At 36.8% G+C, this 72,089-nt stretch overlaps 1 pseudogene; it reads left to right on the plus strand.

The window, feature by feature from the left end:
• Nucleotides 1-34,432: 34,432 nt before the first annotated feature.
• Nucleotides 34,433-57,725, plus strand: LOC131029268 (leucoanthocyanidin reductase-like; annotated as a pseudogene).
• Nucleotides 57,726-72,089: the final 14,364 nt, after the last annotated feature.

A 72,089-nucleotide genomic window follows, 5' to 3' on the forward strand; every position in this document is an offset into this window, starting at 1 on the left:
CAGTGAGAATCATGAAGTACCTATCACCCTGCACACTCCTAGTTTTCATAGGACCACACAAATCAGTATGCACAAGATCAAGCAAATTGTCAGTAGTGAAAGGTTTACCTTTAAAGGTTGAGGAAAACATTTTCCCCATTTGACATTCTCTGCACAAAGGATTTTCTGGTTTGCTCAGCAATGGCAATCCTCTGACTGCCTTGGTCTTACTGGCCTTCACAATGTTATCAAAGTTTACATGATAGAGTCTCCTATGCCATATCTAGCTATCATCAAACTTAGCCATAAGACAGGTATTGATATTTGCATTCAGCTGAAATAGGTTACCTTTGGTCCGCATACCGGTGGCCACCACTTCACCATTCTTTCCTTTGATTATGCACACTCCATTCTTGAATTTCAGAGTGAACCCACTATCATTTAGCTGGGCAGGACTCAAAAGGTTGTGTCTGAGACCATCAACCCAATACACATTGTCAACACTGCTCTTTCCATTCAGAGAGATGGACCCTATGCCTTTGACCATACATGGTGCATCATTACCAAAGCGAACCACACCACCATCATATTATTTAAAAGATAGAAACTTGCTCCAGTCACCAGTCATATGGTGAGAACAACCACTATCAAGAATCCACTCATTGGAATTATTAAAGTGGGAGACAAGAGCCTTCTTGTCTGACACATCTTCCTTTACTACAACAAACATAATGTCTTCATTCTCTTCATCTTCTGATTCCTCATCGATGACACCTTCATCAACTACCATAAAATAGTTTCTTCAGTTTCTTCCTTTGAATTTCTTGAACCTTTCCGGTTTGTCCTTATTGTCACCATTAGGACAGTTTATAGCAATATGTCCTATCCGGTTACAAGAAAAGCATTTCAAAGGGAGATTACCTCTATATTTACTGATTCCTTTAGGAATTTTCCTGGCAAGAAGAGCTTCAAATTCCATTAGAATCTCCTCGTCATCCATTTCTCTACTCTATCTTGGTTCACCACTAGTGCTTTCTTCTTTTCCTTTTTTGGATGGTACAACAAAAGCTTTAAAAGATGATTCAGTCTTTTGAATACTGCCATCAAAACTATTTAGCTCATAGGCTATTAACTTTGCAATGATGGAGTCTAGGGATACCTTAGTCTTGTCTATTGATCTCAACTCCTGAATAGCAACAACCCTTATTGCATAGACTGGTAATAAGGATCTTAGAACTTTGCTTACCACATTGGAATCTTCCATTTTACCACCTACACTCTTGATATCTCCGACAATAGTTATGATTCTTATTCCATACTGTTGAATGATCTCTCGTTCAACCATCCGTATGTCTTCAAACTTCCCTCTACAACTTTCTTCCTTAGCTTGTTTTATATGCTCATCACCACCATAGATATTTTCAAGAGTATCCTATACTTCTTTGGGATTTACTTTATCTTGGACATCAGTAAACTCAATGTCAGATCAACTACTAATTAGGGCTTCCATGACTTGCCCATTCTCCTGCATCTCTCTCTTTTGGTCATCGATGAGAGTACCAGTAGGGGAAACATAAGCATTCTCAACATAGCTCCAATGTTGAGCACCCATGCTTATTATGTATATCTTCATTTTGTCTTTCCATATACTAAAATTATCTCTATTGAACTTTTGACCTTCCCTCTTCATCATTAGATTGGGATCTTTTCCTCAAGCGGTTAAGCTTATAACACAGAAGACCTGGAGGACACTCTGATACCAATTAATAACTCAATGATGAAAAGTTAGTACCAAACCGGTACTGAGAGGGGGGGGGGGTGAATCAGTACAGACAAAAATCTTTCCTCAAACTAGTTAGACAGTAAACACTACAAATGAACACTAACACCAGTTTGAAACAGAGTGCAACTGGTAAACTAAGGATGACTGAGACAAGGATTAACCGGTTGACACTTATCTTTTTCATACAGTCTTATACTTCATTTCTATTTCACCCTAGTGCATGAACAAGTAATCAATCATCAAAATATATAAACAACTAGTTCAACATGATTTACCTTTAGACACAAATCACTTGAACCATCACATGAAAAACATCACACATGACACAGATTTTTTCACGTGGAAACCCAATTGGGAAAAACCACGGTGGGGATGAATACCCACAAGCTGTTTTGAACTCTTTAGAAGTTTTCTCTGTTAGGAGCCTTGTCTGGTTAAATACTGATACAATAGGTTCTGTTAGGAATCGATCCTATTAGGGATCACCTAGTGAAGGGATGGCTAGAATACCTAGTTAAGGGTTAAACCTTGTTAAAGGTTACCTTGTTAGAGGATTTCAGGAACTCAATGGTTTTGAGTTACCCTGTCAAAGGATTTATAGTAAGCCAGTTAAAGCTACCCTGTTAAGAGATTTCTCAACTATTGAAGTGGTTAGAGATCAATAGGTATTACAATGATTTGGTAATAGCACTTAATGCCAATGCAGATCCGCTTTTTCTCCTCTTCACCTTCTGCACTTGCACTCTGCAGGTATCACTTCTTTCCTCTAGTCTGGCAAGAATCACATATCTCTTCACTTGGATACACACACACAAATTTTGCCAACAACTTTAGAAGGAAACACAACATCGACCTTATAGGAAATAGATAGGTTGGTAGCATAAACCCTAAACCCTAAAATTTTTACGTTAAGCACTTCAAACGGTTCAATCCTGACTATTGAGCATATTGCATTAAATGCAACCATCTTGAACCAATCTTAAGACATTCTCCATCATTCGTTCTCCACCACTTTCATGGCGGCTGATAACCCATCACGCATTTTCACTGTTTATAGACTTCGCACATTCCTGAGGTAGATAGGAACAATCTCCTTCATGCAAGATCGTTCATGCGCACAAGACTGACATGGCAATATGATCTATTCTGCGTTACAATACTAACTCATCACACAAAGTCACCGGTTGAGTCACATAGGCTTGAATCACTTCAACCGAAAACCTTGAAGTTGAGATTACCAACCGATAGTCATACAAAGCTTCCTTGTACCAGTTCCCATAACCATATACTGATTCCCATAACCACATGTCAGTTCACCTTGAACAAACACACTGCTTCACTTTGGCACATATACTGGCTCATAATGTTATGCCGAATCTCACATATACCGGTTCTTGGTAACATACCAGTTCGCTGATTTGCAACATATTGACATCAATGACAACATACAATGTCATCATGTCCTCATACCGGTTCACATAATGCCAACACCATTGCTAGAAATAGGTACACGATTTTGATCTTCTTTAGCAAAATCCTTTAGGGATATTTTTAAGAGTTACATAAAAGAGCCGCCTTTCTTCAGAGATGTATTTGAATCCTTTTGAGATTTTGACATAGTTGGATTTTGATTTTGGCCTTTTTTGATTGCTTTGATATGTTGGCTTGTTACGTCTTCTTCTTGTATTTTGATTTGGTATGCCATGTTGATATGATTTTTAGTTATTTCAAATATTTCTAAATCTATTTCTACAATCTTTCGTCTCTAAGCCCTGGTTAAAACAGGCATACATGTGTGTTAGATATTGTGCTAGGATTCAATTGTCCAAAAGTTGTTTCGATAAGTGATCCACTGTTAATGTAAATGTGATATAGTGATATGACACAAAAAGATGATTCAAGTGTTTTAAAAGTTTGCAAGTTTTTTGATCTTCGATTTTGGAGTGCAATGATGATGATTTTGATAAAAACCAAGTCCAATAGGAATGATATATCCTACGATGTGTGACAAGGTTATCCTAACCAAACATTGTAGTTTCATGATAGAGGATGATATTGGCATATGCTGAACTGACATGTTGATATGATGATAATGTATGTTGTCATTGATGTCAATAAGTGCAAGTGAACCGGTATGAAGAGATGCAGTGAACCAGTGTCGGGGTTTCACTAAGTGTGACTACTAGTTGGTAGTATCAGCTCTAGGGTTTCCAGTTTGGCAATCTCGCTTGTGCAATGCAACCGATGACATTTTGTGATGAGTTAGCTAAGAGATGAAGATGAGACTGTGATGCCACATTATCTTTGTGCACATAGAGGATTTTCTTGAGGATCTTGCATGTGAAGATCGACTGCATAAAATGTCTACCTCAGGAATGAACTTTCTTCTTAGCGGTATGAGAAGAAAGCATGATGAGTTACTGATTTCTCTGTGCGGTGAAGAATGGACAATGTAGATTGTCTTGTGATCTATTTGAAATTGTATTTCTCTATGCAAAGTGTTTTTGAGATTGGACCACTTGTATTGTAAACCTAAAATGCTTAGGGTTTAGGGTTTAGGGTTTATGCTACCGACCTAATTATTGTCTATAAGGTCGATGATGTTTTTTATTGTAAGTTGTTGGAAAAAGTTGTGTGTGTATCTGAGTGATGAGATACTTGCCAGACCAGTGAGAGAAAACTGTAGAGTGTGACTACAAAGTAGAGGAACTGAAAAGGATCTACCTTAGCATATAGTGTTGTTAACAGATCAAAGCTTTACCTGTTGTCTTCTAACCATTTCAATAGAAGGAATATCCCTTTGTTGGGTAACTTTAATAGGATTATTGAAAATCCTCTAACCAGGTGACTCAAGCTCATTGATTTCTTTAAATCCTCTAGCAAGGTAACCTTTAACAGGGTATATAGCCACCCCTTAACCGGGTGATCTTTAACAGGATCGGTTCCTAGAAAAACCTTATTGCAAAGTCTTTAACCGGACTAGGCTCCTAACAGAGTGAGCTTCAAAAGAGTTCAAAAACAAGCTTGTGGGTATTCATCCCCACCATGGTTTTTCACATTTGGGTTTCCACGTAAAAAATCCGTGTGTCATGAGTTGTGCATTTTTCATGTGATGATTAAGTGTTCTTTGTTTAAGTGATTATGCATGCAGAGCTAATGGTTATGGTATTGTTGACACACCATATGCATATGTTTATGGGTTAAGTAGTTATCAAATATTAAATGTATTTGAAGTGTTCAGACTTACTGACCTATGCTGTCTGAAGTCTTACTATGTTTAACTGATATTGCCATGGTTAAGTTCAGTGATGAAGACAACTGGTTAGTGTTGTTTTAGCTTGATAAGATTGTTGGAAAGTTTTTGTATGTACTGATTCACTCCCCTCTCTCAGTACCAGTTAGGGTATATGTTCATCATTATTCATTAGATGATAGATCCTAATGAGAAACTATGTTTTGAGTGATCAGTTTATCAAAGAGGATGATAATGCACTTTAAGATGTTAGATCTTGAACTTGTTGAACGCGAATACTTGAAAATCTTGAGGTGCCTATTTCTAGAATCTGATTTGACAGATGATAACTTGACCAAGAAAACCAAGGACACAATCTAAGAACACAATGAAAGATATCAGGTTTTTATGCTCACTGTAAACTGACCAAGCAAATATGACAGATCTGAAAAAGACACGCAAGAAGATAGTTTTGGACAGACAGAGACATAAATTCATACGACACCTTATACAACCCCAAATGACATATTAGGTAGGCTCATATGACAAACCATAAATTTTGCATGACAAAAGACATAAACTCATACAATATTTCTCACAAAACTAGATGACAAAAGATCACACAAATGTTTCTGCTAAAATGACTCGTACGACAATTCCCATTGGGCTAGACGATAAAAGATAACACAAATTTTTTTGCTAAAATAACTCGCACGACAATTCTCACTGGACTGGATGATAAACTAGATGCCTCGTCCAACAAACTAACAAACTCATATGATAGAGGATAGAACAAAGACAAAAACTTTGTTTGGACATAATTTTGATCAATGAAGTTTGATGTTTTGCTTCTGTTTTCCATTTTTTTAGATGTCTGATTTTCATTTTTAGGAACAGAGACATAGTAAACATGTGATATGATAAAGTGACCTCTAGCACAATACGCTACCTAAGGAAGTTGGTTGAGAGAAAAAACCTTTTCTTGCAAACTTAGGTACACACCCAATAGCTAATCAGAATATGGTCATCGAGTCTCACGCAATGGATTCTCAGTGTCGTATTATCCAACTCCAAACGTGAATGGAGGCACAATATGGAAAGTGTTTTGAGAGAGTTACTATCTCTCTTTCACAAAGATTATCCCCCTTTCAGAGATGAATCAGGTAGCTTCTAATTTTAATTGGAACTAGTAAGAGATTCGTTTGGCGCGTCGGGGTATAAACTCAATTAAAAGGTCTCCTAACCTTGAAAACCAAGGTTTGATATACACGAAGGTACAAAGGAGAGCTATTCCTGAGCACTTTCGTTGACTCGATTTTCATCAAATCATGTTTATTTTATAGTGGGTTGGAGTACTTGGCATTAGCCATTCCCCCTTGGGTCGTTCCCCTCTCACCAACCTTAATGGCTTTGGCCTTATAGGCTCCTTGGGAGGGCAGGCCCGCTAAAGATATGCACTATTGAAAGAAAAGGATGAGTCTAGATTTCTGATCACCTAAGAAAGGTGAGAGCATAGTCACATATCATCAAAACACATAAGACATGTTTGTTCATTTCCTTTAGCAAAAACAAGTGTGCCTAGGAAATTTAAAGAAGACATAGAGTTTTCTTGAGTCCTCCTAGGCAACCTGCAAAATAGATATGTTAATAGTCATGATGTCTGGATGAAATGAAGCTTTGACAAGCATAATGTTTGACAATCATCCTGCAAAAACCAGTTTGGCTGCCAAAAAAATCACAAACAGACCAGGGTTAGCATTAGTAATAATCAAATTGAAGCATGAAAACCCTAAAATGTAATCTATTTTGAAAACACAAAAATAAAATTTCGTACAACAATTCTCACCTACTCGTATGAGGAAACAAAGGAACTCGTATGAGACAAAAAGGGAACTCATATGAAATTATGAATTAGACTAGGCCAAAAGCCTACTAGATTGAAAATTTGATGATGTTAAGAGGCCAAAAATGAGATTTCCGGCCCCACGCTGTTGGCAAATGCACATTCCAATGAGACATTGTAAGTGATTGAAGGTTTTGTCATTGATGACAACCTTACAATCCTATGACACTAGCAAGACAATTTACTAGCACCAGCAATGACAGACTCTACACCGACACATAGAACACCAGCAGTGAAAAGAAGTATACTGGCACCCAGGCAGACATGAATTTTGTTTATAATATATTTTGTAATTAATTGTAAAATCATTGTAAGACGACTTGGTAAGTTGTAAAATGACTCATATATATAAAAGATCATTGTAGAACATTTTAATAATAAAAAGTAAGGAAGAAGATAGGCGAATTAAGGCAAACCTATTATGCGAATTATAGGTTAAGGGTTTATGTATGAAGCAGAGCTAAAACCAATACTAGATCTTGCATAGTAGATGCTATTTTGAAGCAGTACAAGACATTGGATTTATATAATCCAATTTTGTAAGTCAGTGAGACTTCCCATTTTGTAATTGAGCAGTGAGCTCTAGGCACTTGGCCTTCCTGCATGTGCAGGCCCCTCTTGTAGCAGTAATATTCTCTTATTGGCCAGTAAGTGAATATTGTGGGTCACAAATCCCACTGAGGTTTTTCCCACACCGGGTTTCCTTATTAAACTGCTGTGTTATGGTATGTTTTTCATGTGGTTGTTGTTATCTCTATTTATTGCATTATTTATTGTTTATCAGTATACAGTATTGCTATGCTTTACATGTTTTAAGTTAAGAAAATCTTATAACCGGTTAGATACTGATTCACCCCCCCTCGTCTTAGTATCTTTGCGAATCCTAACAATTGGTATCAAAGCTTGGTCCTCTATTTTGAGAAGCCTAACAGCTTGAGGAAGATCTTGACACCGGTAGAGATGGTAAACTTGATGAAGTAATTAGAAGGATCTCTCTCAGACTATGATGCAGAAAAGTTGAAAAATATCAAACTTGAAGATGATCTAAAAGCTACACAGGATATTATTCAAGCACTTCAAGAAAATTTTACCATTGCAAGAAAAAAGAGAAGAGAACTTTGTGAAAAGATGCAAAATGAGAATGATGAGAAGGAAACTCTTGGTGATCTGATGAATAAGTTGAAACAAGAAAACATGACAACAAAGAATGAGATGTAGGATATGACTATGAGATTTTGTAAAGAAATTGAAGATAGAAAGAAGAATGAATGATGCTGCAAATGAAAACACAAGACTTAGTTATGAAAATGATATGTTGAAGACAGATTTGATGCATGCACAAAATAACTCAAATGAACTCATGAGATAGAAAGAAATCCTGGAAAGAGAACTGGATACTGCAAATCAGCACAAAGAAAAATTCAAGAAAATCTCAAGAGAACTTAGTGACTTTTTGAAGAATCAGTAACCTAATGGTGACACTTGTGGCCTTGGCTTTGAAGCTGGTGAAAGCTCTGGTACTGCAAACACACAGGATCAAGGCAAACTGGTAAGACAACCTACTGCTTATAAATTTTATGGCAAATGTTTTAACTGTAACAAGTATAGTCATAGAGTAAATCAATGTAGATCTAGAAATTATCAGAATACCAATACACCCACTGGTCAATGTTCAAAATGCAACAAAGTTGGTCATAATTCAGAAAATTGCAGAATGAATGTAAGATGTTATGTTTGTGGAAGATTTGGACACTTATCTAATCAATGCAGAACACAAACTGGCATAGGATATGGAAAAGCTATTCAGAAAAATAATGTGACTTGTTATGCCTGTAACAAGATTGGACATATTGCTAAATTTTGTAGAAGCAAGTCCTCACCAGTAGATAACAAAGGTCCTAGTTTGAAAGGTAAAGAAAAAGTTGAAGAGGTCAAGCAAGAATTCTCAAAATAATGGATTAGGAAATCATAACTAAATGGTGATAGGAATACTCCTCCACCAGAAGAACAGAGTAGCACTCCACCGACAGGAGACTCTTCATTTCACTGAAGAAAATTCCTTTGAGGGTTTGGCAATCAAATGTGAAACATGCTATTATTCCCTCGTTTGATGGTGAGAAGTTGAAATTACTTCTATATCGGTAGATAAGTTAAGTCATTACTTAACCAGCAAGCATTAAATGTGGTGGTTGGCAAAATTAACATTATAAAATAGTGGTTTGGCTCCATTTTCATTTCACCGAGCATTCAAACCTTCAAGAGCACGAAAATTCTTGAGCAAAGGTATTCCAAGAAAAGAAGTGAAGCAATTAATCAAGCAATCATTCCTTAAGGTAGATAAAGGTATTTATAACCATGGCTTCTTCATCTGTTCCTGAATTCATAGAAAACTCTACTATAGTCGAAGTGATTAAATTCCCTAGACCCATATTTCAGTTAGTTCGCGAAATTGCCAAGAAAGATGATAATGTTGGTGCTTTTTCTCAAATCCCTAAAGGAGTAGTTTTTGTTGAAGACCCTAGAATGTATATTCATTGTCACATAGAGGAATTAGGTGATGAGGAAATCAAGAATATGTATAAGTTTGTAGTTTGTGACAAATCTGATAATGTTAAACCTGAACACAAGATAGTAGAAACCCTAGGTTTCACTGAAATTCTCAGTATTCTAGATTTTCCTAAGGATGTTATAAGGATAGTACTAAGCAGGGTACATGGTGCATTCTTCTGGTTGGACTCAGTTCACAAAATCACAAAAGAAGCAGTAAAGGCTATGATAGGGTTACCCTCCACCGATAACAGACCTGATAAAACAAAGAAGGTCTCAAATGACCTAGTGATTAACCTAACCGATGCAACATCTAATAAGAGATCCTTAAGGGTAAATGATGTAACAGATATCAATGTCAGATTCATCAGTATGGTCTTAGGCTACAAAACCACACATGCAAATAGGTTAAACTTAGTCTCTAGCTTATGCATAAAGAGTGCCTATGACTTGATTAATGACAATGCAAAAATAGATGTGTGTGAATGGCTTAAGGATGAGCTAATTGACAATTTGGCAAAGATTAAGAAAGACAAAAAGGGGACATTCAGATTTGGAAACCTACTTGTCTATCTAATGCTACACATAACCAAACAAGTACCTACTATCAGTAATAGAAATCTTGGTTTTGACATACTGGTAGGCAAACAGTTATCAGATTTACTAAACAACATGGGAGAGAATAGAGAAAAGAACATAAATGAGTACTTTCAGGCATTAAAATCCTAGATGAAGACCAAAGTCAGATTGTCACAAGAAATTGTAAACATGTATAAGGATGAAATTTGTTTTGTTATAAAGAAGGATGAAATTTGGATGGAGGTAGTTATCCCAAGAACCATTTGGGTTACTGAAATGGGGTATGAAACTGATGACCACATAATAGAAACATATGCAAAAGCCCTCCTAGAAGTACCTAAGGAACCTAAAGAAGAGGTATTTGGTAGTCCTGAGACTATTGAAAACCAAATTTAATCAAAGAAAAGGGTTAAGAAGGTTGAAGCAACAGTCAGAAGAGGATACAGGCAAGCAAAAGCTATTAAGGATGATGTACTCAAACAAATTGGTATTACTAAAGATGAGTTAGAAGAACTTCAATCGGAAACTCACCTTTCACCAGTTGGAAATTCTTTGGAAAGTGATATACCAGCTGCATTCAAAAGAGTTGTGAGAAAAAGGACACCTTCACCGATATCTACACCTTCTCCTAGAAGAACCAGACAAAAACAACAGGCAGTAAGGACCACAATAGGAAATTAACTCCAAAGAAGAACATAACCCCCAAGAAGAAGACTCAACAAACCATTGCTCCAATTGACAAACTTGTCAATGAAATAACAGAGGATGGAAAGCTAAAAAACATCAACAAATTATATGACTCATTATAAACTAATGAGAAGGAAAAATTTGAATATAGTGTAATCCTACACTTGGATATTTACAAAAAATTTTTGATGCAAGTTGTGGATGAATTACTGGCAGATCTATTCAACAGACTTGAAGCTAGGAGAGTAAGAATTATTGAACTTGATAAGAAAATAAAAATTGAAATATTACTTGTTGTACATCATGTCAACTCACCTGATGAGATAGATAAATTGATCTCAGAGGCTAACCGGCCAGTATGTTCAACTACACACCGACATGTAGCACTTATGGTTGGTAGAGTGAATGAGGTTGCAAAGGAAACAACTAATGCATGGGACATATTCCTTGTAGAGAAGGAAAAGCAGGAAGAATATTGAAATCCTAAACCCATCAAAGTATACCAAATAGATAAGGATAAGGGAAAAGGTAAGGTTGATGGACCACCCAGCATAAAAATAACAGATAACTTATCCCCATCGCCTCTAGATACTCCATCGGTAGTTACCACTGACAATCAATCGGCTAGTGAGAGTATGGAAATACCACATGAGGACACAAATCTTGATTCTGAGGTGTTATATACAATGAACATTGACACTCAGAAAGTCAATATTGTGGTAGATAAGGATTCAACAGGGAAAACAGATGTGGAGAATGAGGCACCTGCAACAGGTAGCATATAAGGTAAACCAATAGGTGACAATACTGAGAAATAGGCAAAGCAACAGGCTCCCTCAGAGCAATAGGTTCATGCAGAGACAGTGCCATCAGTAATAGCTGAGCAATCCAAACCTTTGTTTAAAGAGATGCAAACACAAACTGACCTACCAGAGGTCACCACAAGCAAATAAATTGCTCCCACTGGCGGAATACAAATTGCTGACTCTTCAAATGCAAAATTCAAACTGACAAATGTGACAGAAGTTCTTTTGGATTCTATCAAGAAGATAACAAAGTGTAGTTCACAAGCATACAAAGCAATTGATGACACAATTCCAATTTTGAAAATGATAGCACCTAAGTGCAATGTAGATAATAAAGATTCTTTGAATCAACTTGACACATTGTCTAAGTATATTACTGACAACACTGTGACAGTTGAACAAATAAAAGAGGAAGCATTCATGGAGAGACTAGAGAAGGAAAAACACAAATTCTTTGAAGAAGAAATAAAGAAGTGTACAAGACAATTTGACACTCTTTTACCAGAACTATGTAGTACATTGAAGGAATTTAAATCCTTGTACAAAGATACATGTAAAACTAACTTTTTGACAATAGATATAGACCACAAGATCAACAAGATATAGGAAGAAATAAATCAACTAGCTAATAATTTCTTTAATTCATCTTAACCATTATCAGTTTTTTAGTAGAAAATAACAGGTTTCGAGGAGGAACTTCTAAAGTTGGAAACAGAAAAGGAGAGAATAAAAGGAAAGGCTAAAGATCTAAAATGGAGACTAAATCCAAAATTGGACTACCTCACCTCCTTAAGAAAAGAAATATCTGATGCTTTAATTCAAGGACAGAAAACACCGGTAGAGAAAATGCAACACCTCACCAATTCAATTCAGAGGACAAAGGCCGCATTAAAAGATAGCAAACGGTTCATTAAGAGCCTGAATCTAGTACTGGTAGATCTTTTTCAGATTGTAACCAACCGGTTACAAGGATGAAATAGGAAACCACACTCAATTGACACTTTGACAACCTTTGTCATTGATGCCAAAGGGGGAGTAGTGGAATGAGAAAAATAATCAGCAAATGACTCATCAGTTAAGGGGGAGCACATATTCTTTTGGTACATAATTTCTGGTAAGACAATTCTGGCAGATTCTTTTTTATGACACTTTTTGGATTTTTCTCATGAGTGTTGCCATCAATGCCAAAGGGGGAGATTGTTGGCAAATGCACACTCCAATGAGACATTGTAGGTGATTGAAGGTTTTGTCATTGATGGCAACCTTACAATCCTATGACACTGGCAAGACAATTTACCAACACCAGCAATGACAGACTCTACATCGGCACATAGAACACCGGCAGTGAAAGGAAGTATACTGGCACCCAGGCTGACAGGAATTTTGTTTATAAAATATTTTATAATTAATTGTAAAATCATTGTAAGCTGACTTGGCAAGTTGTAAAATGACTCATATATATAAGAGATCATTGTAGAACATTTTAATAATAAAAAGTAAGGAAGAAGATAGGTGAATTAAGGTAGACCTATTATGTGAATTATAGGTTAAGGGTTTATGTATGAAGCAGAGCTAAAATTGGTACTAGATCTGGCATAGTAGATTCTATTTTGAAGAAATACAAGACATTGGATTTATATAATCCAATTTTGTAAGACAGTGAGACTTCCCATTTTGTAATTGAATAGTGAGCTCTAGGCACTTGGCCTTCCTGCATGTGCAAGCCCCTCTTGTAGCAGTAATATTCTCTTATTGGCCAATTAGTGAATATTGTGGGTTACAAATCCCATCGAGGTTTTTCCCATACCCAGTTTCCTCATTAAACTACTCTATTATGGTATGTTTTTCATGTGGTTGTTGTTATCTCTATTTATTGCATTATTTCATGTTTACCAGTATATAGTATTGATATGATTTATATGTTTTAAGTTAAGAAAATCTTATAACCAGTTAGATATTGATTCACCCCCCCCTCTCAGTATCTTCAGGATTCCTAACACACGGTGGGCACCAAAATGTTGTTCTTGTGAAGTGTGATACCTGCATATGCAACACAAACACTCAATACATCATTATAAGCATGGTTACCAAATAAGGAGCCAATGAAAGATGAACCATGACAAAGCGATCTATCTGATAAAACAATGATGAATGAGTAGTACCCAACCGGTACTAAGAGGGGGGGTTGAATCAGTACAAACAAAAACACACTTTTGAACCGGTTTGTCTGCAGACACTGTGCATTGACAGACAAACAGTAGCATAGGTCCTAAACCAGAGTACTGTAGCATCCTAAAATTGTGACACTTGCAATTTTGACTACATTTGGGTCTTCACGATGGTGACGCAATGTTGAACCTGAATGGAGACCCCGAAACCTGTTTGCAACATCAAAAACTCCACCTTTCTGCACCTTGGCCTGATCCTCCTTGCACCCTGCTGTCCTGAGAGGTGGGACCATGGCGCCCAGCACCCTAGTCCTTCAAGACCATGGTGACCAGTGCTCTGGTCCCTCAGGACCATGGCGCCCAGCGCCTTGGTCCCTGGCCCTATTTTGGGCCCAGTCTCTTGTTGGGCATCGGGTCTTCAAGTTTACAATTCGGAAAATAATGCTCCTAGGTCAGCCTAAGGTCGGAAAAATCAGTCTCCTAAGCCTAATTGACAAGTATATAAACTACATTTCCCCTCCTAGAAAAGAGGAGAAAGAAAAAAAAGGGAGGAAAACATATGTGTACAAGACACGGAAGCGATAGGCAAACATTCAAACATTCAAGCATTCAAGCATTCCTTCAAGCAATTGAGTATTCTAAGTCTCCATTCAAGGCTAGGTGTTGCTTTCAAGACAAGGATTCAACCATTGAAGAGGAGATCACCTACAACATATAACATACACCATCATTACACCTTCGCATGTAAGAATACAAACATTCTTACAACAAGGTATCAGTACTTGATTACATTACAAACACTTACATTTACAGCATTCTCATTTCTTGGTTAATTCCAAAACCGGGGTTTGACCTAAAGGCAAACCCCTAATCCCTAACCCCCCAATCATCCTCTCTTTTCTGTGTGTAGGTTGCAGGTACGTGGCTGTAATTGAAGATTTGGAATCCTTGTGCAGAGACGAACAGATCCCCCTTCGTTTCGTGGATTTTTTGGACGACCGTGTGCACTCCGGGCACCATCGTCCCGTCAACTTTTGCTCAAATTTGCAGGACAGCATCGTCTTGACATTTTACTGCTAATTTCAGGTTCGTAGCTTCATCTTGTGTCCCTATCTCCGTCTACAAGTGAATCTTTCTTACTTTACATGCATTCCTAGTTCAATCATTCTATCTACATTCTTTACAAAAGAGGGTATCCTTGATGTCTTAACCCTTGAAACTCATTTAGAATCTAGTCATTGTGTGGGATTGGATCTTGTGGGTTTCAACCCCTCTTTTGAATGTAAAGTCTCTCCTAAGTGAAAACCATCAATCCTAGTGACCTCCTTTCTCTCTCCTTGGAGTAGGGGGGGACACCTAGGGTTCAATTTTCCGCTTTACATTTTGGTGAATCCGACGTGAACATCCTAATTTTGATTATTCATGGTTAGATCTGAAAATTTTTTGCTTCCTTAATTACATTTCCATGTTTGATCTTTTGCAAATTTTAGAGGTTAATTGCATAAAAACCCTAAATTTCTTTTTTAGTAATTGAGCTTGTGAAATGTTTAATTGTTAATGCTTGTTTCAGATCTACCCTTCTATTGCAAATTATCAATTCATATTTGTGCTCTAATTCTAAAAATTAAGCAGTTAAGTGTCAAAACCCTAATTTTTAAAACCCTCTTGATTCAACCTTTGACCGACAATTTCACTGATCAAAAAACCTCCAAATCAGCTGTAACTTTGGATTCCACAACAAAATCACAATATCTCTCATCCCTAAAAATTTTGAAAAAAGTTGCGAGGACCGTGTGCACCCCGAGCGCCATCGTCCCCGACATTTTTTCTGAAATTTCGGGAGCTAGATCTTACTGTATTTTTCTGCTAGAATTCAGAATCTTGGCTGATTTCATCAATTATAACACTTTCAAAATTAAAGTCAAAGTTGGTCTAGTGATTGGTTGGATAAAAGCTTATAATCATTCAAAATTGTTGAAATTGAAATTTGTGTTAAAATTGTGTTTCTTACAGTCCTAAATCTGAAAAGTGTGTTGGCATTCATTCGAAATTTCAGTGCTTTATTCAAATTCTTGCAGTTTGTGACTTTTGAAATTAAGTGTTTAATTGCAACAACCTTGATTTCCGCTTTCAAATTTGAATTTTGCATGAAATCAAGTCAACCTTTAAATTTCAAAGCTTGCATTGCTTTTAGTATTCCCTCTAAAATCATAAAATTCAAAATTTCAGTTTCCCTCTCTTTTTCAAAATTCAAATTTTGCATTTTTCAACAATCTTGGTAGGGTTCAATTTTGAGATTGCAACTTTAATTTGGCCTATCTACAGATCGTAAAATCACTCAATTTTTTCAGATTAGCTTTAAAATCATCATAACTTTCATCCCTAAAAATTTCAAAAAAAGTTGCGAGGACCGTGTGCACTCCGTTCGCCACGGTCCTCGACATTTTTCCTGAAATTTCGGGAGATTGTCCTGATTGTATTTAACAGCTTAAATCCAGGAGATTGGCTGATTTTATTGAAATTTGCTACGTCTAAATTCGAAAGTAAATTCAAAATCTTCTCTCTCTCTTTAGTGCATGAGTTTTACAACAATAAGCCCTACTTACACTGTTCCCGTTAGATGAAGCCTTAGAATTAAGTCCTTCCAAGGTGTAATTACCGAGGAGATGGAACCTAATTTGAGTGACCTTTTTAACGAGGACATGGGTAATTCCTCTAATCCTCTTAATGATGAAGAAGCTCTCCATGAGGTTTCTGTAGAACAACTTTTGAAATTGGATAACCAATTTGATGATTTTCAGCAATGGATGTCTCAAGAATACCTCGATAGTGAAGCTCTTTCATTGATTAAGGGTCTAAAAAATATCGTTCAAAGTGATAAGAATGGAATTGATATTTTGCATAGTATTGCACACATTGTGGATTTGAATGTGATGCCTATGAAGAGTTGTGCCGAAACTTTAGGTTATACACAACCTCCTACTCAAGACAATCATTCTATTCCTTTGACAACTTTTATTGCTAGTATACCTACTTTTACATCAAACATAATGACTACTTCAATACAAAACATTCCACCTATGATCACCAATCATGGGGGCAATCCTTCTTCTTCAATCAACCCTCTTCCTTCATTCAATCCGACTTCCTCTTTCATTCCTTCAATGAGTGTCCCTATTACATCTCCACAAATGAACATGACGTAAGGGGGCAATTCATTTAACCATTCCATTCCTCCTTGTAGTGTTCCTTCTTTCCAATCATCTCCTATGACTAACTATCATAGTATCCTGCCACCATACTCTCAATCAATACCTTCTTTCAATAACATAATACGTCCATCACAATCTAACACGTCTAATATGAACTCTTTGACTGAAGCGACCATTAACAATCTTGCACAAACTGTCTCTTCTTTACAATAGCAAATTGCCTCTATGAATCAATCTAAGTTTAGTGTGCCCAGATTTGATGTTGCGAGCCCACTTTCTCTTGACATTGTTTGAGCTATCCCCCCTAAGCATGTTGAAATCCCGCAATTGGAGCTTTATAATGGTAAAGGTGATCCTCTAACACATGTTATGACCTTTCAAACAATATGTACCGATTTTTCTCATGACCAAAGGTTGCTTGCAAAACTGTTTATGAGAACATTAAGAGATAAGGCTCTACAATGGTATTGCTCATTGCCTTCCTATTCTATGACTTCTTTCCAACAACTTGCAAATGCTTTTATTCAACAATTTCAAAACAATATAAGTCCTAAAGTTACTTTGATTGATTTAATGCATTGTAAACAAGGTGTTAAAGAAAAAGTGATTGATTTCATTGGTAGATATAAGCATCTATGTGCTCAAATTTCTTTTCTAGTACTTGAAAATGATATTCAAAGAATCTTTATTTCTAATTTACAAAAAGATATTAGAGAAAAACTTCTATTTTCTGAGTTTACTTCTTTCCAACAGTTGTGCGCAACTCTTCACAATTATCAACTGACTGTGAGTCAAATGGAACAAGCAAATCCTATGGCTCTGAGTGATAAGGGTGATAGTAGTCAACAACCATTTGGGAAGTTTAAACCAAACAGAGAGGTCATTAAGTTCAATGAAAACATCATCAACAACAATGTGAATGTAGCATCAGGTGTGCCTCCTATTTCTAAGTTTTTCAAGAAAGAAAGAAAGTTTACTCCTTTGAATGAATCATTGCATAGTATTATGAATAAGTTATTGGAACAAAATGTGCTTACTCTCCCTCCTATAAAGAAAATAGATCCTGGAAAGATTAATTCACCCTATTTTGATAATAAATCTTTTTGTCAATTTCATCGTCAACTTGGGCATGATACTGAAAAATGTTTTGCTTTAAAGGGTAAAATTCAAGATTTGATTGATAATAATACTATCTTTGTTTCAAGTGTGAATGATAAAGGCAACACATCTGTAGCTCCTCCTAACCAAAATCTTAAGATTTTTACTGATCCATTACCTTCTCATACCTCTAATGTGATTGAGACTAATGATTCCTCTTTCTCACCTGATAGTCTTGTGTCTATGACTCCGAATGTGATTAACTTTGTGGAGCAACAGAAAATCCCTAAAGAACCTTCCATCACATTTGATTCTAGTGAAACTATCAGGGCACCTGATGGTCCTTTATATATAGTTGCAAAAGTCAAGAATACACCTTGCCGTGGAGTGCTTATTGATCCTTCTTGTATGGTTAATGTCATTACTGAAGAATTTCTTTTTACTTTGTAATTGAATCAAGTGATCTATGACAAAACAAATGTGGTTGTGAAACTATTTGATGCATTTTCTTCTCCTGCAATTGGTTCTATTACATTACCTATTGCGGTCCATAACAAATCCCTTGATGTGAGCTTTGCCATTATTCCATCGTTTGAACTATTTCGTCTGAAGCTAGGCTATCCTTGGCTATCTTCCATGAAAGCTATTGCTTCTCCTATTCACAAGTGTTTGAAATTTCCCCATAATGGTGAAGTTGTTACTATCAATCATAGTCTCTTTAAACCAGCTGAAAGAACTTCTAGCATTCCTATTGATTATTTTTGGCCTAAACAATTCCAATCTCTTCCACCGCGAAGTGATCATCTTTTCAAATCTTATCAAAAGTGGAAAAAAGATATGATCCTATCTCTAAGTGAACTTAGAACACCCAAACTTGATATTCCTATCGTTCTTGAGAAGGAAGTTCTTCCTTTGAAAGATAAAACTAATGTCTTTCCTCAAGAAGATTCCCAACCCATCCCTATGGATGTGACTATGTCTATGACTAATAAACTTTCTAAAGGTAGACCTATACCTCCTCGTCATGATGGACTTGGTCTCCTTCCTAAACCAAATATTCCTCCTTTATATGGAGTAGTCCCTCCTCCTTCCTCTTATAGAGAGAAGAGACCTTCCTCTTCTCCTATTATTCAACCTAAGAGACCACAACCTAAACACCCAAGTAATAAGGATGAGAACATTCCTCCTCCTCAATCTTCTCAACTTCCTAATAAGACTAGATGAAATCGTTCTGCATGTGAACACCAACGAAAGCGTCATCTTAGAGCTCAGGCAATTGCTTCTCAAACTTTGCAATCCCCAAAAACACCTTCAACTAGCATTATTCTATTTTCTCCTCAGCCAAAAATTGAGCCAAAATCTCCTAAACATAAGATGCATGATGGTCTTGATCCTGTGCGAGTTAAAGATTCTATTTTTATAAATCTTGATGATGATATAGATGAAAATGTTATTCATGACAAAAATGTTACTCCTCTTTCTTCTGATAGTGAATATGAATATGTTGATGTTGATAACCATTTATCTAACGAATTTTCTAAAGCACTTATCCTAGCTCCTAGACAAGAACAACGTGGCCTGGAACATGAACATAGCCCTTGTTTGGATCTTGTGATAGCTCCATCTGCTGTGTTGGATGTTCCTCCTCTAGCGTGTTTCCTACCTTCCCGAAATATTGATCAGCAAGATCGGGGGGTGGATGACGTGCTAGACTAGTTTCATTAGCATAGCAGACTCTCTCCTCCTCTCTTGATCTCTTTTTTTACTTCTTCTATGTGTTATTCTCATTCTTCTATTTGTTGTCCTTAGTGTTGTCTACTTGAGGACGATGCAAAGCATTGAGATCTCTTTTGGTCTCTCTCATGTTGACTCAAAAGACACATGTGTTCCCTTCTTCTAGGTGACCTTCCTTGATTGGGGAATGAAGAACAATTATGCATACATACATATGATATACATGAATTATCATACAGCATACTGACCCCAAGGAAAGCAAAGTCACCCCGTGCTTTGTGTTTTGTGTCTATTATCCTTGGGCTTATCTCACACTTGTGGGCTAAATCCTTGTGATAATGTGCTCCTTTCCCTTCTCATTTCTTATATGTATCACTACCTTAAAGCAAGCACCCCCGATGAGGCATGTGCGATCACTTTAACATAGGGGGGCATACACCCCGTTCATATCTCTTCAAGATACTTGAAAATTTCTTGGCGAATTTAGCTTTGCCTTGAAAATTTTTGGTATTTTTCTTGCATGACTCATAGTGAGGGAACCTTACTACTGACAGTCATGGTTCTCCCTCATGATCTTCCCTTTTACTTTGTCAATCAAAGTCGTAAGATCCTTAGTCCACTGGGGGCTTGGTGTATCTTGCCTCCTTGACATGGTGAAAGTCTTTCAATGTTGTTTCCTTGTACTTTACCGAAAGTATGGGCGTATGCTTATACTCCTCCTAAAGTGGGGGCTAAATGTGGCATCCTAAAATTGTGACACTTGCAATTTCAACTACATTTGGTTCTTCATGATGGCGGCGCAACTTTGAAGCTAAATGGAGACCCCGAAACCTGTTTGCGACATCAAAAACTGCACCTTTCTGCACCTTGGCCTAATCCTTCTTGCACACTACTATCCCAGGAGGTGGGACCATGGCACCCAGCACCCTGGTCCTTCAGGACCATGGTGCCCAGCGCTCTGGTCCCTCAGGACCATGGCGCCCAGCGCCCTGGTCCTTGGCCCTATTTTGGGCCCAATCTCTTATTGGGCATCGGGTCTTCAAGTTTGCAATTTGGAAAATAATGCTCCTAGGTCAGCCTAAGGTTGGAAAGATCAGTATCCTAACCCTAATTGACAAGTATATAAACTACATTTCCCCTCCCAGAAAAGAGGAGAAAGAAAAAAAAGGGTGGAAAACATATGTGTACAAGACGCGGAAGAGATAGGCAAACATTCAAACATTCAAGCATTCAAGCATTCCTTCAATCAATTGAGTATTCTAATTCTCCATTCAAGGCTAGGTGTTGCATTCAAGAAAAGGATTCAACCATTGAAGAGGATATCACCTACAACATATAACATACACCATCATTACACCTTCTCATGTAAGAATACAAACATTCTTACAACAAGGTATCAGTACTTGATTACATTACAAACACTTACATTTACAGCATTCTCATTTCTTGGTTAATTCCAAAACCAAGGTTTGACCTAAAGGAAAACCCCTAATCCCTAACCCCCCAATCATCCTCTCTTTTCTGTGTGTAGGTTGCAGGTACGCGGCTGTAATTGAAGATCTGGAATCCTTGTGTAGAGACGAACAGATCCCCCTTCCTTTCGTGGATTTTTTGGAGGACCGTGTGCACTCCGAGCGCCATCATCCCGTCAACTTTCGCTCAAATTTGTAGGACAACATTGTCTCGACATTTTACTGCTAATTTCAGGTTTGTAGCTTCATCCTGTGTCCCTATCTCTATCTACAAGCGAATATTTCTTACTTTACATGCATTCCTAGTTCAATCATTCTATCTACATTCTTTACAAAAGAGGGTATCCTTAATGTCTTAACCCTTGAAACTCATTTAGAATCTAGTCCTGCATTGTGTAGGATTGGATCTTGTGGGTTTCAACCCCTCTTTTGAATGTAAAGTCTCTCCTAAGTGAAAACCGTCAATCCTAGTGACCTCCTTTCTCTCTCCTTGGAGTGGGGGGGACACCTAGGGTTCGATTTTTTGCTTTACAAGTACAACTGGCAAAAACCTAGAATAACTGAGACAAGCACAAATTAGTTAATACCTATCTTCTCATATACTCTAACACTTCATTTCCATTTCACCATAATACATGAACAAGTAATCTACCATCAAAGATATACATATGAGCAACTAGATCAACATTATTCACCGCTTGATAGAAGACAACAAAGCAACACATGAAGAAGACATCACACATGACACACATATTTTTCACATGGAAACCCAATAGGGAAAAATCACGATGGGGATGAATACCCACAAGCTTGTTTTTGAACTCTTTAGAAGTCCACTCTGTTAGGAGCCTTGTCTGGTTAAAGATTGATATAATAGGTTCTATTAGGAACCGATCCTATTAGGGATCACCCGGTTAAGGATTAAACCCTATTAAAGGTTACCTTGTTAGAGGATTTCAAGAACTCAATTGTTTTGAGTCACCCTGTTAAAGGATTTACAACAAGCCGGTTAAAGCTACCCTGTTAAGGGATTTTCCAACTGTTGAGGTGGTTAGAGATCAATAGGTATTACAATGATCTGGTAACAACACTCAATGCCAATGCAGATCCTCTTAAGCTCCTCTTCACCTTCTACACTTACACTCTGCATGTATCACTTCTCTCCTTTTGGTCTGGCAAGAATCACGTATCCCTTCTCTTGGATACACACACACAACTTTTGCCAACCACCTCAGAAAGAGACACAACATCGACTTTATAGGAAAACAGATAGATCGGTAGCATAAACCCTAAACCCTAAACCTATTAGGTCAAGGAATTCAAATGGTTCAATCCTGACTATTGAGAACACTACATTAAATGCAACAGTTCTTGATCCAATCTCAAGACACTCTCCATTGCCCATTTCCACCGATTTCATGGTGGCTGATAACCCATCACACATTATCACCATTTTACAGACTTTTCACATTCCTGAGGTAGATAGGAACAATCTCCTTCATGCAAGATGCTTCACGCACACAAGGCTTACATGGCAAGATGATCTGCTCTTCGTTACCATGCTAACTTATCACACAAAGTCATTGGTTGAGCCGCATAGGCGGTTGAGCCGCATAGGCTTGAGGTACTTCAACTAGAAACCCTAAAGTTGAGACTACCAACCGGTAGTTATACAATGCTTCCATTTTCTGGTTCCCATAACCATATGTCGGTTCACCTTGAACAAACATACTGCTTCACTTCGGCACAAATACCGATTCACAGTGTGATACCAGTTCTCACATATGTCGGTTCTCACCTCTTTAGCATATTGACATCAATGACAACATACAATGTTATTATGTCCTTATACTGGTTCACATAATGCCAACAATCTCTCCCTTTGGCATTGATAGCAATACTCAAAGATATCTCTCTACTTCACATCTTCTCCCCCAATTTCAGTAGATATCTTCTCCGCTTCACATCTTCTCCCCCTTTGACAATGATGCCAAAGTGGAGGCACAAGCTTCCCTGTTCCATTATGCTACTCCCCCTGAGGAGTAGCATCCTTCAACACATCAATCCTGAAGAAAAATTTGACTCTGCAATACTTGATTGATGTGGAGCATATACCTTTAGCTGACCTCCTAAAGGGGCAACACCCCTAATTCACCCCTTAAGTACATAAATGTATCATTTGGGAGAGGCTTGGTGAATATGTTTGCTAATTGCTCCTGACTAGAAACATGTTCCAGTGCAATCTCTTTGTTCTGAACCTTTTCCCTCAAGAAATGACACTTAAGCTCAAAGTGCTTGGTTCTAGAAGTAAAACCAGATTCTTGGAGATAATAATTGCACTAGTATTGTCACAAAATATACTTACCGGTTTAGATAAAGGAACTTTGAAGCCATTTAATACATGCTTCATCCAAATTGTCTGAGTGCAGTTCATGAAAGCTGCAACATACTTTGCTTCTGCAGTAGACTAAGAGATACAACTCTGCTTCTTATTCCTCCATGAGACCAGTCTACCACCAAGAAAGAATGCACCATAGGTTGTGCTTTTTCGGTCATCTATATTGCCTGCCCAATCAACATATGTGTATACTTTCAAGTTGAAATCCTTGTTTTAAGCATACCACAATCCATAGTCAACAGTTCCCTTCAGATACCTAAGAATCCGCTTGACTGCAACCAAGTGAGATTATCTTGGGCTTTTCTGGAATCTTGTAGTAATGCCAACTGCATGTGCAATATCCAGTCTGCTATGTGCTACATTATACAACTTACCAATCAATGATCGGTATTCCTTCTCATCAACCAATTCTGCGTCATCTTCTTTGGATAGTTTACAATCGGTCACCATCAAAGTACCAACCGGTTTTCTATCTTCCATACCAAAGGTCTTCAACACCTCTTTGACATACTTGGACTGAGTGATAAAGATTCCATCCTTCACCTGCTGGATCTACAGTCCAATGAAGAATTTAATCTCCCCTATGAGTGACATTTCAAACTCTTTCTTCATCTCATCTGTAAACTCATGACTCATCTTGTCATCTCCACCAAAGATAATGTCATCAATAAATACCTCATAGATCAAAATCTGATCTCCTTCAGACTTCAAGTAGATATTACTATCTTCACTTGTTCTCTCAAATCCAATCTTCACAACATGGGAATGTAGATGTTCATACCATGCTCTAGGTGCCTACTTTAGTCCATACAAGGCTTTATGTAGCCTACATACCATGTCACTATCTTCAGATAGAGAAAACCCATCTGGTTGCTCAATATACACTTCCTCTTCAAGTACACCATTTAGGAATGCAGATTTTACATCCATTTGATATACTTTGAAACCTTTAAAAGTTGAATATGCAAGAAGTATACAGACTCCTTCCAATCTGGCTATAAGAGCAAAGGTTTCTCCATAGTCTTCTCCTTCTTCTTGAGCATATCCTTTGCACACCAATCTGGCTTTGTTCCTAATCACTATGCCATCCTCATTCAGCTTATTTTTGAAAACCCATTTGGTACCGATGACATTTTTATGCTCCGGTCTAGGTACTAAAGACCATGTACCATTTTTCTCTATCTAGTCAAGTTCTTCTTCCATTGCCTTGATCCAGTCTTCATCTTTATGAGCCTCTTTGAATGATTTAGGCTCAAATTAAGAGATCTTATATGATTTTTCTCTGACCTTTCTTCTTGTAAGGATTCTTGCATCCTTATCTCCTATGATCTGCTTAGGATCATGATTCAGCTTGACATACCAAGGAATGGTCTTAATGGATTCCTCTTGTTTTTCTTCTTCATCCTCATCTCCATCAGTATCAACATCTACATCTACTGGTGTAGGAACACTGTTACTGGTACTTGGTTGACTAGCAACCAGTTCCCAGAAGGTTACAACCAGTTCATTTACCACTTGCTCACTATCGGTTTCCTCAGTTTTCTCAGAAGTCTCATCAACTGTTAGATTGATACTTTCCATAATTCTCTGAGTCCTATTGTTGAAACACTTGAGAGATTTGCTCTTGGTGGAATATCCTAGGAATATTCCCTCATCATATTTCGCATCAAATTTTCTTTAGTGTTCACTCCTCTTGATGTAACATTTTCTACCAAACACTCTAAAGTAGCTAACCACAGGTGTCTTACCGGTCCAATACTCATAAGGAGTTTTATCCTTACCTTTCTTGATGAGTACCCAGTTCATTGTGTAGACTACAGTGCTCATCGCTTCTCTCCAAAACATGTGAGCTACCTTTCCTTGAATTAACATGGTTCTAGCTACTTCAACCACAGTCTGATTATTCCTCTCTGCTAGGCCATTCTGATGTGGAGTCCGGGGGGCAGATAGTTGCCTCTTGATGCCATGTTCTTCATAGTACTTGTTGAATTCATCGAAAGTGAATTCCCCTCCTTGATTAGTTCTTAGGCACTTGATCCTTTTACCACTTTCCTTCTCCACTAATGCTCTGAAGGCTTTGAACTTTACAAAGGCTCCAGACTTGTCTTTCAAGAATGTGACCCATATCATCCTTGAGAAGTTATCAATGAGAATCATGAAGTACCTATCACTCTGCACACTTCTAGCTTTCATAGGACCACACAAATTAGTATGCACAAGATCAAGCAAGTTGTCAATAGTGAAAGATTTACCTTTAAAGGTTGAGGAAGATATTTTCCCCAATTGAAACTCTCTGCACAAGGTATTATCGAGTTTGCTTAGCACCGGCAACCCTCTAATTGCCTTGATCTTACTAGCCTTCACAATGTTATCAAATTTTACATGGTAGAGTCTCCTATGCCATATCTAGCTATCATCAAATTTAGCCATAAGACATGTACTTATATTTGCATTTAGCTGAAATAGGTTACCTTTGGTCTACATACTGGTGACCACCAATTCACCATTCTTGAATTCCAAAGTGAGGCCACTGTCATTCATTTGGGCAACACTCAGTAGGTTGTGTCTGAGACCATCAACCCAATACACATTGTCAGCACTACTCTTTCCATTTAGAGAAATAGACCCTCTTCCTTTGACCATGCATGGTGCATCATTGCCAAAGCGAACCACCCGACCATAATACTCTTCCAAGTATAGAAACTTGCTCCGATCACCAGTCATATGGTGAGAACAACCACTGTCAATGATCCACTCATTGGAATTATCAAACCAGGAGACAAGAGCCTTCTTGTCTAACACATCTTACTTGATAGAAACAAACACAATATCTTCATTTTCTTCATCCTCTGACACCTCATCTGTGACACCTTCATCGACTGCCACAAAACAATTTCTTTTGTTTCCTCCTTTGAATTTCTTGAACCTTTCTGGTTTGTCCTTGTTGTCACCATTGGGACAGTTTACAACAATATGTCCTATCCAGTTACAAGAAAAGCATTTCAAAGGTTGCTTACCTCTGTATTTGCCGGTTCCTTTAGGAATTTTCCTAGCAAGGAGAGATTCAAATGCCATCAAAATCTCCTCATCATCCATTTCTCTGCTCTATCTTGGTTCACCACTAGTGCTAGCTTCTTTTCCTTTTCTGGATGGTACTACAGAAGCTTTAAAAGCTGATTTAGTCTTTTGAAAACTGCCATCAAAACTATTTAGCTCATAGGCTGTCAACTTTGCAATGATGGAGTCTAGGGATACCTTAGTCTCATCTATTGATCTCAGCTCCCAAATAGCAGCAACCCTTATTGCATAGACGACAATAGGGATCTCAAGACTTTTCTTACCATAGTGGAATCTTCTATTTTACCACTTGCACTCTTGATATCTCCAACAACGGTTTTGATTCTTATTCCATACCATTGAATGGTCTCACCTTCAACCATCCACATATCTTCAAACTTCCCTCTAAGGCTTTCTTCCTTAGCTTGTTTTACATGCTCATCACCACCATAGATATTTTCAAGAGTATCCCATACCTCTTTGGGATTTTCCTTATCTTGGACATCAATAAACTCAATGTTAGATAAACTACCGATTAAAGCATCCATGACTTGCCCATTCTCCTGCATCTCTCTCTTTTGGTCATTGGTGAGAGTACCGGTAGGGGCAACATAGGCATTCTCAACATAGCTCCAGTGTTGAGCACCCATGCTTCTGATGTATATCTTCATTCTGTCTTTCCATATACTGAAATTTTCTCTGTTAAACTTTGGACCTTCCCTTTTCATCATTAGACTGGGATCTTTACCTCAAGCGGTTTAGCATATAACATAGAGGACCTGGAGGATGTTCTGATACCAATTGATAACATAATGATGAATGAGTAGTACCTAGCCGGTACTAAGAGGGGGGGTGAATCAGTACAGACAAAAACACACTCTTGAATCGGTTTGTCTACAGACACTATGCATTGAAAGACAAATAGTAGCACAGGTCCTAAACCAAAGTACAACTGGCAAAAACCCAGAATAATTGAGACAAGCACAAACGGGTTAATACCTATCTTCTCATATACTCTAAAACTTCATTTCCATTTCACCCTAATACATGAACAAGTAATCTACCATCAAAGATATACATATGAGCAACTAGATCAACATGATTCACTGCTTGACAGAAGACAACAAAGCATCACATGAAGAAGACATCACACATAACACACATATTTTTCACATGGAAACCCAATAGGGAAAAACCACGATGGGCATGAATACCCACAAGCTTGTTTTTGAACTCTTTAGAAGTTCACTCTGTTAGGAGCCTTATCCGGTTAAAGATTGATACAATAGGTTTTGTTAGGAACCTATCCTGTTAGGGATCACCTGGTTAAGGGTTAAACCCTGTTAAAGGTTACCTTGTTAGAGGATTTCAAGAACTCAATTGTTTTGAGTCACCCTGTTAAAGGATTTACAGCAAGTAGGTTACACCTACCCTGTTAAGGGATTTTCCAACTATTGAGGTGGTTAGAGATCAACAAGTATTACAATGATCTGGTAACAACACTCAATGCTAATGCAGATCCACTTAAGCTCCTCTTCACCTTCACTTACACTTTGTAGGTATCACTTCTCTCCTTTTGGTCTGGCAAGAATCATGTATCCCTTCTCTTGGATACACACACACAACTTTTTCCCACCACCTCAGAAAGAGACACAACATCGACTTTATAGGAAAATAGATAGATCGGTAGCATAAACTCTAAACCCTAAACTTGTTAGGTCAAAGAATTCAAATGGTTCAATCCAGACCGTTGAGCACACTGCATTAAATGCAACAGTTCTTGATCCAATCTCAAGACATTCTCCATTGTCCATTTCCACAGATTTCATGGCAGCTGATAACCCATCACACATTATCACCGTTTTATAGACTTCACACATTCTAGAGGTAGATAGGAACAATCTCCTTCATCCAAGATCCTTCACGAACACAAGGCTTACGTGGCAACATAATCTATTCTTCATTACCATGCTAACTTATCACACAAAGTCACTAGTTGAGCCACACAGGCCTGAAGCACTTCAATTGAAAACCCTAAAGTTGAGACTACCAATCGGTAGTCATACAGTGCTTCCATGTGTCGGTTCCCATTACCATATGCCGATTCACCTTGAACAAACATACCACTTCACTTTGGCACAAATACCCGTTCACAGTGTTATACCAGTTCTCACATATGCCGGTTCTCACCTCTTATGCATATTGACATCAATGACAACATACAATGTTATTATGTCCTTACACCGGTTCACATAATGCCAACACTATTGCCTCCTAAGAGATGCGAGTATGGATTTTCTCTTAGATCTAGATAAACAATCCTAGGGACCTGAATACACCTAGATGGAGGATTTTAAATGATAATGATATGCACATATGATATTCATTAAGCTAGATTGATCCAAGAGACTAATTAAGCTAAAGATATGCATGATTAAGTTATGATGATTCAACAATTATGCTAGAAAATGACTGAATTAAGCTAAATCTAAGATGCAATTGCTTATAACAACAATGCTCAAATGATATGCTAGAATGGATATGACTATAGTAACAATGCCTAAATTGATAATGAGATGGGATCCTTTTTTCTCCAAAATGGGGGATATTTATAGGATTTCCAAGGCCAGGGGTGAGGTGGCAGGAATCAACGGTCAAGATTGTGTCTGAAGATATCAAGGTTAAAATTGGAGGAGGTTGGAGAAGAGGTTGGAGGAAGGGACACTTGTCATTTCTATGGTGACAAGTGTCAAGGACCCTTTCTCATGAGAGGGCAAATGTCCAATAAAGGAGACATGTGGCCAAAGTGCCATGTGTCTCAAGGGAAGAATTTCCACACCATAAGAGGTTAGGATAAGGAGGTTAGAATGTGCAAGATAGGAATGGGTTAGGCAAAACCCAAGGTTAGGTGGAATGGGTTAGGTTAGAGGGATTGTTAGGTTAGGTGGCATGTGGGTAATTTGAATTTAAAAATTCAAATAATAGGAAAAGACTAATTAATTTTCAACAACTCATAAATTTATTTGTTTTAATTAATTAGGGGATTAGAAGAAATGAATTTAATGGGGGAGGGATTAATTAATAAGAGGTTAATTAATCAAAGTTGACCATTGAAATGAACCTATTAAATAAATCTTTAGATTTATTAATAAGTGGATGAAAGGGAGAATTTAATCAAATTGCTAATGAATTCAATTAAATTAGGGAGGATGATTAATTAAATAATTTCTTATTTAATTAATTATCTTCAAACCATTTTTAGGTGTATACACTTATGTCCCAAAATCCCTGGCTATTCTTCCATCAAAATCATAAAATTCGAGATCCACTTTTCATCTATCAATCCACCACCCCTCAAGGTGTGTGCCAATGTTGATCTTGTCAGTATTTCCATCCACTCAAGTCTAACTCTTCCAATACCCTATCTATTATCCAGCACCTCTTTTCCATCCCTTTGTCCCTCTAATCTCATATTTTGTGTAAATCCTGGCCTTAGTCCCATATCATTTCCATTTCATGATCCTACCAATGTCTTTGAGCATACCTTAATGGTCATGGTCCATTTTTCAAGGCTACTATCCAAACAACAAGATGCTTGAGTCCTTCCATCCCTTATCAAGTGTCCTTTTTCTGCTACAAGTCAAAAAGTCAAAAATTGAAACATTGAAAAAAAAAGAAAGCAAAAGGTGAAAGAAAAAAGAAAAATTGAAAAAGAAAAAGAAAAAAATCAAGAAAAAAGAAAAAAAGAGATAAAAAAAGAAAAAAAAGTAAAGAAAAATAATTTGCCCACTGGTGAAAACCTGGCAAACAGGTGCCTTGGGCAAGTACCATGATGAAAACCTAGCAAACAAGTGTCATGTGTAATCTATGAACATCTTGCATACCATACTTGGGGACAAGTTGCATTTATTTTATCCTATCATACCTTGTCATACTCCTCCGTTATCCTATCACCCCTCATGTCCATATCCCCTTTTCCACCTTTGATCTTGACAAGGCTAAGTACCTTTATGAATTTCATGCATCCTATTCGTAACTTTCAATCTATCATAGCTTTTGTTTTTTATCCATTGGATTATTACAAACTCTCATCCATATCCCTTGGCTTATTGCAAACTTCTATCACTATCCTTTGGCCTATCACAACCTTCAGTCTATATACCTTATCCATTTTTTATCTTTCTTATCCTATCCATATCCTATCACCACCCATACACTATTTTTCATCTATTGATCTTGATCCCACATAAGGATGTAGAATGAAAAACATGGTTTTCAATTACCTCTTGACATGTCCCTCAGGCTATGCCATTTCTTTACATTGTCATATTCAGTCCCTTATCCCATCACACAATAGCCCTTGGAAATTGCATCTATCTTGTGTCCATTATAAATAGCCTTTGTCTTCCCTCTATCCACCAAAAGTGCAACAAGCCTATTTATCCATTCATCATATTCCTTGCATTGCTAGACACTAGAGGCAAAATCATAAAAAATCCCTAAAAATCAAATAAAGTCCTAAAAAAATCACTAAAAAGCAAAAAAAGTCCTCAAAAAATTTCCAAAAAAATCAAATAAAGTCGTGAAAAAAATCTCAAAAAAATCTTAAAATGTCTTGAAATAAAATTAAAAAAAACTAAAAAATGTCTTGAAAAAATCCAAAAAAAATCTTAAATTGTCCTTTAAAAAAGCACAAAAAAATAAAAAATTTCAAAAAAACTCAAAAATAGAAAACATAAAAAATTCAAAAATTATCGTCTTTGTTTCATTTCACTAGTAAACTGTCCCTTTTGTACATAAATAATCACTTTTGTTTCATTCTACCAATAAACTTTTCCTTTTGTACATAGACAAACATTTTAGCAGACGTTAGACATAAACACATTAAACACTGCACTTAAACAAATCACACATTGACAGATGAACTGTTCAGCAAACCAAGAATTCAAACTGATCAAAGTTGTCCTATCAGTCAAAAAAACATCAACAAATTATCATTGTTGGCATTTGCATGAAGATTGCATTAATGATATGTTATGTTGTCATTGATGTCAACTAACTGGTAATGATATTGTTGATATTGTTGTAATATTGTTACTGTAACTGGTAGGAAGAATTTGTGGAGTGAACCGGTAATCAGTGTAAACCTTATCTATTTATGTAACTGGTAAACCCTACCTATTGTTTTTGATAAACCCTAACTAATTAAGTTTGGTGAATTGGTTATATTTGTTTATGATCTGATGACAAGTGGTAATGATTATGACACGTATGATTATTGTATGAAGACAATTTCAAGAGATTTTGGCGAGTTGTTGTAACGGTTTTTGTCTAGGGAATGAGAAAATGTATTGGATCTAATGCAAAGCATGTGGTGAGTTACTAAGTTTGATGAAGCGGTGATCAAGGAGTGATCAAGGTTTTCTTGATTGATAGGTAGAGATTGCTATGTAATCCAACAGTCATGCTTGAACTGATTTGTTTGTAATCTCTATGACAATTAGGTTTTTTTTGTGTTACCGGCCTAATTGATTTGTTTATAAGGTCAATGAATTTTTTTAGTTTAATGAGTTGGCAAAGAGTTAGAAAAGATTGTTTGAGTGTGTGGTTGCCGAATCGGATGATGTATATGCAGTTTGAGTAAAGGCAGATAGGAGCACGAAATGGATCTGATCAAGCAAGTTTAGTGTTATTCAAATAGATCAACAAACTCCTATTGTTTTCTAACTATTACAGCAGAATTGAAATCCCCTAACCAAGTAAGCTCTAACAAGCTTGGTGTTATTCAAATCCCCTAACAAGGTGATCCATTAGCTTGGATTTTCAAATCCTCTATCAAGGTTACTCCTTATAGGGTATTGCTTCTAACAAGGCATTGTAGTCAATCCCTTAACTAGGTGATTCCTAATAGGATCAGTTCTTAACATGACTTTTTGTAAAGCTTTAACAGGCTAGGCTACTAACAAGGTGAACTTCAGAAGAGTTCAGATAGTTATCTTGTGAGTCTCATCTCACCGTGGTTTTTACCTATTTGGGTTTCCATGTCAAAAATATTTGTGTCAAGTGGTGAATGTTTTTGTGGTTGTGTTTTCATGGTTGATTTACTTAACATAACTACTTTGATAAGTCATGATAACCGAAAGCATTGAGAAATGAAGAAGTTGTTTACTATTTATTTTTTGTAATAGTCAACCAGTTTATCTTATGATTTTTTATTTTGATAGAAGTATTACATTGTTAGTTCTAAGTTTACTTTGAGAGATTGATTTTTGAGATTGGTGAAGTTTGTATCAGTTTTTCTATATACTGATTCACCCCCCTCTTAGTAGTTGACCGGATAATTATTCTTTTATCATACCATCAATCATTATCAGTCCATTGTCAAACATTATCATGGGTCTTATATAGGGTGTAGTATACTGGAAATCAAACTGTGTCCTATCTTAGACTGGGTACTGCATTCCTTGAAACTAGACAACATGATTGTTCTTTCATCACACCACTATCACTTTGGCAATGGAGATCAGAATGTTTGTTTTACTTGTTTTAATTGGTGATTCTTATCATTCATTGATTTATCTTTGACCATGTTCCTATGTTTCTCGATGATGTCACTGAGTGATTTAGAGTGATCAGGATGGCTCATGGTCCTTCTTTGTTTTATGTCTTTTGTTTGTTGAATGTTTCAAGCATTCTGGGGTAAGTATGTCTTGGTTGTCTGTGATAAGTATGTTTTCTTTGTGAATGCCACACATACCTTGACTGATGCAGGAGCATCCCCCGTCTATGAGGAATCTTGCATCAACCAAAAATATTTCCTTAGTTTTTTTCTTGTTCAGTTCATGTAGTAGTTTTTTGTGTTTCTTTGAGTGTATTCCTGTAGCTATTTATCTTTCATTGCATATCATATTTTTGAATTCTAGGCATGTTATTGTGCATTATTTCAAATTTCCAATTCATTTGGGTTCTTTTCCAGTGAGTTGTTCCTTCCATAGTAATTGTTTCTAGGTTCCAAAGCTTTTGAGCTTATCCTCTAAGTTTGAGATTTCTTCTTTTCCAGAGTGATTTCTTGGATTACAAATCCATTTTGCACCACACTCAATATTATTAGGTCCTTGGCCAACCTTCCTTTGTGGTCTTCACTTCCGGATTGTTCTTGGCAGATGAGATCTTCACGTTTTGGGGCTAATTGGTCTTACACGTTTTATTTCCCCTCCTTGGTTAATGTAATCTTTTGTGGCTGACCTAGATGTGTTCTAGAGGATATATGTTTTTTTTTCTATAGTCATTAGAGGGACATCAACTAGTATGAGATTCTAGATTCATGATTAGAGATCTAGATAACTCTAAGAGTTCCAGATGGATTGTAATCTATCATGTTAGCCTGCATGTAACCGATTGATTACCGAATGTTCTATGATAAATATATGACGATGAGGATGTTTGATTCTGTAACATTTCTATGTGTTGTTGTTGCTTCCATTGTGTTAATCTTGATGCATGATGTGTTTAGTTATCTTTAAGGACCCACTGGACCATGGATGCATCAAGTGGTATCAAAGCTGGTTGCGAGCCTTGAGGCATTCCTTTAGGTAAACAAATCTTTGAGTGAAGGCAACCTGCAAGTGTGTTCAATAGATCACTGAGTGTGAGGCAATTAAAACCTATAGTCAGATCATTGAGTTCAGGTAGTTCTACCGGAGCAAAGGAGGAGATGTCGCCTAGAAGGATGAACCCCCAGAGGGTAGAGAATATTATGGAGGATTTCAAGAATGAGATGAGGAATGAGATTTGGAATGCATTGGCTGGTTTGCGGAGGAATCTAGAGTGTGAGGATGAATATGAAGAAGATGGAGAAGAGCTTGAGGTGAAAGAGGCTAAAGGACTAGAAGATGGGAGAGAGGAAATATTTTTGAGAACAATGGCACAAGCAAATAAAATACATAAACTGGAGATTTCAAAATTTTTCGAGACACTAAATTCAGAGGATTTGATTGATTGGATTGGAGAACTGATTTGAATTAGAGGATATTAAGGACCCATAGAGGGTTAGGTTGGCACAAACTAAATTGAAAGGGCATGTTGCGTTATGGTGCAAAGAGTTGTAGAGAGACAAAGTGGAGAATGGTGAAATGAAGATCACCTAGTGGAGACAGATGGTTGCAAGATTAAAGGCTAAGTTCATTTCGGGAGACTATGAGTTGGAATTGTTCAAGAAGTTGCAGAACCAGAAGTAGAGAAACATGAGTGTGAAAGAGTATATTGAGGAATTATACAAGGTAATGAGCAGCTCTGGACATAGAGAGATGGATAGAGAGAAGGTGGCTAGATACATAAATGGACTTGCATTTAACATCCAGGATGAGATGAGTATGCTAAATATTTCTACAATTAAGGAGGCTTACCAATATTCTTTGAATGCTGAGGCAAAAGTGAAAAGAAGACAAAAGAATAACCCTAGAGAAAAAGAGAAATGTATGGACCAGATGAGTGACAGTTTAGAGAAGTAGAAAGTGGATGAAGAACCAAAACTTAAGTGGAATAAAGAACCAGATCAGAAGACAGAGAGAAAAGGTAGTGGCAGTAGCAGCACAAGATTTTTGGGAAAATGTTTTAAGTGTGGAGAGACCAAACATAGATATCTTGAGTGCAAGCAAGGGGTGCCAAGAAATTGTATGGCAAATAAGGATCAGGAAGCTAGAGTCACAAAATATGAATGTGCATTGGAGCAGGGATAATCTCTTATGTTTAGGAGAAACTTGATGGAGTAGAGAAGTGAAGATACCTACTCAAAGAAGGATTCTTTTTCGATTTGTATGAAAATCAGGTGGTAACTGTTGTCAGGTTATTGTGGATAGTGGAAGTACTGATAATTTGGTATTTGCAGAGGCTTAAGAATCCTTATCCTTACAAGGTAAGTTGTTTACAAGATGATCAAAAGATAAAAGTGAAGGAGAAGTGTTTAGTTCATTTTAATATTGGACCTTTTAGAGATGAGGTCTTATGTGATGTTGTGTCTTTGAGTGCTTGTCATTTTTTGTTGGGTAGACATTGGTAGTTTAATAGAAGAGCTATTTATGATTATAGAATAAACCTGATCACTATTGAGAAGGATGGGAAGAAGTTAACTTTGACTTCCTTGAGGGAGAAGGAGAAAGAGATGAGAAATTTGAGTCTTGGGAAGAGTTGCAGTAATGCGAAGCCAATTTTAGAGGCTACACTGGTTGGTGGTATGGATTTGCAAAAGGATTTAGTAGATAACTCTGATAGAAGGATGGAACCGGGTGGCCATAAGGTTATGGTGGTAGACTGGATGAAGTCTTGTGATAGAAATACATCTAAGTTATAGAGTAAAGAGAGAAGTAGTAACTAGAGATAGTGTGCAGGTAAGAAGAAAGGAAAGAAGAATAAAGAGAACCTAAAGTTGGATAATATGGTTGAGGTTCCAAAAAAGGAAAGGAAGCAGTTTGCAGACAAGGAATATGTTTGGATAAAAAATGAGCATGGGGTTTATATTCCAAATCCTTTTTGATGTTCTTGAATTTACACTCATGGAACATCTCTTTCTACCTAGGGTGTCTGATGCAGGGGCATCTCTAGTATATGAGCAATCTTTCATCAACCAAAAACATTTCCTTACTTTTGATCTTATTCAATTCATGTAGCATTTTTTAATGTTTTTTTCAGTGTATTTCAGTAGCTGTTTATCTTTCATTGTAGATCATATTTTTGGGTTTTAGATGTGTTATTGTACATTATTGCATATTTCCAGTTCATTTGGGTTCTTTTCTGGTGAGTTGTTCCTTCTCGAGTAACTGTTTCTAGGTTCCAGAGTAGTTTTGAGCTTATTGTCTAAGTTTGAGATTTCTTCTTTTCTAGAGTGATTTCTTGGATTGTGGATCAGTTTGGCACCATATTCAATATATTTAGGCCCTTGAACGACCTTCCTTTGTGGTCTGTACTTTTGAATTGTTCTTGGCAAATGAGATCTTCACGTTTTGGGACCAACCAGTCTTAAATGTTTCATTTTCCTTCCTTGGTTAATGTAATCTTTTGTGGCCGACCTGGATGTGTTCCAGAGGATATATATGTATTGTTTTATGTAGTCATTAGAGGGACATCGATTAATATGATGTTCTAGATTCATGATTAGAGATGCAGATAACTCTAAGAGTTCTAGATGAAATGTAATCCGGCATGTTAGCATGCATGTAACCGGTTGATAACCAGATGTTCTATGATAAATATATGACTTGATGCGGATGTCTAATTTTATAATATTTCTCTGTGTTGTTGTTGCTTCCATTATGTTATTCTTGCTGCATGATCTAGTTAGTTCTCATTGAGGACCCACTGAACCATGGTTGCATCATCGACCCTTGACAAACGTAGTGTCTTAAGTTGTTTTTGACTCATTCCTTGTCTATAATGTGTCTATTTTATGCAAAGGGATTGCATTATCACCCTGGCCTTCATTTCCATGGTGCACTGCATCGATTTTTCCATATTAAATAAAGGTTCTCACTTTCTTTTTGTGCATTTGTGAAAGCAAGTTTTCATCACCACTAACTATTCTTCATCTAATTTCTACTTATTAACATTTCTTCTGTTAGTCCTTGAAGTCATCCTGGTCTATTCCTAGCATTATTTTTGACAAATTGGCCTCTTTCCTATATTTTTTCGACCAATTATTCAAGGGGGCATACATATATCCTATTGTTGTCTGGGGCATATTTCTTGATTGTTATTTGAAACAATGCTCATAATCGTATTGTCTCAAAGAGGGGAAAAATGTAGGCGTTTAAAAATGGTCAATGCTTGTAGTGTCATACTTTATCATGTTTGTGTTACCTCCTTTTAGGGTTTTCACATCTTATTAGCATTTCTTCTATGTGGCACAATTGATCTTTATCATTTGTCGACATCTTGTCATTCTTCTACATTTCTTTCCTCTTCGATTACTTTTCTTTCATTTTTCAATTAGACCTTGTCAACATCATCTTCAAATTGCAATCTTCAGTCGTAATCATCCTATCATGTCAATTGGACATCGTCAATCCTAATTGATGTCAAATTATGGTCTTGTCCTTGATCTTTATTATTTTCAATCATCTTTGATAAATTATCATCACTTTTTATCCTTTTGGATTTGTTGTCAATCAATTTTTGATCAATTTGTCATTGATCTTTGTTAGTCAAAATCGGTTCTTTATCAATTATCAAATCTTTATCATTTAATCATGATCGATCTTATATCAATTGTTTCAATTTTGTCATGACCTAATTGACATCCTTTCATTTATAATTTTTCTTCTAGGGTTTTATGATTTAACCATTTAATCCTATTAACTTTTCCCTCTAGGTTAAATAGATTTATTTATCCTAGGTCCCTCTTGTCACAATTAAATATTTCATTTAATTTTCTAATTATGTCCCCTTTGTGAATTAATTAATAAAAGAGAATTTATTAATTAATGTCATGTAATTTCCTAATTTCCTCATTTCTATTTTCCTATTTTTTCCGATTTTCTAATTCCTCTTTTCCACCTGATTGGCTAAATTTTCAAATCTATTTTCCCACTAATTATCCTCTTCTAGTTGCTCCTATTTTTTCTGCTTCTTTTGTCATAAGATGGAAGCACGATTATCTCATTCGTCATAAGTGTTAAAATAGAAACATGTCATAACTCTTGACATAGCAACTTGTCCTCACACCTTGCATGGGAAATTCATCATAGTCATGACATAGAAGTTGTCATAACCCTTCCCTTTTCGAATTATTGTGCCAATTTCAAATGAAATTTCTTTTCTCATTCTCTTTCATGCTAATTTCATCCTTTTATCAATTTGCCTATAAATTGATCTCTTTCATCAATCTTTTTGAACCACATCTCAAATATCCTGACACTGACGATTTTTCTATATCATCTCGCTTCTATCACACTTGCATTTTGTAGGTGAGATCCACAACACATTTGGAGGAAAAAGAGAAACAATGGAGGTCAATGGAGGCAACATATGCACTTTGGTTTGCAATATATTTTGATGTTATGCTTTTATTACTTTGTTGAATGTGATAGGATTTGTTTTCATTGCAATTTAGGTTTGTGATTGCCTAATATCATATTCCTTTGATGTTTTTCCCATTTTCCTACCTCACAATATTATTGCATGTGTTTTCTTTATTGTTATAGAGCGACTAGCTTACAACTAATATGTTTGACTGTATTGTTGTTAAGTTGGGTATTTTAAAATTATGTTAAGAAGGGTGGTTCAGTTAGTCTCCCTAATGGATCTAATTTGGCTGGGCTGAAGAGTTGTCTTATAATTGTAAATGTGTGTTGTAATGGGTCTTACACATTTTCAAATGGGTCTTATTACCATCTCTATGTGATGTAATGGGTCTTATTAACATATGCTATGATATAATGGGTGTACTTCAGGGAGATTTAACGTACGCTATGTGTTGTAATGGGTCTATTTAAAGTACATTGTGTTATAGGTCTTATGGAATTTGCAATGGGTCTTATTAAGATACACTGTGTTATAATGGGTGTTTTGCAGGGAGATTTAAATGATCATAATTCAATGGTAAATGCCATGAAAGGCATCAATGTTGTTATTTATGTTGTAGGCGACGCTCAACTTATAGATTAGCTCAAGATTGTAGATGCCATTAAATAAATTGTCACGGTTAAGGTCAAGACTTAGGACCCAACATTATTTCTTTTTAATGCTTCTAATTTGTAACTGACACAAGAACTGTTGAGCAACTTTGATGTAGAGGTTTCTTCCATCTGAATTTGGGCATGATATAGACAGAGCCAATCTAGTCGAGCCAAGGTTAAGATTTTACAAGGGAAAGAGGCTTGTTAGAAGGATAGTGGAGGCAACCAACATTCTATACACTTACATCTGCTGAAATTCCTGTTGGCATTATGTGAACCGGTATGAGGACATAATGACATTGTATGTTGTCATTGATGTCAATATGCTATTGATGTCAATATGCTGAAGAAGAGAGAACTGGTATGATACCAAGAACCAGTATATGTGAGAACCGATATAAAATTATGAACCGGTATATGTGCCAAAGTGAAGCGGTGTGTTTGTTCAAGGTGAACCGGCATGTGGTTATGGGAACCGGTACATGGAAGCTTTGTATGACTACCGGTTGGTAGTCTTAACTTTAGGGTTTTTGGTTGAAGTGCTTCAAGCCTGTGTGACTCAATTGCTGACTTTGTGATGAGTTAGCATTATAACGAAGAACAGATCATGTTGCCACATCATCCTTGTGCGCGTGAAGGATCTTGCATGAAGGAGATTGTTCCTATCTACCTTGGGAATGTGCAAAGTCTGTAAATGGTGAAAACGCGTGATGGGTTATCAACCACCATGAAAGCGGTGGAAAACAAATGATGGAGAATGTCTTGAGATCGGTTAAAGACTATTACATTTAATGCAATGTGCTCAATGGTCAAGATTGAACCATTTGAATTGCTTAACCTAACAAGGTTAGGGTTTAGGGTTTATGCTACCGACCTATCTGTTTTCTATAAGGTCAATGTTGTGTTTCTTTCTAAGTTTGTTGGAAAAAGTTGTGTGTGTGTATCCAAGTGAAGAGATATGTGATTCTTTCCAGACCAAAGGAGAGAAGTGATACTTGCAGAGTACAAGTGCAAAAGGTGAAGAGGAGCTTAAGCGGATCTACATTGGCATTGAGTGTTGTTACAAGATCATTGTAATACCTGTTGATCTCTAACCACTTCAACAGTTGGGAAATCCCTTAACAGGGTAGCTTTAATCAGCTTACTGTAAATTCTTTAATAGGGTGACTCAAAACCATTGAGTTCTTGAAATCCTCTAACAAGGTAACCTTTAATAGGGTTTGACCCTTAACAGGGTATTCTAGCCATCCCTTAGCTGGGTGATCCCTAACATGATCGGTTTCTAATAGAACCTATTGTATCAGTCTCTAACCAAACAAGGCTCCTAACAAAGCAGACTTCTAAAGAGTTCAAAAACAACTTGTGGGTATTCATCCCCACCGTGGTTTTTCCCAGTTGGGTTTCCACGTGAAAAAAATTTGTGTCATGTATGATGTTATTCATGAGATGATTTAAGTGATTTGTGTCTGAAGGTAAATCATGTTGATCTAGCTGTTTATATATCTTTGATGTTAGATTACATGTTCATGCACTAGGGTGAAATGGAAATAAAGTATTAGATTGTATGAAAAGATAAGTGTCAATTAGGTTATGCTTGTCTCAATTATTTGGGGTTTTGCCAGTTGTACTCTATTTAAGACTGGTGTTATTATTTGTCTATCAAAGCACTGTGTCTACTGACAAAGTGGTTTAGGATTGTGTTTTTGTCTGTACTGATTCACACCCCCTCTCAGTACTAGTTTGGTACTATCTATTCATCATTGAGTTATCAATTAGTATCAAAGCATCCTGCAGGTCCTCTGTGTTATAAGCTTAACCGCTTGAGGAAAAGAACCTAGTCTAATGATGAAGAGGGAAGGTCCAAAGTTCAACAGAGATAATTTAAGCATATGGAAAGACAAAATGAAGATATACATTAGAAGCATGGGTGCTCAACACTGGAGCTATGTTGAGAATTCTTATATTGCCCCTACTGGTATTCTCACTGATGACCAAAAAAGAGAGATGCAAGAGAATGGGCAAGTCATGGAAGCCCTAATTAGTAGTTTATCTGACATTAAGTTTATTGATGTCCAAGATAAAGTAAATCCAAAAGAAGTATGGGATACTCTTAAAAATATCTATGGCAGTGATGAGCATGTAAAACAAGATAAGGAAGAAATCCTTAGAGGGAAGTTTGAAGACATGCAAATGGTTGAAGGTGAGACCATTCAACAGTATGGAATAAGAATCAAAACTATTATTGGAGATATCAAGAGTGCGGGTGGTAAAATGGAAGATTCCACTATGGTAAGTAAAGTTCTGAGATCCTTATTACCAGTCTATGCAATAAGGGTTGCTATTATTTAGGAGTTGAGATCAATAGACAAGACTAAGGTATCCCTAGTTTCCATCATTGCAAAGTTGACAGCCTATGAGCTAAATAGTTTTGATGGCAGTGTTCAAAAGACTAAATCACCTTTTAAAGCTTTTGTTGTACCATCCAGAAAAGGAAAAGAAGCAAGCACCAGTGATGAACCAAGATAGAGAAAAGAAATGGATGATGAGGAGATTCTAATGGAATTTGAAGCTCTTCTTACTAGGAAACTTCCTAAAGGAACCGGTAAATACAGAGGTAAGCTCCCTTTGAAATGCTTTTCTTGTAACCAGATAGGACATATTGTTGTAAACTATCCTAATGGTGACAACAAGGACAAACCAGAAAGGTTCAAGAAATTCAAAGGAGGAAACCGGAGAAACTATTTTGTGGTAGTTGATGAAGGTGTCACGGATGAGGAATCAGAAGATGAAGAAAATGAAGATATTGTGTTTGTTGTTGTAAAGGAAGATGTGTCAGACAAGAAGGCTCTTGTCTCCTGCTTTGATAATTCCAATGAGTGGATTATTGACAGTGGTTGTTCTCACCATATGAATGGTGACCGGAGCAGGTTTCTATCCTTTGAAGAGTATGATGATGGTGTGGTGTGCTTTGGTAATGATGCACCATGTATGGTCAAAGGTAGAGGGTCCATCTCTCTGAATGGAAAGAGTAGTGCTGACAATGTGTATGGGGTTGATGGTCTTAGACACAACCTTTTGAGTGTTGCCCAGCTGAATAATAGTGGTCTCACTCTGGAATTCAAGAATGGAGTGTGTAGAATCAAAGGAAAGAATGGTGAATTGGTTGCCACCAACATGCAGACAAAAGGTAACTTGTTTTAGCTGAATGCAAATATCAGTACATGTTTTATCACCAAGTTTGATGATAGCTGGATATGACATAGGAGACTCTACCATGTAAACTTTGATAACATTGTGAAGGCCAGTAAGATGAAGGCAGTTAGAGGGTTTCCGGTGTTGAGAAAACCGGAAAATACCTTGTGCAAAGAGTGTCAACTAGGGAAAATGTCTTCCTCAACCTTTAAAGGTAAACCTTTCACTGCTGACAATTTACTTGATCTTGTGCATACTGATTTGTGTGGTCCTATGAAAGCTAGGAGTGTGTAGGGTGATAGGTATTTCATGATTCTCACTGATGACTGCTCAAGTATGATGTGGGTCACATTCTTGAAGGATAAGTTTGAAGCTTTTGGAAAGTTCAAAGCTTTTAGAGCATTAGTGGAGAAGGAAAGCAGTAAAAGGATCAAGTGTCTTAGAATTGATCAAGGAGGGGAATTCACTTTCGGTGAATTCAACAAGTACTATGAAGAACATGGCATCAAGAGGCAACTGTCTACCCCCTAGACTCCACAGCATAATGGACTAGCAGAGAGGAATAACCGGACTATGGTTGAAGCAGCAAGGACAATGCTGATTCAAGGAAAGGCTGCTCACACCTTTTGGAGAGAAGCAGTGAGCACTGCAGTCTACATAATGAACCGGGTACTCATCAAGAAAGGTAAGGATAAAACTCCTTATGAATATTGGACTAGTAAGACACCTGTGGTTAGCTATTTTAGAGTGTTTGGTAGAAAATGTTACATCAAGAGGAGCGAACACCAGAGCAAATTTGATGCAAAATGTGATGAGGGAATATTCCTAGGGTATTCCACCAAGAGCAAAGCCCTCAAATGTTTCAATAATAGGACTCAGAGAATTATGGAAAGCATCGATGTTAGAGTTGATGAAAACTCTGAGAAAACTGAGGAAACTGGCAGTAAGCAAGTGGTGAATGAACTGGTTGTAACCTTCTGGGAACCAGTTGCCAGTCAACCAACTACCAATAATAGTGTTCCTACACTAGTAGATGTAGATGCTGATATTGATGGAGATGAGGATGAAGAAGAAAAGCAAGAGGAATATGTTAAGACCATTCCTCGGTATGTCAAGCTGAATCATGATCCTAAGAAGATCATAGGAGATAAGGATGAAGGAATCCTTACAAGAAGAAAGGTCAGAGAAAACTCATGTATGATCTCTGAATTTGAGCCTAAATCATTCAAAGAGGCACATAAAGATGAAGATTGGATCAAGGCAATGGAAGAGGAACTTGACCAGATAGAGAGAAATGGTACATGGCCTTTGGTAACCAGATCGGAGCATAAAAATGTCATAGGTAAAAAATGGGTTTTCAGAAATAAGTTGAATGAGGATGGCACAGTGATTAGAAACAAAGCCAGGCTGGTGTGTAAAGTATATGCCCAAGAAGAAGGAGAAGACTATGGAGAAACCTTTGCTCATGTAGCCAGATTGGAAGGAGTTCGTATAATTCTTGCATATGCGGTTTTTAAAGGATTCAAAGTATATCAAATGGATGTAAAATGTGCTTTCCTAAATGGTGTACTTGAAGAGGAGGTGTATATAGAGCAACCAGATGGGTTTGCCCTATCTAAAGACAGTGACAAGGTGTGTAGGCTACATAAAGCCTTATAAAGCAGGCACCTAGAGCATGGTATGAACGCCTGCACTCCCAAGATTTGAGAGAACAAGAAAAGATAGAAATATCTACTTGAAATCTAAAGGAGATCAGATCTTGATCTGTGAGGTATTTTTTGATGACATTATCTTTGGTGGAGATGAGAAGTTGAGTCATGAGTTTGCAGATTTGATGAAGATAGAGTTTGAGATGTCACTCATTGGGGAGATTAAGTTCTTCATTGGACTACAGATTTAGTAGATGAAAGATGGAATCTTTATTACTCAGTCCAAGTATGTCAAAGAGGTGTTGAAGACCTTTGGCATGGAAGATAGCAAACTGGTTGGTACACCGATGGTGACCAGTTGTAAATTATCCAAAGAGGATGACTCAGCATTGGTTAATGAGAATGAATACTGATCAATGATTGGTAAGTTGCATTATGTAGTGCATACCAGACTAGATATTGCACATGCAGTTGGAATTACTGCAAGGTTCTAGAAAAGTCCAAGAGAATCCCACTTGGTTGTAGTCAAGTGGATTCTTAGGTATCTGAAGGGAACTATTGATTATGGATTGTGGTATCCATATAGCAAGGATTTCAACTTGAAAGTATTCACAGATGCTCATTGGGTAGGTAATGTGGACGATCGGAAGAACACAACTGGTGGTGCTCTCTTTCTTGGTGGTAGACTTCTCTCATGGATGAGTAAGAAGTAGAGTTGTATCTCTCAGTATACAGCAGAAGCAGAGTATGTTGCAGCTTTCATGAACTGCACTCAGACAATCTAGATGAAGCATGTATTAAATGGCTTCAAAGTTCCTGTATCTGAATCGATTAGTATATATTTGTGAGGCCCTACCCTGACTCGGTCTAGCAGTTTAGTGATTTTTATGTTGAGACTATTATGGATGCTTTATTTTTATGCATTATGGATTTAGAACTTATATTATTCCATGTTTTGGATAACATTGCTATATGTTGATGCTTCATTTATATGCTTTATGTTATAGAACTCTATATGATTCTAGAATAAGATAAATTTGAGATGATGTATCTCATTTATGGATTTACAGGACTTTCCTATGATGATAGAAATAGATGCATGTTTTATATGGATCAAAATTATGAGAAATATGATAATTGCTTATGTTGAGTTATTTGGATGCAAGATGTATTGATTTAATGTATATTGTATGCAAAGTGTTTGATGTGTATTCTTAATCATGTGTTTTACATTATATGAGGGTATTTGAAATTACTAATGTGTAATTGAGATGCGCAGGAAAATTATCCATGTGACCATGGAAATATTATGGAGAACCAAACCTAGACCTATGTGCATTTATAAAACCAGGGTTTGTCTATTTGGAGAGACAACACCCCATTTGTATCGTATTTTATTCCTAAAAGTGATTATTGCATGAATGTTAAATTGAATTTTGTTTATTTGTGTAAATCCAACAAGAGACAAGATTTCATGTATAATTTTGTAAAAGTATTTTCTTTGTGTCACTTGACACATGTTTTGATTTATGTTTGAGTTTTTAAATTTGTTTCTTGGAGGGAGTTGTTTAACTATAGTTTTTCAATTAATTTAATATGATTCCATAAATGCCTTGGGTAAAGAATCTTTGGGATTCTCAACATAAGTTTGACCCGAAAATTAACTTATGGTGGGTTTAAAATGGGTTAAATGGACACCTTGGGGTAGTTTAATAGGGTTTCCTAAAGCCCATAAGGTATACCTAAGGGTTAGGAGTAATTTTAGGCATGTACCAACTCTCATGTGACCTTTTAGACACCTAAAAAAGTGACTTTTCTAAGTTGTGCGAAAATTGAAATTAGAAGGCTTGAACTAAGTTGTTAACCATCCTTTTGAATGAGAGTTCCCTTTCCCATTTTACCTTACTTTCCTTTTCAGTTTTAGAAACTTGTGAGAACTCTCACTAGGGTCTTCTTAAGCAGGAATGAGAAATTTTGGGGGTAATCACCCACTCTCCATTTTTGGAGACAAGAAATTTTTGAATGAGAAAAAAAAGGATATTGAAATTAAGAACTTGGCTAAGGGTAGAAAGAAAAGACTTGTGGAATTGGGTTGCTCATCCTCAACAAAACTAGCATACCTTTGGGCAGTTGAAGGTTGGTTCTACCTTTCTTGTAAGGTTTTCATATTGCATGTTGTATTGAAAGAATTGCTTGTGTAAAAGGCTAGTTTTCTTGCATATTTCCCTTTGAAAAATATTTGGGTGTTTTATGTTTTACTTTTGAATGGCATTTTATGTTCTTTGGGAGTAATGAAGACCTCCTACTCTTGGGAGAGAGGATGGTCTTGTGGGTGGTAGAAGTGACAGCCCTTGAGTGAGAGGCTCTCATTATGAGAGTGATCACAAGGGATTTTATGTGACCCTTGCTACATGGCTTGTTTATGCATTGGGGGTCATAAGGAGGGGAATAAGGCATGAAATCCTTGGGGGGCATAAGGAATGTGGGGTTGCTATACTTATGATGTTTTTGTTTTGCCATGAGGTGGCTATTCGTAGTACCATAATTGCAGTCTCCTCAGGGTACTTGGTCCAGTACCACCCTTGAAAAGACATCACAATGTGTGGTGCAATGTAGCCTTGGGTTGGGAATGTGTTTGTGTTTGTTTTCCCCTTGTTTACTGTGTTTGCATGTGTGTAATCCTGTCTAGGGCTTGGTTCTCCAAGCTCAGGGATGGCTACCAATTAGCCTAGATTGGGAGGTGAGAACTCCATGGTCATATCCTTTGATTATTTGCAGGTTGTTGGAAGGAAATAATTAGGACAATTGGGAATTTGATGGAGTTATTCATTGCAGAGATCTATTTGGACATATATCTATTATTTTGTTTAAAATTCCTCATTTATTAATAATGAGAGAACCATTTGTAAAGTGACAATAAAGATTTGGGAATATGTTTTAAAGATATGTAATATTTATTTATGTTATATTGCAGAAAAGAAATGCTTATTTCTAGTTTTAGTTCCTAAAGTTTTGAGATAAATATTTGTTGTGTATAGGATGTTTTGAAAAGAAAGAAATGTATTCATTCCCTTTATGGTGAGGGATTGTCCTTAGGGTCAGATGGCAGGAAATCAGCGGATGGCCACTTTAGAGCCTACAGTTGGTGATATGGGCAAGTCCCATAAAGTATTTGCAGCGGTTGACAACTGCCAGGCTAAGCACCAAGCCACAATCATTGAGGCTATAGGTATGATCAAAGGTAATAGTGTATCTATTTTATTTGATTCGGGAGCTACTGACTCCTTTATATCTCCATTGGTTGTGGAGCATTGCGGGCTAGTGGCAACTAGACAGGGTGTCAGTTGGGAAGTGGAGTTAACTTTAGGGGCCAAAGTATCAGTGGAATCAGAGGTTAGGACACGTGAGCTGCAAATTGGCAAGACCACCACTTTAGTAGACCTTAGAGTGACAACACTTGGATCATATAGCATCATACTTGGCATGGATTGGCTTTATGCCCACAGAGCCAAGATGGATTGCCGCCTGTTAAAATTTGAGTGTGAGGATGATGATGGTTCACCCATAGTGATCATCAGGATTCAGAGACCCATGTCTCTTCGTATGATCTCTGCTATGCAGCTTAAGTGAAGCATGTGAAAGGGATGTCATCTTTTTTCTATCACCATCAGTGATCGAGGAGAAGAGGATGAAAAGGAAACCTCGCTTGATGACCATCCTGTCCTTAAGGGATATTCAGATGTGTTTCCTTCAAAGTTACCTAGTATGCCACCTCGTAGAGAGATTGACTTTCATATAGACCTCATACAAGGAGTTGAGCCGGTTTCCAGAGCACCTTATAGGATGACCACAAATGAGCTCAAGATGCAGCTTGAGGAACTACTAGAAAAGGGTCACATTCATCCTAGTGTGTCCCCATGGGGTGCACCAGTCATTTTCGTAAAGAAGGATGGATCTCTCTGATTATGCATGGATTATCGTCAATTAAACAAAGTAACTATCAAGAATCGATATCCATTACCCATAATCGATGATTTATTTGACCAACTTTAGGGTGCCAAAGTCTTTTCCAAAATTGATCTGAAGTCAGGATACCATCAGCTGAGAATAGTGGAAAGTGATATCCACAAGACCACATTTCTCACTAGAATGGCCACTATGAGTTCACCGTGGTCCCATTCGGTCTTATGAATGCTCCAGCGGTTTTCATGAGCCTCATGAATGGGGTATTTCGCACTTTTCTAGACCACTTTGTGATTGTGTTCCTTGATGATATATTGATATATTCTCAGAATGAGAAGGAGCATGAGGAGCACCTGAGACAGGTATTGTAGTGTTTAAGGGACAATCAATTGTTTGACAGTTTGTCAAAGTGTGCTTTCTTTCGATCTGAGGTCAAGTACCTTGGGCATGTTATTTTCAGTGATGGGATCTTAGTTGACCCATCAAAGATTAGATCTATTATGGATTGGCCAGTGCCAACTAGTGTGACAAAGGTCAGGAGCTTCATGGGCTTAGCAGGTTATTACCGACGCTTTGTTGAGGGATTCTCTAGAGTCGCTCATCCTATTACTTCTCTTTAGCATAAAGGGAAGAAATTTGAGTGGACAGAGAAGTGCGAGAGGGCCTTTCAGGATCTCAAAAAGGCACTTACTAGTGCACCTATCCTTGTAGTACTAGATCCCTCAGCTAACTTCATGGTTTGCACAGATGCTTCCCTAGAGGGTTTAGGAGCAGTTATTATGCAGGATGGTAGGGCTATACCTTTTGAGTCTAGGAAACTTAAGACTCATGAACTTAATTATCCTACTCATGACCTTAAGCTTGCAGCAGTAGTGCATGCACTTGTGAGGTGGAGACACTTCCTTTTGGGTCACCATTTTGAGCTTCATTCAGACCATCAGAGTCTTCAGTACATTTTCACTCAGCCAAACCTTAAATGCACATTAGAGGAGATGGATGGAGTTCTTGTGTGGATATGATTTTGACGTTCACTACATCAAAAGGAAGGAAAATGTAGTTGCAGATGCTTTGAGTAGGAGACATCATCACGAGGTATACACCATATCTATGGGCACGGATTTGAGAGACCGTATATTGCAGCATTTGCCAAAGGATGGATGGTATTCAGAGGTTTTTCAGGTGATACAGTCTCAAGGTACTCTAGAGGGGAAATATGTGGATTATTCTTTGGAGTCCGATGGACTATTACACCATAGAGGGCGCATCTATGTACCTTCTTCTAGGGGATTGCGAGAGTTCATTGTCATGGAGGCTCATAGAGCTCCTTATGTAGCACATCCTGGAGTTAAGAATATGCATGCTAACTTGAGACAGCTATATCATTGGCCAGGAATGTGGAAACTCATTACTGAGTTAGTAGCTTGATGCCTCGAGTGTTAGAGAGTCAAGGCAGAGCACCACCATCCAGTTGGGTTGCTCCAGTCTCATGCTATACCAAAGTAGAAGTGGGATACTATATCCATGGATTTCATCATTGGTCTTCCTATGTCTTCTTGTTGCCATGATGCCATCTTGGTGATAGTTGACAAGTTGACCAAAGTGGCTCACTTTGCACCAGTTTGGACTACCTTCACAACACCAATGGTAGCACAGGTGTTCTTGCAAGACATTGTCAGACTTCATGGCGTTCCACACAAGATTATTTTTGACAGGGATTCCCTTTTCACATCTTCCTTTTGGAAGGCATTATAGGCAGCTATGGGCACTAAGCTCAACTTCAGTACATCCTATCATCCGAAAATGGATGGTCAAATAGAGAGGGTTAATCAGGTGTTAGAGGATATGCTTCACATGTACGCCATGGATCATCAGACCAGATGGGAAGAGTACCTTCCCTTAGTGGAGTTTTCCTATAACAATGGACATCACACTTCTTTGGGGATGCCACCCTATCAGGTATTATACGGCAGGCCTTGCAGGACACTGTTGAGTTGGGACCACATAGAGGACAAAGTTGCTATTGGTCCAGAGATAGTTCAAGATATGGAACAATAGGTGGATTTGATTAGGTAGCATCTTAGAGAGGCTTAGGATAGACAAAAGAAATATGCAAATGCAAAGAGGATAGATCGTAGCTACTTGGTTGGAGACAGAGTCTTTTTGAGAGTGCGACCGCATAAGAGTCCAATCCATTACGGAAAGGGTTCTAAGCTCGCACCTCATTTTGTAGGACCATTTGAGATCCTTGAGAGGATAGGACCAGTTGCCTACCATTTAGCATTGCCACCTAGCTTGTCACGCATCCACGATGTGTTCCATGTATCAGTTTTGAGGAAGTATATCGATGATGAGTCTCATATATTATATTGGGATGCCTTACAGGTGGAGTCGGACGAGCAACTAGCTTTGGAGCCCATTCGCATTTTGGCACGCCAAACGCTGGCCCTTCGAGGTCGAGAGCTAGACTAGGTTATGGTCCAGTGGGATTGCTATGATGAGGTTACAGCTTCATGGGAGGACACAACACATATGAGATAAGAGTACCCCCATCTTTTTGATGAACTCCAGGAGGAAGTTCATGCCTAGAGGGGGAGGGTGTGAGGCCCTACCCTGACTCGTTCTAGCAGTTCAGTAATTTTTATGCATTATGAATTTAGAACTTATATTATTCCATGTTTTGGATAACATTTCTATATGTTGATGCTTCATTTATATGCTTTATGTTATAGAACTCTATATGATTCTAGAATAAGATAAATTTGAGATGATGTATGTCATTTATGGATTTGCAAGACTTTCCTATGATGATAGAAATAGGATGCATGTTTTATATGGATTAAAATTATGAGAAATATGATAATTCCTTATGTTGAGTTATTTGGATGCAAGATGTATTGATTTAATGTATATTGTATGTAGAGTGTTTGATGTGTATTCTTAATCGTGTGTTTTACATTATATGAGGGTATTTGAAATTACTAATGTGTAATTGAGATGCGTAGGAAAATTATACATGTGACTATAGAAATATTATGGAGAACCAAACCTAGACCTATGTGCGTTCGTAAAACCAAGGTTTGTCTATTTGGAGAGGCAACACCTCGTCTGTATCATATTTTATTCGTGAAAGTGATTGTTGCATGAATGTTAAATTGAATTTTGTTTATTTGTGTAAATCCAACAAGAGACAAGATTTCATGTATAATTTTGTAAAAGTATTTTCTTTGTGTCACTTGACACATGTTTTGATTTATGTTTGAGTTTTTAAATTTGTCTCTTGGAGGGAGTTGTTTAACTATAGCTTTTTCAATTAATTTAATATGATTCCATAAATGCCTTGGGTAAAGAATCTTTGGGATGGTCAACTTAAGTTTGACCCGAAAATTAACTTCTGGTGGGTTTAAAATGGGTTAAATGGACACCTTGGGGTAGTTTAATAGGGTTTCCTAAAGCCCATAGGGTATACCTAAGGGTTAGAAGTAATTTTAGGCATGTAGCAACTCTCATGTGACCTTTTAGACACCTTAAAAAGTGACTTTTCTAAGTTGTGCGAGAATTGAAATTAGAAGGCTTGAACTAAGTTGTTAACCTTCCTTTTTGAATGAGAGTTCCCTTTCCCATTTTACCTTACTTTCCTTTTCAATTTTAGAAACTTGTGAGAACTCTCACTAGGGTCTTCTTAAGCAGGAATGAGAGATTTTGGGGGTAATCATCCACTCTCCATTTTTGGAGACAAGGAATTTTGAATGAAAAAACAAAGGATTTTGAAATTAAGAACTTGGCTAAGGGTAGAAAGAAAAGACTTGTGGAATTGGGTTGCTCATCCTCAACAAAACTAGCATACCTTGGGCAGTTGAAGGTTGGTTCTACCTTTCTTGTAATGTTTTCATATTGCATGTTGTATTTAAAGAATTGCTTGTGTAAAAGGCTAGTTTTCTTGCATATTTCCCTTTGAAAAATATTTGGGTGTTTTATGTTTTACTTTTGTATGGCATTTTATGTGCTTTGGGAGTAATCAAGACCTCCTACTCTTGGGAGAGAGGATGGTCTTGTGGGTGGTAGAAGTGACAACCCTCGAGTGAGAGGCTCTCATTATGAGAGTGATCACAAGGGATTTTATGTGACCCTTGCTGCATGGCTTGTTTATGCATTGGGGGTCATAAGGAGGGGAATAAGGCATGAAAGCCTTGGGGGGCATAAGGATTGTGGGGTTGTTATACTTATGATGTTTTTGTTTCTCCATGAGGTGGCTATTCATAGTACCATAATTGTAGTCTCCCCAGGGTACTTGGTCCACTACCACCCTTAAAAAGACATCACAATGTGTGGTGCAGTGTAGCCCTGGGTTGGGAATGTGTTTGTGTTTGTTTTCCCATTGTTTACTGTGTTTGCATGTGTATAATTCAGTCTAGAGCTTGGTTCTCCAAGCTCGGGGGTGACTACCAGTTAGCCTAGGCTGGGAAGTGAGCACTCCATGGTCATATCCTTTGATTATTTGCAGGTTGTTGGAAGGAAAGAATTAGGACAAGTGGGAATTCGATGGAGTTATTCGTTGTAGAGATCTATTTGGACATATATCTATTATTTTATTTAAAATTCCTCATTTATTAATAATGAGAGATCCATTTGTAAAGTGACAATAAAGATTTGGGAATATGTTTTAAAGATATGTAATATTTATTTATGTTATATTGCAGAAAAGAAATGATTATTTCTGGTTTTAGTTCCTAAAGTTAGATAAATATTTGTTGTGTTTAGGATGTTTTGAAAAGAAACAAATGTATTCATTCCCTTTATGCATTTAAAATCAAGATATTAGAAGAGGGATGGAATAGATCTACCTGCATGTAGTGGGTTGGGAAATTAAATAAAATCTAAAAGTTAGATCTATACATGGAAATGCCATATTTAGTTTTATTTAAATCTGTCATTTTGTGTATTGCAGAAAATAACAATCAAAATTTATTATAGTCATTTCTAAAGTTTTATTTTACTCTAAGTTTTATCTAGTTGCTGTTAAATTTATTAAATTTTGTCATTAACATAGTTGCTGTTAGAATTATTAAATATTGTCATTTGTTTATGTATAGAAAATAAAATCTATAGTTAAACAGATTAAAAGAAATAAATAAAAAATTTAGCCTTGTTATTCTAAGTGATTTAATTATGCTTTTTACTATATTTTGCTAAAGGTAAATCAATATTTAAACAACCTAACTATTACTACTTGGTAACTAGGATATTAATAAAAAGAAAGGAAATAAATAAAATGATCAAATTGCGGAAAATATTTAATCGGTTTTAATTGTTCGGAATAAAAATTATTGCATGAAAGGAAATTGCCCTAGATTTGATAGTATTATATATATATATATATACAACTAAATTATTTGCCTCCATAAACACATGAATGAATTTCATTTCTTACAGATAAATAAATAAACTTATTTGATTAAAATAAATATAGATATATATATTTGTTTATATATATATTTATAAATATATACATAAATATGTATATTTATACAAATACCTATATATATATATATAAATTATATATATATATATATATATATGTACATATAATCTATATATATATATATAATTTATATTATCTAAGATAAACAAAAAAACTATTTAAAACTCTTTTTTTTTTAAATATATAAAAAAAATATATGGGGGAGGGGGGGGTGGTTCGACGGGCCATAATCTGTGCATGGCATAGTGGGCGACAATGGCCGACGCCACTGTGGGCATCCACAGTGGACGACCAAGGGCTGCCACTATGGGTGACCACAGTGGGCACTGCCATTGCAGTCATCCACAGTGGGCACCGCCATTGCGGTCATCCACAATGAACGGCCTGAAGGCCGCCATTGTGGGGGACTGCAGTGGTCGTCGCCACTGTGGTAACCCACAGTGAGCGGCGCTGCTCATGGGTAACCCCCACTACTACCTTCCAAACCAAAGACCCCCGCCTAAAAGCATGGCCGCTGCTCCAGTGTCTGGCCCTCCTCCGCCCTGCAGAACTCTAACAAAATAAAATATATATAAAACCCTAGCTCGGGTAGGGCTAGGGGTAAAATAGAAAAGAGTAAGAAAATAATAAAATAAAAGGTATTTTATAATACTCATTCTTGTTAGGATTTGTTTGGAGAATTTAGAAATATGAGGTAAATATTATAGTATTTATATATATATATATATATATAGAGTTTGACAATATAAGAGAATAAGACTTGAATTTAGATTTAATATTTATTTCAGTATTTCTAATTTATATATGTTTTTTCATAAATGTATGGTTTTAATTAAGGAAGAAAATGAAATGTTTAAATTTAAGTTACTTAGGAAGTTTAACCTTTTAGAAATTTTATAATAAATTGGACTATTATAGGTCAACCTAAATATAGGTATTTGATGAGATTAAACTTTATAGAACGAATTTTCATTATAATTATAAATTGCCTTTTAATCGATTTAGTTTATTCTCATTTTTAATTATCGTTAAAATAAAACATAGACTTTTATAAACTAAGTGTCAGAACTAATTTAATTAGTTCTTAAAATAAATTATTGGCTATTGGAGATTAATTTTATCTGCGTTAATTATTTGACTACCTTAGTTTATTGATTAAAATCGATGAGACAATAAAACTATTCATTTAATATTCTGCATTTAATTTTAAATTATTCTTGTTTACATGAGTTAGTGGATAGAGTTAACTCTCACATAGTTAAGACAAAATATGTTAAAGCATTTGTTATTTGCTGATTTAATGTTTTAAGTTGTGATTTTAAAATAAAAATTATCCCATTCTTGCCCTAAATATTTAGGCATGACAATTTGGTGACAATACTAGTGCAATTAACATCTCCAAGAATCTGGTTTTACATTCTAGAACCAAGCACTTTGAGCTTAAGTATCATTTCTTGAGGGAAAAGGTTCAGCACAAAGAGATTGCACTGGAACATGTTTCCAGTAAGGAGCAGTTAGCAGACATATTCACCAAGCCTCTCCCAAAGGTTACTTAAGAGGTGAATAGGAGTGCTGTCCCTTCAAGAGGTGAACTAAAGGTATATGATCCACATCAATCAGGTATTGCATAGTCAATTTTTTTTTCAGGATTGATGTGTTGAAGGATGCTACTCCTCAGGGGGAGCAACATAATGGAACAAGGAAGCTTGTGCATCCACTATGGCATTATTGTCAAAGGGGGAGAAGAAGTGAAGCAGAGAAGATATCTGTAGAAATTGGGGGAGAAGATGTGAAGCGGAGAGATATCTTTGTATATTTCCATCAATGCCAAAGGGGGACATTGTTGGCATTATGTGAACCGGTATGAGGACATGATGACATTGTATGTTGTCATTGATGTCAATATGCTAAAGAAGAGAGAACCAGTATGATACCAAGAACCGGTATATGTGAGAACCAGTATAACATTTTGAACCGGTATATATGCCAAAGTGAAGCAGCGTGTTTGTTCAAGGTGAACTGGCATGTGGTTATGGGAACCGGTACATGGAAACTTTTAATGACTACTGGTTGAAGTGCTTCAAGCCTGTGTGACTCAATCAGTGACTTTGTGTGATGAGTTAGCATTATAACGAAGAACAGATCATGTTGCCATGTCAACCTAGTGCACGTGAAGGATCTTGCATGAAGGAGATTGTTTCTATCTACCTCGAGAATGTGCAAAGTCTATAAACGGTGAAAACGCGTGATGGATTATCAACCACCATGAAAGCGGTGGAAAATGAATGATGGAGAACGTCTTGAGATCAGTTCAAGACTATTGCATTTAATGCAATGTGCTCAATGGTCAGGATTGAACCATTTGAATTGCTTAACCTAACTAGGTTAGGGTTTAGGGTTTATGCTACCGACCTATCTGTTTCCTATAAGGTCGATGTTGTGTTTCTTTCTGAGTTTGTTGGCAAAAGTTGTGTGTGTGTATCCAAGTAAAGAGATACATGATTCTTGCCAAACCAAAGGAGATAAGTGATACCTATATAGTGCAAGTGCAGAAGGTGAAGAGGAGCTTAAGCGGATATGCATTGGCATTGAGTGATGTTACCAGATCATTGTAATACCTGTTGATCTCTAACCACTTCAACAGTTGGGAAATCCCTTAACAGGGTAGCTTTAACCAACTTACTATAAATCCTTTAATAGGGTGACTCAAAACCATTGAGTTCTTGAAATCCTCTAACAAGGTAGCCTTTAACAGGGTATTCTAGCCATCCCTTAACTGGGTGATCCCTAACAGGATTGGTTTCTAACAAAACCTATTGTATTAGTCTCTAACCGGACAAGGCTCCTAACAGAGCGGACTTCTAAAGAGTTTGAAAATAGCTTGTGGGTATTCATCCCCACCGTGGTTTTTCCCTGTTGGGTTTCCACGTGAAAAAAATTTATGTGTCAGGTGTGATGTTATGCATGTGATGATTTAAGTGATTTGTGTCTGAAGGTAAATCATGTTGATCTAGCTATTTATATATCTTTGATGTTAGATTACATGTTCATGCACTAGGGTGAAATGGAAATAAAGTATTAGATTGTATAAAAGGATAAGTGTCAACCGGTTTATGCTTGTCTCAGTTATTCAGGGTTTTGCTGGTTGTACTCTGTTTAAGACTTATGTTACTATTTGTCTGCCAAAGTACTATGTCTGCTGACAAACCGGTTTAGGATTGTGTTTTTGTCTGTACTGATTCACCCCCCCTCTTAGTGCTAGTTTGGTACTATCTGTTCATCATTGAGTTATCAATTCCATTACTAGGTTGCCTTTTTTTAATCATACTCATCCCTCTGAGCTTCCTCCTCCCCAAGAATAGTTTGAAATCTACAAAGATGGAAACATCAAGGGTAATATGTTATATAATATTATATTAGAGAATGATGCAGTCTGATCCAAAATCTAATTCTACTAGTTTATGATTGTGTTGATTTATGGGTTGTTAATAGCAACATACTTTGTAACTGGGGAAGACATTGGGAAGTACAATATAAAGGCTATGGAGGATGGCCGGACTATTAACAAAATTGTGCATTTCAGACCACCTAAGAATTTTCTCACACTTAATGAGCTTGCAGTAATTTAGGAGAAGAAGATTGGAAAACCTCTTCCTTAGGTTTGTATCTCTTGGACTTAGCCAAAGTTATATATTACAATGCATCATAGTCTATATATTATTTAATTTATGTTATGAATTAATCATATGCGCTATGGAATAACAAATTGTTCAAAATTGGGCATATCAATTACTATGTTTAATTTTGTACGAAGAATTGTGTTGAGTTCATTTTTGTACCACCATGGCATACACAAACAAAAAGCTAATCAACAACAAACTTGGATTGAATATTTATTTCATAATTTAATATCAATTTCTTTGTGTAACCAACAATATTCCACAGAGCATAGTGGCTTCCCTGACACATGACATCTTCATTAATGGGTGTCAATACAATTTTAAAATGGAAGAGCCCAAAGATGTGGAAGTTTGTGAGCTTTACCCAGAGATTATCTACACTATAGTCCAAGATTTCTTTGATGGGTACCTTTTGAATTTTAGTGTATTCAACTATTGAATATAGCTCATAGAGCATTGAATTTTTGTTGAGGACCCACTGAACCATGGTTGCATCATTGACCCTTGACAAACACAATGTCTTAAGTTGTTTTTGACTCATTTCTTGTCTACAATGTGTCTATTTTATGCAAAGGGATTGCATTATCACCCTGGCCTTTACTTCCATGGTGCACTGCATCCATTTTTCCATATTAAATAAAGGTTCTCACCTTCTTTTTGTGCATTTTTGAAAGAAAGTTTTCTTCACCACTAACTGTTCTTCATCTAATTTCTACTTATTAACATTTCTTCTGTTAGTCCTTGAAGTCATCTTGGTCTATTCCTGGCATTATTTTTGACAAATTGGCCTCTTTCCTAGAATTTTCCAGCCTATTCTTCGAGGGAGAATACATATATCCTATTATCATCTGGGGCATATTTCTTGATTGTTCTTTGAAACAACGCTCATAATCGTATTGTCTCAAAGAGGGGAAAAATGTAGGCATTTAAAAATGGCCAATGCTTGTAATGTCATACTTTATCATGTTTGTGTTTCCTTCTTTTAGGGTTTTCGCATCTTATTAACATTTCTTCTATGTCGCACACTTGATCTTCATCATTTGTCAGCATCTTATCATTCTTCTGCATTTCTTTCCTCTTCGATTACTTTTCTTGCATTTTTCAATTAGGTCTTGTCAACATCATCTTAAAATTGCAATCTCCAGTCGTAATCATCGTATCATGTCAATTGGACATCGTCAATCCTAATTGATGTTGAATTAGGTTCTTGTCCTCAATTTTTGTCATTTTCAATCATCTTTAATCAATTATCATCATTTTTTATCATTTTGGATCCCTTATCAATCAATTTTTGATCAATCTGTCATTGATCTTTGTAAGTCAACATTGATTCTTTATCAATTATCGAATCTTTATCATTTAATCATGATCGATCTTATATCAATTTTTTCAATTTTTTCATGACCTAATTGACATCCTTTAATTTATAATTTTTCTTCTAGGGTTTTATGATTTAACCATTTAATCCTATTAAAATTTCCCTCTAGGTTAAATAAATTTATTTATCCTAGGTCCCTCTTGTCACAATTAAATATTTCATTTAATTGGCTAATTATGTCCCCTTTGTGAATTAATTAATAAATGAGAATTTATTAATTAATGTCACCTAATTTCCTAATTTCCTCATTTCTATTTTCCTAATTTTTCCAATTTTCTAATTCCTCTTTTCCACCTAATTGGCTAAATTTTCAAATCTGATTTCCAAGTAATTATCCTCTTCTAGTTGCTCCTATTTTTCTGCTTCTTTTGTCATAAGATGGAAGCATGATTATCTCATTCGACACAAGTGTTAAAATAGAAACATGTCATAACTCTTGACATAGCAACTTGTCCTCACATCTTGCATTGGAAATTCGTCATAGTCATGACATAGAAGTTGTCATAACCCTTCCCTTTTCGAATTATTGTGCCAATTTCAAATGAAATTTCTTTTCTCATCCTCTTTCATGCTAATTTCATCATTTTATCAATTTGTCTATAAATTAATCTCTTTCATCAATCTTTTTGAACCACATCTCAAGTATCCTGACACTGATGATTTTTCTATATCATCTTGCTTCTATCACACTTGCATTTTGTAGGTGAGTTCTATTGGGATTTCCATCACTTTTGTGTTCTTGAATTAAGGTCTCTTCAAAAAACCCACTCTTTCTCAAAGTTGTCTTTTTCCACATTCATCATACGATACAAAACCCCCAACTTTTGTTCCACACAAATCAGTTGGTTTGTGAATAAGATATTCTATTCTTTCAGCGTAATTTTTCTTCTTCTTGGTCTCATCTTACTCAATTTCATCTTCACTCACTTCAACATCTTGCCTTTTAGCCGAATCCAATTTGTCAATAAATTCTTCAATAACAAAATCAATGTCATCATCATCTTCCATCTCCGCTCAATCAATCACTAGACTCTAATACCAATTGTTAATTTAAAACAAGCAGAGAAATACAATAAAGAACAGTTAAACTAAGATTAAAACAAACATAAACACATAACACAAGTTTTAACATGGTTCACCACAAAGGCTAAATCCACTTACAAAGCAAGTAACCCTTCTATTAATCGATATCCAATACATGACTGTACACATCTGTTTATGCATTTATATTCAGGTATGAAATGAAGAGTCTGGAGTTCAGGTGAATGGTCATGTAACCGTTGGTCTTCACATTCCCAACAAATAGATTAGCACAAACAAATCAAATATAAATAAACTAGTAGTTCACAATGATGAATTAAAATAATTTAAATTGTTATTTTTAAAATTTATATATGTAATGATGAAGAAGGTAGAGTGAAATTTGATTTACTCTAGAATCTATATTTGTTAGTGTTTTGTGTAGAATTGTTAGTAGTCCTAGATAAATTTAGCATCATGTAAATTTGATTTGTAATCTATAAAATTGAATGTAGTAAAAGATATGATTTTTCCATCTAGTTCACTTTAACTTTTACTCCCACTAATTGTTCAGAACTTTCAATGTATGTTACTAGAAATGAGAAATGAAAATCGCAACCAGAATAGAAACATAACCAAAAACAAGATTTTAAGAGGTTGGAAATATATATATATATTCAATTTCATTATAAAAAATTTATTCCACATAAATAAAATGAATACAAGTTACACTTTGTGATCCGATTTAAAAGGAATTAAAAATTCAAAATATTTGTAAAAAAATTGAAATTTATTTCTTATTTATAAAGTATTTACTAATATATTGTATTTTTTTCAAATACATAATATTTCTAACTTAGTGAACTTATATTTGGATTGAGCAAGGTGCATGTTAATATCTAAGTAACAAAAGTATTTTTTAAAATATTATTCATATGCAAGCTTAAAAGCATTCAAATGCAATTTCACTAACTTCAAAATAGATTTTACCTACTTCGAATTAGATTTCGCTTACGTAGAAACACATGCAAGAAAAAATGTAGTTAATTGTGGGAAATTTTTGCCTATGATGATGGAGGTTTTTCTGTGAAATGTAACAATTAAAGGCGTCAAAAATGATGGATATTCTTAGAAATGGTAGTTGATAATTGGGAAACACGTTTCACTCATCGTGACACAAAATGACACTTCCCCATCATGTTTATGGTAACATAGAGATGCGGAGCCTTGTGTCAACTTCTTTATCTCCCTCAAATAAATTAACCAGTTTCCAACTTCAATGGCTTAACCAAAAATGAATCAGGGGTTCAAAACACCTATGACACCCTAACACAAGATTCCACAAACCCAAGTTGACCGACTTAGTCCCAAATACACCAAAACAACACTTAACCGATTTATTCCTACTAGCCCTTCAAACCGGTATTTGCACATAAATCAAAGACTTTCCAAAACACTTAACCAAAAAATTACATTTCCCCATACCCTTTTGGGATTAAAATATTATATGACAAAACCAGGTATGACTCCTTTGGACAAATTGTACGGACCAGAACCCTGCAACTTTCCAACTAGGCCCAATTAGCCCACTTTTCCAAAGAAACTACCAACATATCAACTCCTCTCAATTTCGAACCTTGAAAAAGTCTTAATAAATGTCTCCAAACATCATATTTTCCAAGTTTCATGAGGTGCCATGCCAATCTACCTAGCCAAACACTTAACCCTTGCTTTTACGAACCCAAACTTAGGTTTTTCACTATCTCTCACTTCCGGTCACTTCTAGATCCAACCAAAGGATCCTTCACCATTAAAATGACTTATGTGGACATAATCTAACATAAAATGATGCCCTCACTCAATTCAAACTCTCAAACTAATACATGGTACCAGTTATGCTCTTTGTCAACTTGTGACTCATCACCTCTAAGGTATCCTCCTTATGCATTTATTGTTGGCTTTGTGTTGTCATTGATGTCAACTGGTATGGGATGAATACCATTATGAGAGATGCATGTGCAATATTGTCATGAACGAGTACAGAATGAGATATCTTTGATATCACCTTGTGTTGCAGAACACTGGTAAGGTAAGGAAGTGTAGCGTCCTAAAATTGCGACACTTGCAATTTCGACTGCATTTGGGTCTTCACGATGGTGATGCAACACTAAACCTGAATGGAGACCCTGAAACTTGTCCACAACATCAAAAACTGTATATTTCCAGCACCCTGCCTGATCCCTCCTTGCACCCTGCTGTCCCGGGAGGTGGGACTAGAGCGCCCAGCGCCCTGGTCCTTCAGGACCATGGCGCCCAGCGCCCTGGTCCCTGGCCCTATTTTGGGCCCGGTCTCCTATGGGACTTCGAGTCTTTTTGTTTGCAAATTGGAAAATAACATTTCCTGGTCGGCCTAAGGTCGAGAAAATCAGTCTATCAACCCTAATTGGCAAGTATATAAACTACATTTTCCTCTCTCATTTGGGATGGAGGCGAAAAAAAGGTGGAAACGATACTCAAACATTCAAGCATTCAAGCATTCAAACATTCCTTCAAGCAATTGATCATTCTAAGTCTCCATTCAAGGCTAAGTGTTGCATTCAAGACAAGGATTCAACCATTGAAGAGGAGATCACATGCTACAACATACAACATACAACAAACAACAACATCTATACCTTCGCATATAAGGATACAAACATCCTTACAACAAGGTACTAGTACTTGTTTTACATTACAGTCATTTACATTTACAGCATTTCTCATTTCTTGGTTAATTCCAAAACCGGGGTTTGACCTAAGGGCAAACCCCTAATCCCTAACCCCCCAATCGTCTTCGCTTTTCTGTGTGTAGGTTGCAGGTACGCAGCTGAAATTGAAGATCTGGAATCCTTGTGCAGAGACGAACAGATCCCCCTTTGTTTCGCGGATTTTTCAGAGGACCGTGTGCACGTCGGGCGCCATCGTCCTGTCAACTTTTGCTCAAATTTGTAGGACAGTGCCATCTCAACATTTTACTGCTAATTCCAGGTCCGCAGCTTCATCCTATATCCCTATCTTAGTTTATAAGCGAATCTTTCTCACTTTCTATGTATTCCTAGCTTAATCATTCTATCTACATTCTTTACAAAAGAGGGTAGCCTTGCTGTCTTAACCCTTGAAACTCATATAGAATCCAATCTTGCATTGCGTGGGATTGGATCTTATGGGTTTCAACCCCTCTTTTGAATGTAAAGTCCCTCCTAAGTGAAAACCATCAACCCTAGTGAATCTCCCTTCTCTCTCCTTGGAGTTGGGGAGGGGAGATCAACTAGGGTTCGATTTTTCCGCTTTACATTTTGGTGAACCCGACGTGAACATCCTCATTCTGATTATTCATGGTTAGATCTGAAAATTTTGCTTTCCTAATTACATTTCCATGTTTGATCTTTTGCAAAATTTTAGAGGTTAATTGCATAAAAACCTTAAATTTTCTTTTTAGTAATTGAGCTTGTGAAATGTTTAATTGTTAATGCTTGTTTCAGATCTGCCCTTCTATTACAAATTATCAATTCATATTTGTGCTTTAATTTTGAAAATTAAGTGGTTAAGTGTCAAAACCCTAATTTTTGAAACCCTCTTGATTCAACCTTTGTCCGACAATTTCACTGATCAAAACATCTCCAAATCAACTGTAACTTTGGATTCCGCAATAAAATCATAATATCTTTCATCCCTGAAAATTTGGAAAAAAGTTGCGAGGACCGTGTGCACTCCGAGCGCCATTGTCCCCGACATTTTTTCCGAAATTTCGGGAGCTAGATCTTACCTTATTTTTCTGCTAAAATCCAGAATTTTGGCTGATTTCATGCATTCTAACACCTTCAAAATTACAGTCAAAGTTGGTCTAGCGATTGCTTGGATTGAGGCTTCTAATCATTCAAAAATTGTTGAAATTGAAATTTGTGTCAAAATTGTGTTTCTTACAGTCCTAAATCTGAAAAGTGTGTTATCATTCATTCAAAATTTCAGTGCTTTATTCAAATTTTTGCAATTTGTGACTTTTGAAATTAAGTGCTTAATTACAACAACTTTGATTTCTGCTTTCAAAATTGAATTTTGCGTGAAATTGAGTCAATTTTCAAATTTCAAAACTTGCATTGCTCTTAACATTCCCTCTAAAATCATAAAATTCAAAATTTCAGTTTCCCTCTCTTTTTCAAAATTCAAATTTTGCATTTTTCGACAATCTGGGTAGGGTTCAATTTTGAGATTGCAACTTTAATTTGGCCTATCTACAGATCGTAAAATCACTCAATTTTTTCAGGTTAGCTGTAAAATCATCATAACTTTCATCCCTGCAAATTTGGAAAAAAGTTGCGGGGACCGTGTGCACCCCGAGCGCCACGGTCCCGGACATTTTTTTCGAAATTTCGGGAGATTGTCCTGATTGTATTTAACAGCTTAAATCTAGAAGATTGGCTGATTTTACTGAAATTTGCTACTTCTAAAATTCAAAATCTTCTCTCTTTCTTTAGTGCATGAGTTTTACAACAATAAGCCCTACTTACACTATTCCTGTTAGACGAAGCCTTAGAATTAAGTCCTTCCAAGGTGTAATTACTGAGGAGATGGAACCTAATTTGAATGGCCTTTTTAATGAGGACATGGGTAATTCCTCTAATCCTCTTAATGATGAAGAAGCTCTCCATGAGGTTTCTGTAGAACAACTTTCAAAATTGGATAACCAATTTGATGATTTTCGACAATGGATGTCTCAAGAATACCCTGATAGTCAAGCTCTTCCTTTAATTGAGGGTCTAAAATGTATGCTTCAAAGTGATAAGAATGGAATTGATATTTTGCGTGGTATTGCACACATTGTGGATTCAAATGTGATGCCTATGAAGAGTTGTGCTGAAACTTTGGGTTATACACAACCTCTTACTCAAGACAATCATTCTATTCCTTTGACGACTTCTATTGCTAGTATACCTACCTTTCCATCAAACATAATGACTACTTCTATACAAGACATTCCTCCTATGATCACCAGTCATGGGGGCAATCCCTCTTCTTCAATTAACCCTCTTCCTTCATTCAATCTGACTTCTTCATTCATTCCTTCAATAAGTGTTCCTATTATATCACCACAAATGAACATGACACAAGGGGGCAATTCGTTTTCCATTCCTCCTTGTAGTGTTCCTCCTGTCCAATCATCTCCTATGACTAACTATCATAGTGTCCCACCACCTTACTCTCTACCTCCTTTCAATAACATAACACCTCCATCACAATCTAACACATCTAATATGAACTCTTCGACTGAAGCGACCATTAACAATCTTGCACAAACCGTCTTTTCTTTACAGCAACAAATTGCCTCTATGAATCAATCTAAGTTTAGTGTGCCCACATTTGATGTTGCGAGCCCACTTTCTCTTGACATTGTTCGAGCTATTCCCCCTAAACATGTTGAAATTCCGCATTTGGAGCTTTATAATGGTAAGGGTGATCCTCTAACACATGTTAAGACCTTTCAAACAATATGTACTGATTTTGCTTATGACCAAAGGTTGCTTGCAAAACTGTTTACTAGAACATTAAGAGATAAAGCCCTACAATGGTATTGCTCGTTGCCTTCTTATTCTATTTCTTCTTTTGAACAACTTGCAAATGCTTTCATTCAACAATTTCAAAACAATATAAGTCCTAAAGTTACTTTGATTGATTTAATGCATTGTAAACAAGGTGTTAAAGAAAAAGTGACTGATTTCATTGGTATATATAAGCATTTGTATGCTCAAATTTCTTTTCCAGTGGCTGACAATGATATTCAAAGAATCTTTATTTCTAATTTACAAAAAGACATTAGAGAAAAACTCCTATTTTCTGAGTTTACTTCTTTCCAATAGTTGTGCGCAACTCTTCACAATTATCAACTGACTATGAGTCAAATGGAACAATCACATCCTATGGCTCTGAGTGATAAGGGTGATAGTAGTCAACAACCATTTGGGAAGTTTAAACTGAATAGAGAGTCCATTAAATTCAATGAAAACATCATCAACAACAATGTGAATGCGGCCTCAGGTGTGCCTCCTATTTCTAAGTTTTTCAAGAAAGAAAGAAAGTTTACTCCTTTGAATGAATCATTGCATAGTATTATGAATAAGTTATTGGAACAAAATGTGCTTACTCTTCCTCCTATAAGGCAAATAGATCCTGCAAAGATTAATTCACCCTATTTTGATAACAAATCTTTTTGTCAATTTCATCGTCAACCTGGGCATGATACTGAAAAATGTTTTGCTTTAAAGGGTAAAATTCAAGATTTGATTGATAATAATACTATTTATGTTTCTGGAGTGAATGATAAAGGCAACACATCTGTAGCTCCTCCTAACCAAAATCTTTAGATTTTTACTGATCCATTACCTTCTCATACCTCTAATGCGATTGATACTACTGATTCCTCTGTCTCACCTGATGATCTTGTGTCCATGACTCTGAATGTGATTAACCTTGTGGAGCAGCAGAAAATCCCTAAAGAACCTTCCATCACCTTTGATTCTAGTGAAACTATCAGGGCACCTGATGGTCCTTTATATATAGTTGCAAAAGTCAAGAATACACCTTGCCATGGAGTGCTTATTGATCCTTCTTGTATGGTTAATGTCATTACTGAAGAATTTCTTTTTACTTTGCAATTGAATCAAGTGATCTATGATGAAACAAATGTGGTTGTGAAATTATTTGATGCATTTTCTTCTCCTACAATTGGTTCTATTACATTACCTATTGAGGTCCATAACAAATCCCTTGATGTGGACTTTGCTATTATTCCATCATCCGAACAATTTCGTGTGAAGCTAGGCTATCCTTGGCTATCTTCCATGAAAGCTATTGCTTCTCCTATTCACAAGTGTTTGAAATTTCCCCATAATGGTGAAGTTGTTACTATCAATCATAGTCTCTTTAAACCAGCTGAAAGAACTTCTAGCGTTCCTCTTGATTACTTTTGGCCTAAACAATTCCAATCTCTTCCTCTGTGAAGTGATCATCTTTTCAAATCTTATCAAAAGTGGAAAAAAGATATGATCCTATCTCTAAGTGAACCTAGAACACCCAAACTTGACATTCCTATCATTCTTGAGAAGGAAGTTCTTCCTTTGAAAGATAAAACTAATGTCTTTCCTCAAGAAGATTCCCAACCCATCCCTATGGATGTAACTATGCCTATATCTAATAAACTTCCTAAAAGTAGACCTATCCCTCCTCGTCATGATGGACTTGGTCTTCTTCCTCAACCAAATATTCCTCCCTTATATGGAGCAGTTCCTCCTCCTTCCTCTTATGGAGAGAAGAGACCTTCCTCTTCTCCTATTTTTCAGCCTAAGAGACCACAACCTAAACACCCAAGTGATAAGGATGAGAACATTCCTCCTCCTCAATCTTCTCAACTTCCTACTAAGACTAGACGGAATCGTTCTGCACGTGAACACCGACGAAAGCGTCGTCTTAGAGCTCAGGCAACTGCTTCTCAAACTTTGCAATCCCCAAAAACACCTTTAGCCAATATTATTCCATTTTCTCCTCAGCCGACGATTGAGCCGAAATCACCTAAACATAAGATGCATGATGGTCTTGATCCTGTGCGAGTTAAAGATCCTATTTTTATAAATCTTGATGATGATATAGATGAAAATGTTATTCATGATGAAAATGCTACTCCTGTACATTCTGATAATGAATATGAATATGTTGATAACCATCTAACTAACGAATTTTCTAAAGCACTTATCCTAGCTCTTAGACAAAAACAACGTGGCTCGGAACATGAACATAGCCCTTGTTTGGATCTTGTGATAGCTCCATCTGCTGTGTTGGATGTTCCTCTAGCGTGTTTCCTGCCTTCCCAAAATATTGATCAGCAAGATCGGGGGGTAGATGACGTGCTAGACTAGTTCATTAGCATAGCAGACTCTCTCCTCCTCTCTTTTGTCACTTCTTCTATGTGTTATTCTCATTCTTCTATTTGTTTTCCTTAGTGTTGTCTACTTGAGGATGATGCAAAACATTGAGATCTCTTTTGGTCTCTCTCATGTTGACTCAAAAGACACATGTGTTCCCTTCTTCCAGGTGACCTTCCTTGATTGGGGAATGAAGAACAATTATGCATACATACATATGATATACATGAATTATCATACAGCATACTGACCCCAAGGAAAGCGAAGTCACCTTGTGCTTTGTGTTTTGTGTCTATTATCCTTGGGCTTATCTCACACTTGGGGGCTAAATCCTTGTGATAACGTGCTCCTTTCTCATTTATTATATGTATCACTACCTTAAAGCAATCACCCCCGGTGAGGCATGTCCGATCACTTTAACGTAGGGGGGCATACATCCCGTTCATATCTTTTCAAGATACTTGAAAATTTCCTGACAAATTTAGCTTTGCCTTGAAAATTTTTGATATCTTTCTTGCATGACTCATAGTGAGGGAACCTTACTACTGACAGTCATGGTTCTCCCTCGTGATCTTCCCTTTTACTTTGTCAATCGAATTCATAAGATCCTTAGTCCACTGGGGTCTTGGTGTATCTTGCCTCCTTGACGTGGTGAAAGTTTTTCAATATTGTTTCCTTGTACTTTATCGGAAGTATGAGCGTACGCTTATACTCCCGCTAAAGTGGGGGCTAAATGTAGCATCCTAAAATTGTAACACTTGCAATTTCGACCGCATTTGGGTCTTCACGATGGCGACGCAACACTGAACCTGAATGGAGACCCCGAAACTTGTCCACAACATCAAAAACTGCATTTTTCCAGCACCCTGCCTGATCCCTCCTTGCACCCTGCTATCCCGGGAGGTGGGACCAGAGCGCCCAGTACCCTGGTCCTTCAAGACTAGGGTGCCCAGCGCCCTGGTCCCCCAGGACCATGGCGCCCAGCGCCCTAGTCCTTGGCCCTATTTTGGGCCCGGTCTCCTATGGGACTTCGGGTCTTTTCGTTTGCAAATTGGAAAATAACATTTCCTGGTCGGCCTAAGGTCAGGAAAATCAGTCTATCAACCCTAATTGGCAAGTATATAAACTACATTTTCCTCTCTCATTTGGGATGGAGGTGAAAAAAAGGTGGAAACGATACTCAAACATTCAAGCATTCAAGCATTCAAGCATTCAAACATTCCTTCAAGCAATTGATCATTCTAAGTCTCCATTCAAGGCTAAGTGTTGCATTCAAGACAAGGATTCAACCATTGAAGAGGAGATCACATGCTACAACATACAACATACAACAAACAACAACATCTATACCTTCGCATATAAGGATACAAACATCCTTACAACAAGGTACTAGTACTTGTTTTACATTACAGTCATTTACATTTACAACATTTCTCATTTCTTGGTTAATTCCAAAACTGGGGTTTGACCTAAGGGCAAACCCCTAATCCCTAACCCCCCAATCATCTTCGCTTTTCTGTGTGTAGGTTGCAGGTACGCAGCTGAAATTGAAGATCTGGAATCCTTGTGCAGAGACGAACAGATCCCCCTTTGTTTCGCGGATTTTTCGGAGGACCGTGTGCACGCCGGGCGCCATCGTCCTGTCAACTTTTTCTCAAATTTGTAGGACAGTGCTATCTCAACATTTTACTGCTAATTCCAGGTCCACAGCTTCATCCTATATCCTTATCTCAGTTTATAAGCGAATCTTTCTCACTTTTTATGTATTCCTAGCTTAATCATTCTATCTACATTCTTTACAAAAGAGGGTAGCCTTGCTGTCTTAACCCTTGAAACTCATATAGAATCCAATCTTGCATTGCATGGGATTGGATCTTGTGGGTTTCAACGCCTCTTTTGAATGTAAAGTCCCTCCTAAGTGAAAACCATCAACCCTAGTGAATCTCCCTTCTCTCTCCTTGGAGTTGGGGAGGGGAGAACAACTAGGGTTCGATTTTTCCGTTTTACAGGAAGATAATGTCATTCAGAGAAATGATCACTAGAGTCACTCGTACACAAGTTAGTTCCTGACTTGTGTGGATGAGATGGATAGGTTACCGGTAAGGAAAGGATGTCAATTGTTAAGTGATGTGTTGACATGGACAAGACAAATCAACCAAGTGAGTGGTTGTCAACCAACAAGATTATGACCAGTGTACAAGCAAGATGAGAAAAGTGCTTGAGTTGTTGTTTATGATCAAGAGGATGAATGTTACCTAAATCACATCAACACCAAAGGAGAAGAATGAATAGCTCACCAATATGTTGTGAGGTTGTAGAACAGCAAGAATCCCACCAAATGAAGATGCAGTCACCAAATGAAGACATGGTTGATATTGAATGTGCCTACACCAGATCACATGTGCAGGTTTGATGATGTGCTTCATGAATAGGGAAGTCACATGAGTGCATTGCAGGATGCAATTAACAAGGTGGCACTCCATTGGTAAGTGGAGCTTATTTTCTATTATGCATAATGTGCATTATAGCTCTATGAGATAAGGTAGATAAGGCAAAGGCAAGTGTTTGAAGGCTCACACCGGATCTATTGATGAAACTGTTGGCATTTTTGATGTTTATGTTGTGATTGTCATTGATGGACACACACTTGCATTAAGATCCTCTTTATATGTATGAGTTAGAGCACAACTGGTATTTGTTTCAACTGGTATGTTGCAAGTATGTTGTATTATAGTCATTAGACTATTGATGTTTTGCATAATGTGTTTACCGATCTAAAGCGACATGTTGACCTCAAGCGGTACGGGGGATTAAAGCGGCATAACACATTTTTACCAGTCTTCATTTTTGGGGAACCGACAAATGGTATTTTGCATGAACCAGTAATACTCTATGATGAATTACCAACTGACATTTTATGATAAGTTATCAATCCACCGATTGTTTGACGATGCCGACACACTGGTGGTGCTTTTTGTGTCATGTTACTGAGTATGTCTAGATTCATTGAACCTAGGAAATTGAAATGTAATCCTATTGGACTGACATGAAATTAGATTACTTTAAAAGGACATCATGTCTAGGGTTTTAGGTTGTTATTGAAAGGGTTTATGTTGTGACTAGGGTTTAAGGTGGTTGAGGAGTTGAAAAGAATATGAATGTGTAGAAGATTGAATTAATGTAGGAGTGCATTAAGAATGAGCTATCAAGGATCTAACTGAGTAGTCCGTGCTATTAGATAGATCAAATACTTGTTGATTACTCACATCTTTGACAAGTCTATAGCCCTTAATGGGGTAGGCCCAAAAGCCTTTTGTAAAATCCTCTAACAAGGTGGTTCACCTCTGTGAATCTAAAATCCTCTAGCAAGGTAGTTCTTGATCAGAATTATCTCCTAACATAGATTGATATTCCTAACAGGATCTATTTTGGTGAAGAACATTGTAAGACCTTAACTAGTCTGACCTTAACCAGTCTAGTTTCTATTCTGCAGATAGTGACTTGTGAGTTCCATCTCACTGTGGTTTTTCCCATTTGGGTTTCCACGTCAAATATCTTGTGTTATGGTTGTATTGCTTTTGTGGGTGAGTGTGTTATTTGCATTTTGGTTTGCATGTGTGATAACCAATCTATCTGTTAAACTATTTTACTAGTTTATCTTTAGATTGTTTAAGTGTTTAAGTGCAAGATGTTTTGGTATACTAATTCAACCCCCCCCTCTTAGTATTCATCAATTGGTATCAGAGCCTACCTTTCTATAAGTTTAACCACTTGGAAAGAGATATGGGGGAATACACATTAAGGGAACTTACTCAATAGCTCACTCAGTCTGAGCAAGCCTATGATGATCTTATGGTCAAATACAAGGCATCTCAAGCAAAATGGAGAGAACATGCATAAAAGCTAATGGATCTATCTGAAAATAGTTCTGCAGATGAAGTAGACATGGAAGCCCTAATTGCATAAGTAAATAAGTTGAATGAATCAAAATCCATCCTGAGAAAGGAGTTGGAAGGACTGACTATCCAGATGTGTCAAGAGCTTGAGAACTGGAGAAAAACTGAAGACCTAGTGAAAGAAAGAGATTATGAGATCTCCAAGTTGAAACAAGAGATGAGTGCCCTAAATGCTCAACTCCATGCAAGAAAGGTGGAAAAGGAAGAAATGCAAGGAGAACTGAACACTGCCATCTCTAAGAATGAAAATTTGTTGGAAACAAATGCTGCTATTTCCAAAGAACTTTCTGAGTCAAAGGAAATACTTGCTAAGTTCAGCAAAAGTACTGTCAAGCTAGAGCAAAAGCTTGAGTCGGCTAGACCGGTAAAGAATACCAATGGGCTTGGCTTCTATGGACATGAGGAAGGAGAATCCTCAAGAACAAATGTTGAAGCATCAAAGAAGCAACTAGCATTCAAAGGTAAAGGTAAGCAAAAATTCAAACCCGTTTGCTTTA

This window comes from Cryptomeria japonica, chromosome 10, assembly GCF_030272615.1.
Source record: "Cryptomeria japonica chromosome 10, Sugi_1.0, whole genome shotgun sequence".
Lineage (NCBI taxonomy): Eukaryota > Viridiplantae > Streptophyta > Pinopsida > Cupressales > Cupressaceae > Cryptomeria > Cryptomeria japonica.